General features: G+C 39.5%; 2 protein-coding genes across 4 annotated transcripts; one reads left to right on the forward strand and one right to left on the reverse strand.

Moving 5' to 3' along the window:
• Nucleotides 1–2,810: 2,810 nt before the first annotated feature.
• arhgap5 (Rho GTPase activating protein 5) lies at nt 2,811–49,338 on the forward strand. The gene is made up of 7 exons (XM_053509502.1): nt 2,811–3,057; nt 8,213–12,104; nt 12,619–12,769; nt 38,195–38,272; nt 40,567–40,698; nt 44,843–44,948; nt 47,368–49,338. Exons 2-7 carry the CDS (start codon nt 8,391–8,393, stop codon nt 47,705–47,707), a joined length of 4,521 nt encoding a protein of 1,506 aa, XP_053365477.1. The 5' UTR covers nt 2,811–3,057; nt 8,213–8,390; the 3' UTR covers nt 47,708–49,338.
• A 10,396-nt stretch (nt 49,339–59,734) lies between these two features.
• On the reverse strand, nt 59,735–71,834 carry abraxas2 (abraxas 2, BRISC complex subunit). 3 transcript variants are annotated; one of them, XM_053510047.1, is made up of 9 exons: nt 71,746–71,834; nt 68,563–68,653; nt 65,260–65,296; nt 64,794–64,860; nt 64,353–64,543; nt 63,884–64,003; nt 62,692–62,776; nt 61,064–61,196; nt 59,735–60,953 (listed from the first exon to the last, which is right to left on the reverse strand). In XM_053510047.1, the coding sequence occupies exons 1-9, from the start codon at nt 71,815–71,817 to the stop codon at nt 60,490–60,492; spliced, it is 1,260 nt and encodes a 419-aa protein (XP_053366022.1). In that variant the 5' UTR covers nt 71,818–71,834; the 3' UTR covers nt 59,735–60,489. The 3 variants fall into 3 exon arrangements, with proteins under 3 accessions (XP_053366022.1, XP_053366023.1, XP_053366021.1); XM_053510048.1 differs by having other exon boundaries at nt 61,079–61,196; nt 63,884–64,006; XM_053510046.1 differs by having other exon boundaries at nt 63,884–64,006.
• Nucleotides 71,835–72,089: the final 255 nt, after the last annotated feature.

The following is a 72,089-nucleotide window of genomic DNA, read 5'->3' on the forward strand; positions in this document are numbered from 1 at the left end:
AATGTTCATTCTTATTAATTTTTTAGAGCAATAAAAATGTAAATTCCATTCCACTCTTCTGGAAAAGCTTTCCCCCACATTCAGCAGTGGGGGGAAATTTTTTTTTTCTTTGGGGATTTTTGCTCATTCAGCTGCAGACAATGAGTGAGTGGGTGTTCCAATTTGTCCTAAAGGTGTTCAGTGCGGTTGAGGTCAGCACTCTGTGCAGGCCACCTAAGGTCTTTTACTCTTACCTTGGCGAACCAAGTCTGCTGTAGCATACAGACGTGTGTGACTCCAACTTTGTGGCAACAGTTTGGGGACGTTCCAAAATCTGGTGTATACAGTACAAACTTTAGGCTACATAATGTACCATGTATTTTTTAAATGACATCGACTTTATATTCAAATTCCAATCTATTCAGGGATTCTTTCTCATTTCTTTCCAAATTACAAAAAAATAAAAGTCTTTGTTCTGAAATAATAACTAAGACTGTTGTACTGTACTTAGAATAAAAAACATGTTTTTATGCTAACAGCAGAGCACTGTTATTGCTGTTTACTGGCAGTGGGAAACTCCATATTTTGCATATTGTTGTAAAGGCTATGATAAGAGGTTGAATAAGGCTGTGAATGTTTGATAACCTACACATTATGCAACACAGAATTTTACCCACTGGAGCCTGTTTATGTTCTTTGTTTGCTATGATGTTTACGGTCCAGTGCCACAATACATTCCATACTTTTGCAGAGGAATAATTTTGTGCAAAATAAATTAGCTGTAGAGTAAAGAAGAAAGTAAAGTTAATGTTAAAAGTGTTCGGAAAGTTGCATGGAAAGTTACACTGACAGAAAGGGCGGTTGTCAAGACAGGGAAAATGCCACCATAGTGTACTTGCAGGAACCAGATAAAAGGTTGTATAGTTGTAAATGAGATACTGAAGAGCAAAAACTATTTTTGTCCACAGATGTTTTTTTTAGGACACATTACTGAACTGTTACGACATCAGTAATAACCATGTTATAGTGCAACTCAGTACAGTAAATATTGTGAATGAATTGTGTATATAGTATAAATTCATGCTTTTGGTTTCGAATGTTAAACATACCATAGGTTTACCTAGTTAAAAGGGTTAAAATGTTGATGAGTTAGCTAGCATTTCTTACAGTATACACAACAAAAGGGCAGAACGATGCAGGAAATGAGACTAAACTGCTGGAAAAATAATGTGCCATGTCCACATAACTAAAGTGACAATGAAATACTTTTTACTCACATTAGCCAGTTAATGAGTTTGCATACTACAATTGAACCCATAAATCAATAAATTACATTAAAGATTACCCGGAGGTCCCTTGTAGTACAAAGAACTGGCATTGTTTCAGTATATTAAAACCTTTGAGCTCAAACTCTAGCTGCTTGTTCTTGCTCATAATGGGTGATGGCAAAATGCCAAAAGACACCACAAGAACCACCTCTTAATCTTTAACTAAATGGTTATGTCTCATTGCCAGAAAGCTGTGATATCAAACATTTATTCATATATTTGACGACAATGAAATTACAAAAAGAAGTCTCAAGATTAAAGGGTATTGGCACAGTTGAACCTTGCATACAGACCTGGATGGTGTAAACAGGACAGGGTGTCGTGTTCTGCTCAGGCCGTTGTGTAATGAATTTGAATGGCAGAGAGACAGCTGAGCCCACACCCAAATAAGCTTAAGGGACAATAGGACTGTGGCTTCCACCGTTAAATTTAGTAACACATGCTTTGACAAGAAACACACAGAAGAAGACTAGTGCATCCAAAAAATGTATTGCACAAACAGGTAACGTTTCACAAAATAAACAGGATTTTTGAATGTGAAAATAAATGATTTTGGTGAACAGCTGATGATGTGAATATGTGCTGTGTCTTCCTGTGCTCATGAGCTATTTCCTGTGTTTGAACACCTGGATGAAAAGTAGGCAACTATGAAATATTTGATACGAGGTTTGTTGGTATTTATTTGTATGTACTGTATGTACTTTAGCCTGTATTGGAGAAAACACATTTTCCTTTTTGACTGTTTAGGCTCTATTTCACCTGGCTGCCTCAAACAACATCAATTACTATGAGCATAATAAGACTTATAATAGACTTATAATAGAATACATTTTTTACTCAACTAAATTAACCACGGGTGATACAAAACACTCCTCCCCATATATATATATATATATATATATATATATATATACTTCATTCTGTTTTGTATAATACAGAATATTATTTATTTATTAATGTGTTATTAATTGCCAATTTTTTTATATAAATATTTTTTCTCTAATTACTGTTTATTGTCATTCTTGATAATTAATGTACAAACAAATAAATGTAATACAGTATTATTATTATTATTATTATTTTTATTATTAATATTATTATTATTACAGAATATTATTTATTGATTATATAATTAATTGTTACATTTTATTACTGTTTATTGTGATGTTCGATAATCAATGTACAAACAACCTAATTCAATATATTATTATTATTATTATACAAACACATCAATAACTATCATACAGTTAAACATTTAAAAAATAATATTTAAATAGTAAAAATAGGTTTAAATAATAATATCATTATTAGTCTGTTAGTAATTAATTGTTGTTTAAGGTAACTATGAGCACGCGCCACTGCCGAGCAAAAATGGGAAAGTTGCTCTGTGCGGGTGTGTGTGTGTGTGTGAGAGAGAGAGAGAGAGAGAGAGTGAGTGTGTGTGTGTGTGTGTGTGTGTGTGAGAGAGAGAGAGAGAGAGGGAGAGAGAGAGATCCATCGGTCGCCATTACCGACTGGAATGAGAGGGGAGGGAGTCGGGCTCGGATTACACGCATACCGAAAATTCTGTGTTAATAAATCCAAACCGATCGTGGATGAGATTTAGTGCGGATTAATCGCGCCTCTGTACCGCCTGGACTGTCCTGAGTCTGACCGGGAGAGGGATTTACTGGGAATAATAAAGGGAGATCTTCGGGAATGCCACCTCCTTCCTCTCCGCGGTGTCGGGAGATGGGAGCGACCATGTTAGGTAGGAGCAAGCTTTCGGAGGAGTATCTCCACACACACTTTCTCTCTCTCTGTACTCACTCTCCTTGTGGTGTGTGTGTTGTTTTGTTTGAGTGGGGAATGAAGCTAATGGTGTTGTGTATGAACAGGGATTTATACAGATGGTCTACGCTGTGTGGGTTAAAACAGCGCAGTGTAACACCAACACTTAGCCGGAGCGAGCTAGCAGGAGTGCGCTCTCTCTCTCTCTCCTCTCTCTATTTCTACCTATCCTGTTGTTCAAGCAAGGCCTGGGTTCATAATAACCCTCGTCAACCTGGTCAGGGGGAACAAAACGACGTGAAGCGTTTTTATTTCGCGTATTTCTCCTTCAACATATCGAGAACACCCCGAGCTGAGCCCGTATTCCTGGCGGCTATGCTAGCTCATGAATGCTACGACTGAGTCCTGACTGTTCGATAAAAAAAAGCTTGGTCATTTCTCTACGAACTACTTAAAGTGTTCCGGGTTTTTGAGCGGGAATATATCCCGGTGTGTGTCGCGACGAAATATTAAAGAGTTGTTCGGTTTTTCAGTGCGTTGTTAACGAATCAAAGTTAGCAGGCGTGGAGCTCTTAACAATACAATACACCTCCCATGGCTCTCGGGTTAGTTTTCTCAACGCCGATCAGAAAGACAGAGAGAGAGAGAGACTCTAATGATCCCTCATGAGACTCTACAACCAAGGTGTATGAAGTGCCAGATTAGAGGCAGACCTCAAACAGCACTGTTTGGGCACAGCAGCGGTTTCACGCCTCATATGTGTGTGTGAAGAAGAGATATAGAGAGGTACTAAACACTGTGTCATAAACACTGCGACTCTCCTCTCACACCTGAGCCTTTTCCACACAGGCCTGTTTTTAAGTTTCCAAACTAAACACAAAACAACGCCTGACTGGTTCGCCTGCTTTACAAAGCACACAAGCTCAAGTCATTATATTAGTAATAATCACCATGAGAATGCTTTCAATTTCTTGACTGGTTGATGGAACAATGTCAACCCGAGTGCCCGATGTTCGTCAGTGGAGGTCACACTCTTTAAAGAAACACTCCGTGATAAATGGAATTAAGGACGCAATGGAGAGACGGGGCATGAAGATCAGGATCAGTAGGAGGACGATGTGTGTGTGTGTGTGTTACATCTGTAACACTGTAACAACTGTCCAAAGCAGTCGCCTTGCACCTCCAGGATCCGGGTTCGATTCCCGCCTAAGCTAATTGGCGTTCCCAAATTGCCTGTAGTGTGTGAATGTGTTAGTGCTCTCTGATGGATTGGCACCTCGTCCAGGGTGTACCCTGCCTTGTGCCCTAAGTCTACTAGGATAGGCTTCAGTATACAAAATAAAGCAATTTGGACAATGATTGAGTGTCCAAAGCAGGTGGCACGGTGGTTTAGTGTTTAGCACTGTCCCCTCATACCTACAGGATCCGCGTTTGAGTCCGACCTGCATGATGTTCTCCCAGTGTTTAGTAGGTTTCCTTAGGGTGCTGTGCTTCCTCCCACAGTCCAAAGACTAATTGGTGTTGCCAAATTTTCCGTAGTGTATGAATGTGCATGTGTATATGACCTGCGATGGATTGGGACCCTATTCATGCTCTAAGACTCCTGGCATAGGATGCATAGAATGCATAGCATTGAATGTTAGAGACGGAGCTGCCAGTCAGGAGGTAAAGAAGAAAGGCCAAAGAGTAGGTTTATTGATGTGGTAAGGGAGGACATGCAGGAGGTTTGAGTGACAAAGGAAGATGTGGTAGACAGAGTTAGATAAAGACAAATGGTCCTTTGTGATGACCCCTAACGGGAGCAGCCAACAGAAGATGAAATATCGAAACCCATCCATCAAAACGGCCGATAAGTGCCGACGTATGATTTCACGCCAGCTGTCATTGCTCTAGGGCAAATTACATACTGAGGACCCCAACCTATGTCAACCTGCAAGCATTCACACGCACACTTAATTTGGAAATGCCAGTCAACCCAAAATGCTTGTTTATGGACACAAAGGAAACCCACCAAGCACAGGGAGAATGTTTAAATCTAGACAGTCAAACCCCCACACTTGTGAGGATCGAGGAGACAGTGCTGACATATTGTTGATACGTCAGCAGGCGGGTCACCAGACGAACCATTCGATCAGCACACAACTTGGCACGGATTTTATGCTGAATGCCCTTCCTGACGCAACCCCTCCCATTTTATCCAGGGTTTGTTCCACTACGCCATCGCGTATGGTAAATATTGAAAAAGCTGTGATCTGTTTAGTCAACCTGGTGCAAATTGTTCTGGTATTTCTGAGAAAAGTTAGCAGTTGTGTTCCTGATCTGATGTCACAGTCGGATGGTGTTGAAAGAAAAAAACAAATGCCAACAAGCTCAGATAAGAGATAACGGTCTAGTCTTCCTTTTAAAAGACATCTGGGAAAGCTTCTTATCTCGATCACTATTTCCAGCCACCTTCAATGCCTATTAATAAGAAATCTAGTTTAGAAGTAGGTTGTGACAGCAAACATTGGGCTCTGAAGGCAGCGAGGCTATACAAAAGCAATTACGCTGAGTTATGGTGAGATGAAAAAAAAAAAAAAAAACTTGACACAGCTAATTAGTGGCAGGGCTAAGAGCACAGTGGTATTGACACAGTGAATGTTGAAGCTTTAGATCCTTATCGGTTTGAGCAGAGGTTATGGGTGAGGAGGAGCGCCATCTGGACAGACACAAGGACCAAGTGCTGTTACATCGGTCACCTTAGGTGCAAAAGCTCATTCCCCCGGGAACGAGTAGGAACCCATGAATCAAAGTGATAATGGATTAACTACAGTGGTGGGCCAAAAGTATTGAGACAACAGATGCCATGTACTACCATTTCCCCATGTGCACAAAACAGGTGATTTCACTGCTTAGTTCTAGCCTATCTAGCTGAAGAGTTGTGCTTATTAACTGAAAACTAGCGATAAACAATGATGTGACAATATTATTCAGCTTCAGAAGTCATTGCCCAGGATCTAAACCCAATAGAAAACTGTTGCAGAAGGCAGTTGCAGTCAAAAAATCATTTTCTGTACATGATATTCAGAAAGCGTTCAAGGATTGAGTGACACCAGAGTACTGCAGACGTTTTTTTGGCTTTAAGCCCAGCCGGATCCAGCAGGATTTTAAAGAATAAAGGAGTTCATACTAAATATTGATTGTTGTATAGCACTTCATCGCATTACGTGATTGTCATTATTTTAAAAACTTTATTGTGTTGGTATTCAACGTTTGTCCCACCACTGTATGTAAGATGAAAGAAGATTAAATGAAAAGAAATCTTAATCTTGTTACCTATGAAGATTGTTAGTCTCAAAACGGAACTGATTTTGTCTAAATGCTCATTGTGTTCATCATGAAGCTGTTCAAAACGAATAAGCCTTAATAGAGCAAATAAAATCCATTTCACTTTCCCACCCTATTGTAGTTTTCCCACCAGATTTGCTAGATTCATATTAATGGCTTCCTATTCACACTTTGATCACTACATAGAGTATGCGATGCTGCTGTTGTAGAACATCTCACATGCCCTCAGTTTCTGACAAAACATCATGCTAGACTAGATTCAGCCATAAGAGATGTGTAAAATGTCTTTAAGTGCCACTATACTAATCTCCCCCATTACACATAGATCATCCCACAACCTCCAGAGAATATTTCCTGCTTTTACTTTTATTTAATCGGTCACTGGACATGACTACTTTATGCAAAAATTCTATTCAATTCAGTTATATTTATATAGCGCTTTTAACAATGGTCATTGTCTTAAAGCAGCTTCACAAAATTAAAAGAAGATTAATTTTGATTTAATATTTATAATAAAAATATGAAAATGTATAGGAGAAAGTAAAAATGTGTATAGATCATAGGTCATGATGGCAATAGGTAAAAACCTTGAGAGGAACCAAACTCAACAGGGAACCCAACCCCATTTGGGTCATAACAGAATAGCAGGAGTTGATCTGTGGTTATACTGTGTGTTAGACAACTGGAAGTTCAATATAACAGAAGATGTCCAAGTTAACATGGAGTCCAGTTAAGTTCGGCACCAGGATGAGTCAGACAGGTGCAAAGGGCAGAGGGGGTCTGGATTGCTGGGAGCTCGGGAGCAGCATGTCTAGCTCCAAGCCATCATGAAGCAGAATCCAGCTGCTGTATATTGGAATACTCTCTGGATTGTATGGAACTATTTGGTGTAAGAGCACCGTTATTCGTCCATGAATTGAAGTGTAATGGTAGCTTTATGTGTTTATTTTAGATGTTTTTTTATTACAAGACATCACATGTCTCCACTTTAACTTAGGCAAACCGAAACCAGTAGTATCTAGCATTCTGCCTTATCTTATCTAATCATTGCTTATCTTATCTTAATCTTATCTGTAGTATGTTATGATTGTGGGCCCACTGTTGTACTGCAAAGTCAGTGCGCTGATGGTCAATTGCATCGTACTGAGCTCAGTCAGATCATGTTTCCCGGGGCCTCTTTCCATGAATGAGTGCATGTGTTGTCTGGGTATTTTGTATAATATATACATATTACGGACACATTCGGACTCTTTTGTAACACAAAAAAAAAACAAAAACATTAAAATGCTTCTAAATGCTAAGTTGCCCAACCCCCCACCTTTAGGAATAACCTTGTTTATGTAAAATAATGTCCAATAAAAGTCTGTACAAACTGCTACCATATTCATTTAACATCCAGTTAACACCTGTCCTTCTGTGTTAAAGCAGGTCAGTGAGGAAAGAGGTCCAAAAAAGACTGATGTGTGTTACACAACTCCAGTACCTTCAATACAGTACAACCGTGGTGCTTTTATTGAAAAAAAAACAAAAACATCTTTCACTACTGACTGTATAAAGAATGCAGAATTATTAGGTAGTGTATATAACATGCTGAGTGCATAAGCATATGTTGCTGTAATAGTGTTTTGATTATGCAACTTATAGAGGCCATACTTATATACTCTCTCTCTCTCTCTCTGTGAAATGTTCTGTATGTTATAAAATTTGATTTGTAGATAAATTCGTATCTTCACTTACAATAGCTCAATTGTTATATTTTGGTAATATGTGTATGTTGATTGGTTTTTCTTTATATTTATACATTGCAGGTAGGTGATGCCCAAGGAGAAGCTCAGCTGCTCCAGAACCGCCGATCCCGAGCAAAGGAATATACACAACTGTTCAGAGTGAGAAATGAAAATGCATCACAAGTAACCAATGGAACTTTATCATTGCCTCGCTGGCAGACTTCGCTGAGAGTAACAAGGCAATGAGAGGGTCTATATAATGGCCAAGAACAAAGAGCCCCGTCCACCGACCTACACGATCAGTGTAGTTGGGCTCTCAGGCACTGAAAAAGAAAAGGGCAACTGCGGTGTGGGCAAGTCCTGCCTATGCAACAGATATGTGCGTCCCAGCGCAGACAGCTACTACTCGGAGCACACTTCTGTGTTGAGCACAATCGACTTTGGAGGTCGCGTGGTGAACAATGATCACTTCCTGTACTGGGGGGAAGTGTTACACAGAGGAGACGATGGCCTTGACTGTCGGATTCAAGTCATCGAACAGACTGAATTTATCGACGACCAGACCTTTCTGCCTCATCGGAGCACAAACTTGCAACCCTATTCAAAGCGGGCTGCAACGACAAAGCTGCAGTCTGCTGAGAAACTGATGTATATTTGCACAGATCAGCTTGGCTTGGAGCAGGATTTCGATCAGAAGCAGATGCCTGACGGAAAGCTGAATATCGACGGTTTTGTCCTGTGCATAGATGTAAGCAAAGGATGCAACAGGAAATTTGATGACCAGATGAAATTCGTCAATAGCCTTTACTCGCAAATTGCCAAGTCAAAAAAGCCCATCATTATTGCTGCAACAAAATGTGATTCGTGTGTAGAGCAGTACTTACGGGACGTCCAGACTTTTGCTGCAAGCAAAAAGAACGTTCTGGTGGTCGAGACTTCAGCTGTATCATCTGTCAACGTGGACCTCTGTTTTAACGCGCTAACCCAGCAAATGGACAAAACACGAGGTAAACCCAAAATTATCCCTTACTTAGAGGCTTACAAAGCTCAGAGACAATTAGTAGCCGCAGTCACGGGCAAGTTTGAAAAGCTTATAGTGCAGTCAGTCAGAGATTATCACATGAGTTGGAAAGGAGTAAGCAACTCGTTAAAAAACCAGCCCGACTACGAGGAATACATTACTTTGGAAGGTACTCGAAAGGCCAAAAACACCCTTTCAAAGCATATTGAACAGCTGAGACAAGAGCATATTAAAAAGAGAAGAGACGATTATCTTTCCAGTTTGCCCAAAATTCTCAACAAAATGCTGAACAACTTGGAAGAGATCGAGAACTTGAGCTGGACAGATGCTCAGAACTTGTTGAAAAGCAAGAACGAGTTTCAGTACTACTTTATTGTTTTGGACCAAACCCCATGGGACGAGACAGACCACATTAACAAAACAGATGACCGAAGAGTCCCCTTTGACATCCTTAGAACTGCAGAAGGTGAGAGGATTTACCAAAATCATGTGCAGCATTTGAAATCCGAAAAAAGGCGACTGGAAATGAAGGAAAAGTTCAAAAAGACACTGGAGAGAGTGCATTTCATTAGTCCCGGTCAACCATGGGAGGAAATTATGTGTTTTGTCATGGAGGATGAGGCATACAAGTATATCACAGAAACTGATCGCAGAGATGTGTATGCGCTTCATCAGCAGGAAATAGTGGAAGGAGCCAAAGAGGAGTTTCAGGAAATGCTTTTTGAGCACGCCGAGCTGTTTTATGACTTGGATTTAAATGCCACCCCAAGCTACGATAAAATGAGTGAAATCCACACTGTCCTAAACGAGGAACCCAGATACAGAGCGCTACAGAAACTTGCCCCAGATAGGGAGTCCCTTTTACTGAAACACATCGGATTTGTTTATCATCCCACCAAAGAGACATGTCTGAGCGGTGTAAGCTGTGTGGATCTAAAAGTTGAGCAGGTGCTTGCAAATAGGTTGGTTCAGCTGGACCACGGTCGGCCTAACCTCTACTACAACAGCTCCAATCTCGATAAAGTGAACTTGTGTCTTCTTGGCCGTGAAGGACTGGCTCAAGAACTTGCTAATGAAATAAAAGCTCAGTCCACAGATGATGAATATACCCTTGATGGTAAGATCTATGAATTAGATCTCTTACCTGTTGATGTAAATTCTCCCATGCTGTTGAACCATTCCTGGCTATCAAATTTCAAACCTCATGGGTTCTTCTGCGTCTTCAGTTCAATAGAGTCGCTTAATTACATCGGTGATCGCGTAAACCGAATCCGAGCTGAGATGTCTCAGGGCAGACGGGACAGATTTGCCCAGCCATCGCCATTTATTCTAATCTTAGCTAGTCAGCGAGACAGTGTTTGCAAAAACATGCCTATTTTAAGGCATCAGGGTCAACAGCTTGCCAATAAGCTACAGTGCACGTTCATAGACATGCCTTCTGGGACCTTTCCCCGAAAGTTTAACGAGTCTCAAATAAAACAAGCACTGAGAGCAGTCCTAGAAGGCCTAAAGCACAATTTTGACTTAATGAGTCCTGTGCCCTCTATCAAAGATTTGTCTGAAACGGACTTGCGAATAGTCATGTGCGCCATGTGCGGCGATCCGTTCAGCGTGGATCTTATTCTCTCGCCTTTTCTGGATTCACATTCCTGTAGCGCTGGTCAGCCTGGGCAGAGCAACACCCTGTACCTCGATAAAATCATCGGTGACAGTCGCAGGCGCATTCAGGTCACCGTCTTGTCATACCACTCTTCGATTGGAATTAGAAAGGATGAACTGGTGCATGGATACATACTTGTCTACTCGGCAAAACGAAAGGCTTCCATGGCTATGTTGCGGGCATTCTTGGCTGAGGTCCAAGATGTCATTCCGGTCCAAATGGTAGCCATCACGGACAGCCAGGCTGATTTCTTCGAGAACGAGGCAATCAAGGAGCTGATGACTGAGGGGGAACATATTGCTACAGAAATCACAGCTAAATTTACTGCACTCTACTCGCTGTCGCAGTACCACAGGCAAACGGAAGTCTTTACACCATTTTTCAACGAAGTGCTCGAGAAAAAGAACAGTATAGAGAGCTCCTTCATGTTCGATAACACACGGGACCATGGCACCTTGGAAGATGTCTTTCCTCAGTCACCACACAACCATTCACCAGCCTACCCCAGTTACCCTGACTCTGAGGATGACGCAGAGGGACCACCACCATATAGCCCTATAGGGGATGATGTGCAGCTGCTGCCCACACCTAGTGAAAGAAAGTATAAAATTGACTTGGAAGGGAACGAGTACCCAATTCATAGCACGCCTTTAGGTGATCATGAACGCAACCACAAAGTGCCTCCCCCAGTTAGACCAAAACCTGTGCTAAACAAGCCTAATGTTAAGAAACTGGACCCTAACCTTTTGAAGACCATTGAGGCTGGAATGAGGCCTAGCAGGAGGACACGAGGGCCAGCTATGGTCCATGATGACCTTGAGGTGGCTGATAATTACTCAGATCCAGCAGACACTCTGCCCAAGTCGAAAGGTTTCAACGACGATATTTATGCTGTTCCAGAGGACGCCCACGGCAGGATACTAAAGATGCGCAACTCGTTTGGCGGCCATCATGTTTTTTATGGCGATGAGGAGAACGGATTTGATCGTACTTTAAAGTCGCAGGCTAGCAGGCGACCGTCCAAATACAAACATCGGTCAAAGATCCTTTTCAGTAAGACAAAAGCGTACCACAGACGTGTCCACTCTGATGTCAGCGACGACGAATCAGGGCCAGCAGTGCAAAAGAAGAAAAAAGGCAGGGGGAACCGTGGAAGTGAAGAGGACCCTTTACTGTCACCTGTGGATGCGTGGAAAGGAGGCATAGACAATCCAGCCATCACTTCAGACCCAGAGCAGGACGATAAGAAGCTGAAGAAAAAGAAAGCAGCGAAAAATAAAGAACCTAAAAAGGTAAGCTAGAAGATTTGTTTTTATGTCTTAATTAAAGAGTCGCGCAGTGACTCAGCAGGTGTTGTCACTGTCTCACTACATCCTCGGTTTGAGCTCAGGTTACTGACTGTGTCGTGTTTCAAAAGCTTGGTTTGTTTGGATTTCCTCTGAGTTCTCCACTGTCCTCCTGCTGTCCAAAAAAAAACAGACAGATATGTAGATTACACCAAATTGCCCCTAGTTGTGTGCATGACGCAGTCGACTGCCATCACATCCGGAGTGCGTCTGAGTTCTCCCACTGTGCACTCAGTATTCCAGGAACAGGCGCAGGATTCAGCCCAACCCTGACCTGGATAAAGCTGTTACAAATGAGGAATTTCTTATAATTAAATTAATCGTTCATTAAAATATTTCCATCAATGATTTTAGAAGTTTGGAATGTTTTACTGGAAGAACACCGGAGGAATGTTGATTAAATAGTGTTTTCCAATATGTGCTATGATTTTTACGACTATAATTTGATTTGTTTTTTTAGGTTAAAACAAAAGTTCCAAAGCCATTGTATCCACCAACTCGAAGAAATTGGGAAAGCAACTATTTTGGTGTCCCTCTACAGAACTTGGTCACTCCAGACAGGCCTATTCCTTTGTTTATTGAGAAGTGTGTGGACTACATTGAACGCACAGGTAAGTCTTATGGTTTTGGTTAATATTCCTCTGAAAACAACAAAAAATTAACCTTGCTTTAAGGTTTGTCGTGCAGTTCAGTAGTAGAGCCAGCTTACTGCTGAAGGTTTCCCCATTGTAAATAAAAATGTTGGGTATGAATTAATAGGATTATTTCACGTGTCAAGTGGTTGGCGGATATTGTCTTTACGGGGAAGGTGATGATAGCCTGGTCTTGAGTCTTGCTAGGATAAGTGGTAAGAGTTGATGCAAACTAACGGCGGAAATGTACTTGATTTTAAACCGTGCATTTGCATTGTCAACTGACCACATCATGAGCGTATTTGTTCACATATTTGCCTATACACTAGACATGTTCCCATGGGATACCAGTAGGGGGCAAATCAGACAGTTTTGCATAATGTAAACGAACATGGCGACACTCAACACTTATCGCTATTTAAAATAGTACTTATTTCCCGCCAGCTGTTTTGACAGGCGGTGGAGCTGTAAAGACACATCATTGTAAACCAAACTTCTTCTTGAAATTTTCTCAGTTTTTGAAGTGCTGGTGACCAGTGTTGGGTGTAACGTGTTACAAAGTAACGTGTTAGAGTACTTGGAGTTAGGTCCGCCATTTAAGTACTCAGTTATTCAGTTATAGTTTCAAAACGGTAATCCGTTATTCAGGCAATTTATGTAATCTGTGAGCCAGACAGCAGTCATTCCCAGTCCGTTAGTGTGTGTGTGTGTGTGAAAGTCGTTCTATAAGCCCCGCCCCTGATAACCGGCCCCCCTCTGTTATTCCTGCTGTCATACCCCTGGCTCACCAATGCGTTTTGACTATGCGAGGACCCACGCGCGGAAAGATGGAAACCTAATCACAGCGTCAAAACTCGCGGTGAATCATGATGAACCGAACTCACGGCGAACCTGTGTAGGTGAGATGGGGTATTAGTAGTTAACAGATTATGGGCCAACATGCATGAGGAATCACAAAGGAGTTTACATTTTCTGCAAATGGAAAAGTATTCTAACTAGTTACTTTTATCAGAAAGTAACACAGTAATTTAAGTGTTAACTTTTTAATGTAATATAATTAGTTACTTTAAAAAGTAACGTTCCCCAACACTGCTGGTGACTACGCTTCCCCATTAATGTTTAAACGAACAAGGATACACGAGGCAGCCATCATGCATGCAGTTGAAAGCGTAGTATACTTGAGCCCTAAAGTTATAACTACGAGAGGAGATTTTCACTCATCTGCGGAAGGCAGTATCTAGAGCCTAGTCTGCAGTAATAGTGATGCTATTTAAAGGAAGTAGACTCTTTACAAAAGTGTAGCTCAACTAAATTAAAAATCTTTATAACAGAGAGATCTAGCTGCTACATTACACTTCACTCAGGCCCAACAACACGGAAGCACTTAGGCGTGATGGCTAATTCGAAACCGCAGCAGATTTGTGCGCTTACGAAGGTGAATTCGCGTAGAAGTAATTTCTGCATCGAGTATGCCGAAACCTTTGAACCTGCAGCCGATCTACAGTGAGTGGAGTTTGATGATGCAGCACAACAGTATCCTAGTGAGCAAAGAGCCTCCTTGCTTATGGGGCACTTTTTTTTTTTTTACTGCCTTTACCCCTGGACTTTTATGTCTGTATAATACATGGTGTCCAAAAAGTCTTTATATATACAGGAGCCATTTTCTTTTCCCATCCAGACTTTTGAGAGACCCCCGTAGTTTGATTTAACAAGCTGCTTGATCTTAAATTGGGACACATAGTCAGTTTAACGCCTTCACATTTACAGGCATTTGGCAGACGCTCTTATCCAGAGCGACTTACATTTTTATCTCATTACACATCTGAGCAGTTGAGGGTTAAGGGCCTTGCTCAAGGGCCCAACAGTGGCAACTTGGTGGTTGTGGGGTTTGAACCTGGGATCTTCCGAACTGTAGTCCAATGCCTTAACCACTGAGCTGCCCCTGGCCTTTCACTGTTTTGTGACTACACAACTGCACACTACGTTCATGTGCCGCAGCGATCAGAGGATTCCGAGTCAGAAAACAGATTTTTCTGAATGTTGTTACTACACTCTCGCGCCGCAATACCCTGAACCGCATTTCGGTTCTGTTGTGTTGTTGGCTCTGCTCTTGACTTGTGTGGTTGCTGCGAAGGCTTTCTGTGCCCGTGGCTGTATCTCTGTACTCTAGGTCTTTATTTCAAAGCCTTTTCTGTGCATTTTGTGGATAAAAGGGGGTCATCACAAGCTCCCACACACGCACGCATAGTTGCACGCATTCTTTTCTGTGTTTTAAAAAACCCGGAGGAAATGCTTTCGCCTTTTTGTCCATCACAGCTAGCCTTTTACCAGTCCAAACATGCTGTGTGCTTTGGCTTGTCTCTTTGCCTTCCATTTTGTGATTTACAGACTCTAGCATTAGTGAATATTTGCTTTTTTCCTAGTAGGTTTTTAAAAGACTTGCATATCACCTCGAGGAGCAATATGCAACTTTTTCCAGTTTTCCACTGCACTGTTTTTTTTAATTCAGTGTTAATTGGACTCGGTATTATTGACAGCATTTAAACTTGCCCACAACGTCTATCAGGTTTAAGATCGACAAAACATAATTTATGTCTCACAGTATGCGCCTAATTCCTTTTTTAAAATCCTTTGTAAACCTGATCAGAGCATGCATCAAAGCGTCATCTCCCGATGCATCTCAGCTTGCTTTCACTGTACTTGTTAAACAAATAAAGCTGTAAATGTCCTCGCTTATAAAACACAAAGAGGGGCTGGAATTACACTGTGGTAATAATCAGCAATATTAAAGGGGCATGATGGAATGATCTAATATTGCATGCCATCTCACAAGCCTGGTATTCATGCGTTTTTTTATTTTAATTTTTATGTTTATACGAGATCCGTGTTTGCAGGCCGAACACCGTATTTTTATGTTGAAACCTGGAATGTAACTTAAGTCGAGAGGGAAATTGTAGAGCACGACTAACTAAAGAAGCTCAGTCCTTTAATTTGATGTACGAGTGTTTTTGAGCATTTTATCCAATTTAAATTTGCTGTTTTTTTTTTTTCTTTTGGAGTTTTCCTTAGTCGCCACATTTTCTGTCATTTCTAATGAATATTTATGGTAAAAGCATTTAAACCAGAACGTAGTGATCTCCAGGGCACGAAGCCGGTACGAAAAACGAATTAAAAAATTGCGAGACTGCACTATGTGTGCCATAAAGAGCCTCCTTCAGAGCTGTGAGAACTCCTTACTCATTAAATACAGTGAGTTTTACTCTCGCTCACAAGATTTCTCTTCACCTCAAATATTGAATGAGCTCTTAACGCATAAAGATGATGTTTTTAGTAAAGGAGATGTTAATGATTCAAAACATGCCGCATTTTAACGGCACTGGATAAAGAGCAGCAGTAGTGGTGATGATGATGATGATGATGATGATGTAAATGTGTGCCAGTAGATAAATCTGACCTCGGACACGGGCTTCTCTTAACAGTGCTGAATTTTAACAGTTATGTATTGTCAAATGATCCTTTCGAGGACAGCCCTCAACCAGCAGACACCGAGACATTGATCCGTAGAGTAGACTTGACTTGGCTGATCCCGCTTCGCCACCTGGCTGTTTGTCAGCTGTTCTCTGCTGCACTTATGATGACAGATGGGTTTTGTGTCGTCTGTTAGAATGGCTCGGACTACTGAATATCTGTTCAGGCTGAAAATGATAAAATGGTAATGAGCCAGCAGTCAGGAATTAAATGGGACCTGTTATTCAACGTCTTTTTTTTACAAAGAAAGGTTTCTTTTTCATGGGCCTCTAGTGAGCATATAAAACATTCCCTGTTTTTTTAACCCTTTTTCTGTTTTTGCATTGGGCCAATTCGATTTTCACCCATTGTGACCTCATAAGGCAGCACGGTGGCTAAGTGGTTAGCACTGTCGCCTTGCACCTCCAGGGTCTGGGTTCGATTCCAGGTCAGGTTTGATTCCCACCGCTGTGTGCATGGAGTTTGCATGTTTTCTCCCCATGCTTGGTGGGTTTCCTCCGGGTACTTCGGTTTCCTTTTTGGTGTCCCCAAATTGCCCGTAGTGTATAAATGAGCATGTGGGAGTGTAAATGTGTTTGCGCTCTGCTTCATGGTATGCACCACAACCCCTGTGATCCTGTCCCCGCATGTAGGATAAAGTGGTGTAGACGATGTTAGCTGGAGTATTAACTGACACACTTTGAGGGACCTCTGAGACCTACTGTACAGTCCTGAGCAGAAGTCTTAGGGACGTGCAACTAAATGCTATTAAGCCAGCATCAGGTATGACAACATCTTGAGGACCCTTTTAAGCCCAATCCCAATTCTATTTTCTACCCCTTCCCCTACCTCTCGCTTCTTCCCCCTTGTCCCTTGAAACGAAGTGGAAAGAGGAAGGGTTAAAATATTTCCCCTAAGAAATGGGAGCCCACTACAACACTGTTATACGTCATCATACGTTGTCGCTAGTTCCAATGCGTTATCAAATGCTCGGCAAACTGCCGTGCTACCGGACCTTCCAATTTCTTTGTAGCATGCAGTAAAGTGTATATGACATAAAAATATTTTTTTGTAATATCGTGCAATCGGGGCTATCCGCTAGCAAACTTTAGCCATTTTTTTTCCAAACGTTTCTTTAAAGAACATTACCATAAACACAAACACAAGACTAAAGGTAATATACATATAAAAAAAAAAGTCATAAAAATCCTTATTAATGGCAAAAATTACTTACAGTTATGGGTCTGCTTGCTCGAGTGAGCAGCCATGTTGAAAAGTTCGCTTAGCCCTTCGCTTGAAGTGAGGTCCCGAAAAATTCTGTTTACCCATCCAACCAAAAAGAGAAATGAGACACCCCTACCCCTTCATGTGAACGCGCCAAACGGAGGGGTAGGGCTAAGTGTAGGGGTAAGGGGTAGAATTGGGATTGGGCTTTAGTCTCAAGTACAATTTGTGCAAGTTTCTAAGGAAATTAGCTACTAAGATTCACTGAGCGTCCTGCAGAACCAGCCACAGTTCTTATGAGGACGGTTGCACCTGCTTCTTCTTTGCATCTAAAGCTTAATTTTTGTATTTTGTCTGAAAAGTGGTCACTTATATAATGTCTCGCTTTCTTTTCTGGCGTACAAGTCATTTTTGTGTAATGTTCCATTCTGTGTTGGAATACTGAGGTAGTGGCGTAGTGGGGAGTACCTCTAGGGTCAGAGTTTGAGTCCCGATGCGGGTCTGTGTGGGAGGAGTTTGCATGATGCTCTAACGATATCTCGTTGTTATTTATACTGTTTTATTTATAAGAATGACAGTAAAGCTCACTTTATAATAAAAAATTGCATAGGAAAGTTTTTCCTAAAAAAACAAAAAAAAAAACACAGTGTCTAAGATTTTTGCACAGTATGATATGTTAGCTTGTTAAAGAAATAGTTAAATACGTGACCTTTAAATGCCTCCCTCTGCAGCAACAGCGGGCTTTAGATTTACAGTACTTGTCGATACCGAAGTATTAAAAAAAGATCAGAATAGTCACCTGTGTTTAGTGTCGGCTTATGAGCAGTGCTTCTGTCTAGTGCAACCGAAGGTCTAGTGCAGGAGAATTCAGTGTAATTCTTAAAGATTTGTCCATACAAACCTCCTCGTTTGTTTACTAGCATGACTGAATGACTAACATTTTAATACTTCACCATGAGAGGCTAGTTCACGGCTATAAATAATACTCATCAGTTTGAAGTGGTTGTGTTTCTTATTGGCATTGGTTTATTTTTACTAGTACCGTGCACTCTAAGCAGATGAGACAGTTTTAAAGTATGTCTGGAATACACACACACGTCTTAGTTGAATAATTTTTACACGTTCCCGGAGAGGGTAAACGAAATCCAGATCTGATGAAATTCTGTGAAAACTCGTCTCGATGAACAACCTTCGAGATTAATAATTAACGTGAACACATATGATTGTCTGCAACAAAGCCTCGGCAGGGAATCTGCAGCAGTATGTTTGTTGATCAGGTGTGCACCAGTCTTTAAGAAGACTAAGAACTGCAGTCCATGCATCTGTAATATCATGCACACTTTAAGAGAATTTTTTTTTTCCACAGAACTCCAATAGAGCCGAGTTCTTGTCTAAACAACGCATTTGTTTCTCCTCCGAGTGGTTAGTTGGTGTTTCAGGCTGTGTCTTTTGTTGTCTCCTGTTCAACCAAGCTGAACTTTTTTTGACACATGTACCAGGTCCCTGGTGAATCCTTAGCAAAAAATGTTCAACAACACAAAGTCCCAGTATTCCCAGTGGCATTCTGCTGTCTGTGGTATACAAGGGAAGGAGTTGTTGGAACAAATTGCTTCTGACAAGCTGTCGCAGCACATCAGACAGCGTACTTAGTGTAGGCAGAGTGTAGACATCAGGGTGGACATCCGTATTGGAGCTCGCACAAACGAGCCAACCGAGGCGTCGGGCTTATACGATGTGGATTTCAATTAAGGTTTCTTGCAGCATATTAAGACCAAAAGACAACGTCACGCATTATAGTTGAAGTCTGATCTGCGCTAATTAATTGACCAAAATTAATGAATATCCTCAATTTTGGACCAGACATAAATTTGATGGTTGTTGGTTAGAGCCAATTTATATATTATATTGTAGGTATCAGTATATCAGAGGGAGAATATAATGATAACAGTTAACAACATAATATTTTGAGCTTGTCATGCTATTTAAAGCTTCAGCTCTGTTGTTTTGGTTTCTTGGAAACCTAACCGAGTGGACGGAAATGTGGTAACTAAGATGTCAGCAAGTGATTGTCCAACGTTTCATGGATATTCTGCTTTCTGATTTCTGTTCCCTCTTTGTTACTGTGTATATAAAGGAGGAAAAGTACACTCTACAAGGTGAAAAGTATGTGAATACCTGAGCATCATACCGATGTGTGCTTTTTTGTACATCCTGTTCCACATTTCCCATTCAGCCGAAAGAGCATTAGTGAGGTCAGTGCCTGATGACGGACAAGTAGGCTTGGCGGCAGTCAGTTGTTCCGGTTCGTTCTGTAGGTGTTGATTGGGGGAATGAGGTCATGGCTCTATGGAGGACACTCGAGTTCTTCCACCTCGGTTTTGGCAGCGATTCCTTCATGGAGCTCTCGTGTTGCACAGGGAAACCATCATGCCGGAGCATGTTCAGGCATTTTAATTCCATCTTAAAGCTACAGCATACATACCCAGACATCCTAGACATTTGTGTGCTTCCAGCTATGTGGCGAGTCTGAGTGTAATAGTCAGGTGTTTGCATACTTTCAGCTACGTAGTGATAGTGACAGCTGAAAAACCCATGAGAGATCATGCCAGGTTGCTGGGTGAGTTTGTTTGTTGTTAGCATGTTCACTTGATGTCTGTGAAGATTCTCAGTCATCCAGGTGAGGTTATCCGGAAGTTGAATCATGTCAACTGGACTTCTTTATTGTTGGGAAGAAACGTTCCACCACTAGGTCCACCAAGTAGCTTCAATCTGGTTGAGTAGTGGATTGTTTCTATGTTTGCCTGATGTGAGGACCCATGTAATAATTATGTTTTGCAAAACTTTTGGCCATATACATGTTTAAAATCACTGAACATTCCGCACCAGTCAAAAGTTTGGACACAAGTTTGGATTTTCGACATTCTAGAACAGATGGAATTATAACAACAGTCAGTTGTTATTTTAAGACACAATGGTTATTTGTTCTGGAATAGTTTCTGCAGGAACAGTATTGTCAAGTGCATTTGCGAAACCAATCAAGCACCATGATGATAAAACTGACTCTCATGAAGACCATCTCAGGAAAGAAAAGCCAAAACTTCCCTCTGCTGCGAAGGAGACTTAGGGTCACCAGCCTCAGTAATCACCAGTTAACAAACAGCACCTGAGATTAGAGCCGTTATGAAGGCCTTACAGAGCATACGTAGCAGATAGATCTCAGTATCAACTGCTCAAAGGGATTATTGCATATTGTAGATGCCTTCAGCCTTGCTTTTGAGTCAGAAAAGACCATGGGAATTAGAAGGTGTGTCCAAACCCTTGATTGGTACTGTATACAAATACTTTAGTGAATAGTATCATAGAAAAACAAAACAAGTATCCAAGTTATTCTTCAGATTTTTATCCAAATTTTTTGAACAGATGTGCCCGCGGTTTAGTTCGCGTGATATTTAATTGCTCACACTAAAAAATGTAAAAATTTAATTTTTGAATGAACTCAAATTTTTAGTTGTTAGCATGAAGTGCATGGAATGAAGGTATGAGATTGTGTTTATTAAGTAGATTTTAATTTTTACAAAAAAAAAAGTAAAAATTTTTAGAAAAAAATTAATAAATAAATTTCAAAGTAATATATATATATATATATATATATATATATATATATATATATATAAATAAAGACCACAATAATTTATTAGTATGGTGTAGGGCCTTTTGCGGCCAATACGCATCAATTCGACTTGAGGATGACAGATACAAGTCCTGCACAGTGGCCAGAGGAATTTTAAGCCATTCTTCTTGCAGAATAGTGGCCAGGTCACTACATGATGCTGGTGGAGGAAAATGTTTTTTCCTGACTCGCTCCACCAAAACACCCCAAAGTGGTTCAATAATATTTACATCTGGTGACTGTGCAGGCCATAGGAGGTGCTCAACTTCACTTTCATGTTCATCAAACCACTCTGTTACCAGTGTGTATTGGTGCATTATCACCCTGATACACTGCACCGCCTTCAGGATACAATGTTTACCATTGGGTGCACATGGTCCTGCAGAATGGTTCGGTAGTCCTTGGGATCCGCCCCCATGCTTCACTCTGGGCATGCAACAGTCTCCACACCGCAACTTTCCCGGATGTGGGAAAGACCGTGAAGGTGGACTTATCAAAGCAAAATTCCAAAAATCCTTTTGATGTGTTCTATTTCTCATTTTGCGTCCACCAAATAATTTTTTTTTTTTTAATAATTGCAATGTACAGACGCTAATTTTACAGTTCCATTAGATGTGATAATAGACTACTAATCTTTTTGTACAGTACATGTTTGCGCTGTAATGTTGAAGGACATATGTCAACCCTGCAAAACCTCAGCCATGGCCTTCGATTATTGCATTATTTATGTTTTCACCCTCGCAGCACAACGCATGTATGAAAATAACACTTTTGCAGCCATTTCTTTCCCCAAAGCCATGTCTCCTCCCAAGCGAGACATTTTATCCACTCCAGTTTATGCAGTCGTTAACAAAAAAAAGTCTTAAAAAAAGACAAAAAAACTAAAACAAATGTAACCCATCTGCTCACTATGAATTAGAGATGAGCTGGAGTGATGTGCAGATGTCTTGGGCCAGCTTACCGCCCCTGTGCCGCCGAGCACCGTGGGACTGTGGCATTCAGAGCCGCGCTCGTGTTTGTCCAAAGCACTTCTACATAAGGATGTGTGTTTCACCCACACAAGCAGTCCACAGAATTGGTGCTTTTACTGCATTAAGTGTCACCTGTGTCAACATAGCAGGGGTCCATGCGAGTGTGTGTGTGTGTGTGTGTGGAGCAGCAAATCTTTATGTTAATGATTAGCCCTGTGCCACTATTTGTAAGAGAGGAGTCTAGCTGCAGGCAGCAGATAAGACACTTCGCATCTGCTAAACCCTCTGCTAGCAATTTCGTAGAGGCTGTACTTACTACACACACACACACACACACACAAAAATATCCCTTTGGATAAAACCCAAGTCGGTCTATTCACACTAACAGACAGAATTGCTTATGTAAAAGCACTCGGAGCTGTCTTTTATCTGTCTCCTCCTCATGACTAAACCTGCTGTCAAGGCCCGAGTGTTAAAACACATTTGGAGTTGTTTGTGATTGTCAAGACAATAAAAGGCCGCATTATGAACTCCGTTCTACCGAATCGCTTTATTACATCAAGCATGCGTTTGTCGTGGACATCAGTCACGAGCCTTAACCCACATTTGAGTCTGTGCTTTTGATGGAACCATCCAGCTTTTATCCTCCTATAGTTGTTGTGAAAGCAAAAAGGGAGCTTGCACTCTCTGACCTTTGTTTTTTTTTTTTTTTCCCCTTTCCCTTCCTTTATCCTTCGTGGCATCTGCTTTGATTTATAGTGACTGCAATACAAATATTAATGTCCTCTTCTTAAAATTGATGTTTTTGCTTATATTCTGACTTGCTTAAATTCCTCAAATAAACATTTTCATAAGGGAACTCGTTTTATTGCGTCCAGTCGATGCTCAGGTAGCATGCTATTACGTTAGAATAAATCTGTTTAGGTGTATTGAAGTTGTGTGATGAATATGTGCAATAAAGCGTCTTCTTTTTAAATTTAAAAGTGCATATGAATTTGCTTTCCTATGATTTCTTTTGATGCAGTAGAAACATCACCTTTGACTTTTCCTAACACAATTATGCAGCATCTCGTCTTCCAGGGTACATTTCATCAACTATCTGGTTATGCTGATCTCTCGATATCTGCATTTACTTTATGCGTTTTTGTGTGGCAAGACAAAACTCTGCACACATGTTACAACTAGACTTTATTTGCCTTTGCGTTTAAAAACTTTAAAAGGATATTTATCCAGAGTCTCTTTTTGATCCATATGACCTCCAGGAGACCTTAAAATCGATTTATTTTTTATTGTCATCATTTTTTCTTATGAGTTAGTGCCGATTTGCATAAAACATGTGACCATGTGGGTGCTATGTAAAACATTACCCATGAATGCAGAACCACCTGTGTCAACTGTCTTCTTTATCATGTCACAGCTGTGTTTTTAATCTTAATGCTGATGTGAAATAAAACTAATAGTAGTGAAGCTATTAATCTATGATATACTGCACAGGTTGGTCCGACTGAGGAAAAATGCAATTTTATTTATTTTTTATTTCCCAAAATTTGATTGCAGAGTAACTAATCCTTCCATGAAAAAGAAAACAAAAAACAGAGCTATCAAGAAGGCTAAGACATGCATTCTTTGAGAGATGCTCTTTTCAAACTGATAGTCATGCTGCATCTCTGAGTGGTGTAATATATTTTAAAAAGAATCTTGCAGCCGGAGGTCTAGAGAAAGCTGATTGGCCAAGGGGAGGAATGAGAGGTACTTAGTGCTACTACATTAATCACGGCTCTACAGCCAATCAGGGGCGTCTGTGAGCTTACACAAACGGAAGGAGCGGATAGCGCTGTCCTCCAAGGACGGTGCGTGAGCGAGCAGTTTGAAAAGATGCGGTTGAATGGCGTCACCTGGTTCGGAGGAACCACGTGATAGTCTTCGGCCCTCCCGACTGAGTGGTAGTTCGGAGGAACCACGTGATAGTCTTCGGCCCTCCTGACTGAGTGGTAGTAGTAGCCTTAATGGTGATGGGGAGGAATTGGACACAACTAAATTAGGGGGAAAAATCGGGAAAAAATCCCCAAAATTATAATAATAATAAAAAAAAACTGCTATCCTGCTACTTCTGGAATCACAAGATCCCTCCAACCCAGAGAGATGAAGAATATCTTTCGATTTTGGAACTCTAACATGAACTTAGAACAATATACTGATGGGTAAAGACTAATATACCAGATCTTACACTATGCAAGGCCTTTTTCAACATTTCTAGTATAAAACGCATACAAACAGGATGTGCTCTGAAAAATAAATCCATGACATACAATGGATTATATGGTACAATATGTGCATGTCCCATGTGCTCTAAAAACTGCAGCTTACTTCAGTTCTTGCATTGTTTATCAATCAGCCATCTGTCCATGGTTAAGGTACTGCTCGTGAAACAAGTTTATTCTTGTTACTAACATTATAACAGCTCTAAACATTTGGAAATTCCTTTTTTTTTTTTTTTTTTGCTTTTGCTTTCTGTGTCAAAAATGGCCGCAGCACTGTAAATCCTGTTCTGCAACAAACCTGTGAACGAAAAAAGAGGAGAATATTTTTCTTTTTTTAAATTGTGTATAATTAGTAAATATATATAAGATTTACACTGTCGCCTTGCACCTTCAGGGTTGGGGTTTGATTGCTGTGAGTGTATGTGTGTAACCCGCGATAGATTGGCACCCTATCCAGGGTGTACCCCGCCTCCTGGGATAGGCTCCGTGCCCCCCCACGACCCTGTATACAAATAAAGTGGTATAGACTATGAGTGAGTGTAGATAATTTTGCATTAAAGGTCAGTTGTTTGTTTTGAACTCATTTTTATTCACTTATTGTTGTTCAATAAAAAAAAAAAAAAGTTTAATCTTTTTTGCCACACATCTGATTATATGGCAAGACAACATAAATACAAAACCCATAGCTCATGTTATAAAGATGTTACATTATAAAAACCCGTTGTTGTAGAAATCTTCACAATGTCATCCAATACACTAAATTTTAATTAGTTTTTGTTGGACCATCTGCAAACAAATGAATATTAAAAACAACTATCCGAGCCATGATGTACAAAGGAATTCAATCATCACCACCACAGAGTTAGGAATCTTAACAGTGTTCTGGTGTAAAACTAGTCTAAAAGTAATTCAGACAAACGATGAACAATATTTAAAATTGAATTCTATTAAATCTTATTTGTATAGCGCTTTTAACAATTTACATTGTCACAGTGGTGTGGAAACTGACAAAGTTCTCCCCTAAGCAGACGGTAACGTTATAACAAGAGACCTCCTTTAAATTCAGCCTCTCTAAGATGATAAGTATGCCAGCATTATCTCTGATATGCGACAATAGCGTTTTGCAGATGAAGGCACTCTCTCACTTGTAAAAGCACGATAACACTCAACCAGCGTTGAAAGATGCAAGTACAAACTGTCTTTTTATCTCCACCATACCTGGGGATTTCAGTGAATTACTTTCAGTCAGTAACTTTCTCCAGTTTATAGAGCAACCTCATGCTTGTTCTTTGTTGGGTTTTTTTTTGTTTTTCCGAACTGCCTGCTGAACTGGTCCGTTTTTCACTGAAGTCATCTCCAAACTTTTAGGTGGGAGGAGATGTTCTGCTTGTAGAAGCAGTTTCTGAATCATCACAGGCGTGGTTTCATTGTGAGTAGGTGCTCGATTTGAAAAATAAGCCACAACATAGACGTATTAAATAATAAATAATGCATGCACATAAATTGGTGGTATGTCCGGCCTTTGCATTCATTATTATTTTTCTTTTGGTGTTGTGTATTAAATTTTTAGCTGAGTTGAAGCTTTTTGTAATATATTTCCCAAGCAAAAAATGATGAATGCCTCATTTTAAGAGGCTGGACCAGACATTTGAATTCTGGATCTAATTACTTCATTAGTTACTGCTGAAGGATTGGCTATGGTGTGTGTGTGTGTAGTGTTTGGTGCACTCGCACATTTTACCCTCCCTAAAGCTTGTGTATCTGCGGCATCCTCCTCCATCGGTGTTAAATTGCCGTGTTAGGGATGAAGAAACGCTCGGTCAGTGGGTTCCTGCTCTTGTCAGTACACGGGTGTGAAAGTTTCCAGATGCTTGAGCACCTGCAATCCCATCCTCCAGTGCGCTCACATCTCGATCAGACAGTGTGAACTGGGCTGAGTGCGAGTGCCATTTGCAGCTCTTGGCACTGCAGGATCATCTCACAAACAAACAGTTTTAATGATGGCTAAGGCAGTGGTAGATCATTCAGCCCATGTTATGATTAGGATTGGGGATCGAAACCCGGGACCAATATTGTACTGATACCTATATATGTTTTAGGACCGAAGCAGACCTCAGTAACTCATGACAGAGCGATCGATTGATATATTTGACTGAAACGGACATGAGAAGCATATTCACCCTGTGCATGTTGTTCTCACATTCCGATTTAAAAGCACTCGGGAAATGAGACCATCCGCGTGAATGCAGTTACACTTGCTCTGGCGGTAGCAGTAAGCGTTAACTCGCTACAATTAAAATGCCTAAAGCTAAGCGCTCTAAAGTGTGACTGTATTTCACAACAAAAGGATTCCGATGCCACGACATGCAACAAATATCCTTTAACAATTGGGTGTAAAGGAGGAAAGACGACGAACCTAATGAAACATTTGAGGACACATGAGATAAAGTTAAAAGCAGAGGGATGCACCGTGTTTAGCGGTTTGTGGACATCAGATGGTAGTGTGTGTGTCCCCGGCCCTATTCAGACCAACACTTGAAAAGTTTTTCCAGATAAGACAAATATGGTCATATTTCTGCAAAATAATTGCTGAAATTTGAAGCTGGTTTGTACCTTACCAAGAATACCAACTATTTCACTGTTATTGGTGTTAAATTAATGTAGTTGTGTTAGGTTGAATTCAAATTGGTTTTACATTCTACTAAAAATGTTTTGTATTTAAATTTAGGCATTTGGCAGACGCCCTTATCCCAAACGACTGAACTATCCCATTTTTTTTTAGATTATATCAATTTGGTACTGTTATCGTAATAAGAAACAAAAAATTATACCCAATTCTAATAATGATCCATGCTGTGTAATATGTAGGCCCCATGTGGAAAACGATCCAACATTGTTGTATGCATTGCCAGTGTTCCTGGCATTGTTATTGTTCAAGGAACTGCCTAAAATGTGACACATACGACGTGCATGTGCAGGCAAAGTCTAGGACGTAGTGGTGGGTGTAGTGTAATAGTTAATCCGGTCTACAGGTTGTATTTCCTCCTAAGGTGTGGATTTTATAAATAAGCCATGCTACTTATTTTTAGAAATGCATCATTTGCATTTTTTTTTTTTTTGCTGATTACCAATGCTTTTTCTTTTTTTTTTTTAAATGCATGAATTTTTTAATGGCAAGTTTTGTGTGATGATTCACGTATCAACACACTAACGTCAAAATCTATTTCATTTAAGCACATTTTTACATTTATAATGGCAAGGTCGAATTGGCTGGTTTCGGTTTGATTGACTGGTGATCAGCCTCAGATAGAAAAGATTCTGGACTGAGCGCTGAAGCTTCTAAGTGGCGCAACAGAAACACAATTTTATGATGTTAAAATCCTCCGATCTGCCTTTTTCCCCAAACTTTTTGAGTGAATTAATCTCGAACCCGCTCCAAAATAGGGTTAAAGTCTGGATCACTAACATTCATAATAAAACATGTACCGTTAAATATTGTATAACTTTTACATTTTCTCCAAAACTTCCCAAGGTTGCAGGACTTTCACTCATTCAAACACATACCCCAAAATGAAAAAAAAAAAAAAGTCAAACTTAATCTTATATACCAATGAGATCAAAATGAAAATGAGTGTGAGCAGATTCAATAAGTGTCTGCTGGATTGTATTTGTAAATAAAATTAGGTTTAACTCTGCCCAGTAACCTTGAACTTGACCCTGTGCAGTGTAGAAAACGTCAAAGTTATATTTAATAGTCCATATTTTGTTATGAACATCCACGCTTGTGGGTAGATTCCGCAAGAGATCAAGTATGCCTCCCCTTTTCCTAAGAAGACATGCTCCGTAGACTCCCGGGTACATATGGCCGCAGCTGGATTTAAACTCGTGAACGTTTTTTTTTTTTTTTGCGCTGCTCTGGAGCATGTGCGCGATCTGAACACTAAATCATGCGGTGCAGATTTCATTTTCTCATAAAGTGTGGATTTTTAAAATGAAATCCAAACGCTACTTCTATTTCTATGGCCATTCATGCTGAAAACTGGACGATTCCGGTCGTTGGCCGATTGATCGGCGCATCTTACTTATTGTATAACCACTAACAATGGATAAGAGTTTCGGTATTGATTTCAGCATGGTTGCACTTTCATTCATAAACACAAGCCGCATTTTTTCGAAGTGTAAGTAGAGTGTTTAGTACAGGCTACTTTTTTGTTGTTGTTTTTGCATGCATCCTCTACATCATGGAGTCCTGGCCACATGGGAAGCAGACCTAGTTGCAAAAGGTTACACTCTCCATGTGACCTTTATCTCAGCACAGTGTGATCCTGCACAAACAAGCAGGGCACCATTTATAGAATGCACTGTTATTTTGGTGTTGTAATGATTACAATTAAAAAGCTTCTAGTGCATTCCAGTAGTACTGACGCAGTCCAGGAAGAGTGTGTGATGAGAGTCACACCTGGTGTGATTGTCAGGGATATAATGATGCATAAGAATGCAGTCCAATATCACAACGTGGCAGTGTCTGCATTCAGCATTGCCTGAATACCTGCCCCAGGCTTCTGTTTTTTAATTGATTGTTAAAATTGTGTATGCACTACTACATGACAATTAGACATGTGGCATATTAGGGCTGTGGGAGCGTTCCTGAGAACACTTGACCCCAAAGTCTGGTTCATTTTGATCAATGAGAACACAATCGTTTCGCGCTTGGGAACTGTGCCCGGGTCAGCTGGAAAAGGTGGTTTTGAGAATGATACAGCATTTTCAGGAATGAATTAAATCAGATATGGTAACCAAGATTGAAAGTAGATTGCAGTTTAGATGCAACGTCATCAGTGTGGTCAGTCTTCCTCAAAATATCCGTATGCATGTAGCACTCGTCAACTGACTGATGAAGAAGGAAGGCATGCGAGAGCGTCGCTCTTGACATTTTTTCCAGTATATTAATAATATTAAGCATAGCTCGTAGGGCAAATTCCTCATTCTTTTCTTTTCTTGTGTTTAATCGTGGCTTACAATCGAAGTACGTGCATACTGCCACCTGCTGTATCAGAGACCATAGACGCACAAGCGGACCCGAGAACGGGGAGCAAAAAATAATATGAAGTCTGGCCAGCAGGGGGAGTGGAAAGAGGAGAGCGGTCGTTCCAAATCATTTGTGCCTAATGTGAAAACATCCTAAGTGAACCGAAGGCATGATGGTGCAGAATAGGACAGTGGGGGGATGTGTCCTGCAGTTGTTGAGTTGCTTCGAAGTTGTGGTCGCTGCATGAGGACGTGCATCGCCATGGAGCCCCAGGACTGTTTTTAACAGCATTTCTCTGCTTTTGCTGAGAATTGCAGCTTTATGTTTTTCTCTAAATGTAATTCTAAATGACGCACTCATCGTTGATCGTCCATGTTCCTGAAAATGCATGAGAAAAGAAGGTCCTTCACATCCTAAAAGATGCTCCTTGTGGATTACTTGGCAGCTTGCCATCGTTTAAATTGCTTCTTTACTGGTTCGGACAGTATCTCCCCTGCTGCTGTGGCCCTTACATTCCAGCTCAGACACTATGTACATTTTAAATTACCTCTATATTTTTATTCTTCCTTGTATTTGGGTATTCAGCACACTGTAACGTTTCAGTCCACTACTCCTTGGTTGTCGGCTTTGCAACTTACTGTGAGGTCAAAGTGCTCCCACACACCAGATCTCAGTGTAACCGTTTTTTTATGCGTCTCTTAAGCTAGTACAGAAGCATTCTTGTGTATTGGCTCAAGAAAACAGCATGCCTAGGAGAAGAGGATCTTCTGAATCATTGTAAAGGCGAAGCTCTTTTTTTCTGAAATTGAATGTGTGGGCTTGATGAAATGAAAACACAAGCAGTGTGTACTGTATGGCGAATATCCTCTGTTATTATGCAGTCTGTTGAATGTGGAATCTGTATCAATTGATACGGTCCAATGCTATACACTGCATTGTTGTACGTCTAGTAATAACGTACATGAGGTAGCTCTAATATAACAATCGGGAGCTGCTCTATGCTGAACCTGTTTAGGGCACTTCACACTGCGTTAATCAGGTGACCTTTTCCAGGTTGCTCTGCATTTCAGCCTGATGGACCTCCCAGGGCAAAAGAGTGTTTGTGAAGTTAACCGAAGCTGACCTTTTTCATGTTTGCAATAACAAAGCAAGCGGCCCACGGAGCGAGGGTGTGGCGGCCTCATTTTGGGCGATTTATTTATTCATCTTTATTTGGCTGCAACCGATCTCATCTTAAATTTCAATAGTGATACTATAGATAAGGTTAATAATGAGTCACACCTGTAAGGTTTAAAGGGGTCATTGTGGTAGTGAGCGCAGTTTAGGAACTCATTTAGGACTTCATCTGTTTTAATCCCTAATGTAGTAAATACACTATTACAGTGTAAAGAAATATCTTCTCACTGGCTGGGATTCAGAGCTAAAGCTTTACACTGGATCAAGCTTTGTCTAGGGATTTTCCCTAAATCATAAAAGCAAGCTTAATGAGCTTCCTCTACTGTTTAAGCAACTTATTCAATGAAAAGCTTTTATGGACGTTTCAGATTCAGTTTTATTACTGTCACATCATAGTTCACACCATTACTAAGTAAAGTATAAAAGGGGGTTAATTCTTGTATGTGGAAAACCAACAGTGCAGTGAAATCTGTTTAGGTATTGAGAATTAAAAAAATATAAAAGACAACAAAATTAGTTAAAGAGAGTTACTAAAGTAAATGGAGCCATAAAACATGAGGTGTGGTAGAAAAGGTAAAGACGATACTGTGGAGTGATATTTAAACTTAATATCCAGATATATGCTTGATCTTTCACTAGACATGCATTGAACGCTGACAACTAGACAAGCTGAGCAATATTTAAGCAATATCACACGAGAGGAAGTGCTGTTAAGGGTGCCTCCTTGATGATATCCAGCACAACAGCACGATCTCAAGTGTGGTATTGCTTTTCTACAACAGTTCCGCAAACACCATTTCTTATCAGCAGATAATGATTTGTTGTTTATTAAACCAGTTATTTTGCTCCGGCAACACACATCCTTCTGCGTCTGGCAGAACTATCTAACCGTGACTGGCGGAGCTGGCGACTGACAGTTAGTGACTGACAGTTGATTAACAGGGTGAATGTTTTTAAAAATTCTACTTATTCCACTTTAGAATGTTAGCTCTGTTAACTTCCGGATTCCTGGGGTTAAATCCCAAATAGCGTTAAAATGGTAAGCTTAGTGCGCTGTGTAGGCCATTGTCACGCACAACAAGTAGTACCCTTAAATAGGGGGTTTAAGCCTCAGGAAAATGAAACAACACAATTTGGCTCAAATTAAACTGCTCGCCGTATTATCCGAGATTGTTGGTTCAGTTCCCGGGTGATGCTATAGCTTCCCGCAGCCGGGGACCTAGAGAGAGTGAGCTGATTGGCCGAGCTCTCCCAAGCATGGTGGGATGAGAGGCATTTAGAGCTCTCACATCAATCACGGCTCTACAGGCAATCAGGGGCGTCTAAGAGCTCACGCAAGCGGAAGGAGCGGATGGCGCAGCCGGCTGGCAACTACTCACGTGGTGCGGAGGAAACACATGATAGTCTTCGGCCCTCCCGACTGACTGGTAGTAGTAGCCTTAATGTGGGAGCCCCCTAGTGGCAGGTGGGAATTGGATATGACTTAGAAGCAGTTGTTAAGGAGACAAAGTGTTGTATCAGATGACATAACGTTATCAGTACTGCAGAATTGTATTGACCTTTTTTTTTTTTTACACCCATGCTGGGGACCGACATCCCAGTGCTGTTACTTTCTATTATCAGCACTCGTGGAATGTTTCTCGTCTAATCAGATTACTCGGTTGGAACTACCAGTTGTATAATAATAAATAACATTGTAGAGCCTGGCACGAACCCCTGCTTTTGCTGATTGGCCAGTGTAATGTTTTGGCGAACGGTCTGCCCCGCTTTGTTTCTTCTTTACAGAACCAGGGTTGTGAACGAACATGAGATTTTTCATTTTCTCAGCCCACACAGCGAACAGACTGTAAGGAGATATTCGCTTAAATTTAAGAAAAAAACATGTTGGATTAGAATCGCTGATTCATCCAACCATCACAGTGGGAATAAAAACAGACCAAATGCTTTCTTAAGCTGGTAACAGTATCTAAGGAGGGGGTGTGCAGAGGCCGCGTAAAACCGTGCATGTGCACATTGATGTGATCTTCCTTGGTCTCCGTGTGCATAGATTTGAGTAATGTCTTCTGCTTCCTGCACACTGACAGGCTCTTATTGTACACTGGGGCAAAAGCATGATGGTAATCTGTTGATGAAGAGCTGCAGATGGGTCTGATGAGAGGGCTCTAAGGGAGAGCAGAACATCCTGCTGAGCCACATGTAAATGAACATCACTTCCCTCAGCACTTCTTCCTGCCGCTCTGTTTTCATGACATGCTTGACCTCAACCTTCCTCTCAGCATTTGACTGAGTTACATCATTCTGTCATTTAATAGCTGGCGGGTCAGCATGAACACAAAAGAGTTGAGGGGTTCGGCACAGCTGCAGTGTTGTTGTATAGAGCGTACGAGAGTGTACAGTAACAGGTACTGTGACCACAACAACATCGATATTATGTGACTCTATTTTAAGACGGTTGAAGTATTCACGCTTGAATATGTTACATATCAGTAGTGTATGTATTAGAATTATGTATTGACTTTAGATGAGCGATCAAAATGTGGGGTTTTCCTTTTTTTCACCTGCCTCTTCCAGGGCAGTTGGTGAATAGTCCTTCTTCACAAGCAGACAAATGGGTGTGACATCACTGCAGGGCCTCTAGCAAAACAGTGGAACGCAAGAAGCTTCAATTTCTTTTTTTTTTTAAACCTGCATGTCTACTCATAAACTGCAGCAGTTTCAGCCGTGAGAGTCAGTAACAAGATAAACTTTGTATTCTTAATGACCAGATGTTATACCTCGACACCATGGAATTCTACATTTTAATTGTCAGAAGGTGATTATTGTTATATTCTATAAAAAGGCCAGGTGACTAAAAAAAAAACTGTTTAGGTGAATCTGTGCTCATTGGCAGTGGTACCTCTGTGGTTAGGGCATTAGACTACTGATAGGGAGGTTCAAGGTCCAAACCCGAGCACCACCAGGTTGCCACTGCTGGGCCCTTGAGCATGACCTTTAACCCTCTACTGCTCAGATGTATAATGAGATAAAAATGTAAGTCACGCTGAATAAGGGCGTCTGCCAAATGCTATGCATGTAAATGTGATAGCTTTAGATTCCTGTTGTTGGCTAACAGGAGAGGAACCTGATGTGGTCACCTGCTCTTGTAGCGAATACACGTCAAGGGGTGATTTATATATTTTTTTTACTTATGTAGCATCATCGACATATCACATGGCACACATGCAGTGCTCTCACTGCATTAACCAGAGTTCAAGTTCAACAACCTCGTACCAACATTGTTCCAACATCTATAGCGTTGCCAAATCAACATTTTGACAACCAAAAAATGACTGCTGGTGAGCTTTGCTTTGCACACAGCAAGGTGTGGCGTTTGTCATTAGCTCATCCTCAAGCACCCCTCTCGTCTCTCATGTCTCTCCCTCTCTCTCTGTCTCTCGCTCTCTCTCAGGCTAAACCACACCCCTACCTGATACAAAGTCAAACAGCAATGCTTTGGAAACCAAACAATTCCTCATAACCAATGGTTTGTTGCGCTTACCACGACAACCCTGGAGGCAACTCCAGCTGCTTCTATAAGAGCAAGGCCACTGAACACGAGTACACTTTGCTGCAGGGAGTGACTATAAAGTGTGATGAAAATAGCAAGGTCACCTGTCAGTCAAGCTCCCAGCATTTCCGCAGCCGAACAATGGCAGACAGTAGCGGTGGCCAAAAAGCTTAAACACGGCGAAATGAATGCGGCTGACAAAGCCTGCGTGAAACTAGCACTGCAGATATTTAACCAGACGGCTCCACCCACCTAGTTTTAGTTAGTGCTGCAGTGCCGGGGGATTTAGACAGTGTGCCAAGTGCTGCTCCTGTGCATGTGGTTTTAGCTCTCAGATCAGTGCGCAGTGGCCTCGGTTTAACTAACAGATTTACTTTATTCATGACGTTTATTCAGCCATAAACTCTGCCTGGTCATCTGTCACAATTTTTATATGGACATACAGGTATTATCGCTAGCCTAATGCTGTGTCCTGCGGTTTGCGGTGTGCAGACTCAGTGTGGTTCTTGTCCGTCCCGGCATGTTTTTGGGCAGTGCATGAGCTTTCTTACTGACTGTAAACTAATTACGTCATCCAAGAGGTTGTGATCTTTAGCTCAGTTTGGGGCTGATATTTAATATGCATCAACAACTGAACACAGTTGAACTCCAGTGACATGGTACTCTAACCTAGGATTGTAATGTTCTCTGTAAGTAATGCTCAGTATTTCAACCAATAGTGTGTGTTAGTCACTTAAGAATCCAGAGATGGAAAAAGGGATTTGTTTTTACACACACACAAATGAGTAGACTGGTTCTTTAAGCTGGAATATAATATTGGTTTTGTGACATAATAAAACTGACACAATTCCAACACTTAAATTAATAGAATAGAAGGAATAAAAAAAATGACATCACTGGCCAAAGAGGTAATTGTTCAGAAGTGCCTGCTTTAAGCAAAGAAAACAGCTAAGGAAATTGCTGAAGGGACTGAAATTGGATTGGGAACTTTGCAATGCAGTATTAAACCTGTAAGTATAGTGCTGAACTGTGAACTTTATGGAAAAAAATGTGGTGAAGGAAAAAAAAACATGTATGGAGATCATTTAAATGCTTGATGTTGCATCATAGAAAACTGACAGCAGGAATCACAGCTCTGATCAGTAAATCAAATAGAATTTTCCCATAAGAAATAATGGAAACTTAAATTATTCATTTCGCAGCCCAAAGAAATAAATACATAAAAATAATTAACACAAAATATAAAGTAAAAATAAAACAAATTACCCTGCACTTTACCTTTAAAAAAAGTAAAAATAAATCCTGACAGTTAAGTGTTTCCGTTGGCGCAGGCAGACACTGTGTGTGTGTGCGCGTGCGTGTGTGTGTGTGTAAATCTAAAGTAAGCTCCCCTCTCCCCCTTTTCTTTCCTCCACTCTTTTCACACACACGCGCGCGCACACAACAGAAACATTGTTTTATCTGAAAAATAAACAAGAAGTCTCTCTAATGACACTCGAATAAGCAACAAACTAACGGAATCACTGCTGTAAAGTAAAAATAAAACAAATAAACCTGCACTTTACCTTTGAAAAGAATCGCGACAAACAGTGTTTCTGTGTAGAGCAGAGAGAAAGACTGTGTGTGTATCTGTGTGTCTGTAAGGCGAAAGTAGGAGAGGTCTGTGTGTCTGTCTGTGTGTTTGCGTGTGTGGCACAGTGTCCAATGGATCTTTAACCTCTCTAATGAGACTCGCTTTTGCTTTACATGCGCGCTGTACACGCGCATACAGACACAAAATAAAATGTTTTAAGCGCACACATGTGGTCACAGTGTTATGATAAATAGTACACGCGTACACGGATGTTGATTATACCAGTAAGAGACGCGCACTAAGGCCTAGCAGGGGAGACGATTACCCACAATTCCGCAGCACAAGAGAGAAATTGTTGTCTCAGTTGTGACGCTCAGCGTCAAAACAAGAAGTACATGCGTGATACATGATACTCGGTACTTGTAAACCAAGACTTGTTCGTTTTCCAAGTCAAAATTTATTAAAAATCTTTGCTCGTCTTGCAGAACCCCCACAAACCGCCTTACTCACAATCCGAGGTTTCACTGTATTTGAACACACAATGCAACGAGAACTCATGAGATTCAGACTAAACACCTTCAGTTTGATTAGAAGCTTAAATATTGGGGTTAGAGAAATGATAAAAGGACATATGGACAACTGATAGGTCATAACGCTGCCTCCAGAGGCTCTACAGTGGACACTATGCATAATGTGGGTGCATCGTTTTAAATAGGGTAACTATTTAAAAAGATGCACCCACATTATGCATAGTGCCACTGTAGAGCCTCTGGAGGCAGCGTTATGATCTGGGGTTGCTTCAGTCGGTCAGGTTTAGGTTCAGTGATGTTATCTGACAATAAAATGAAGTCAGCCGATGACCTGAATTTACAGAATGACTAGGTTATAACATCAGTGAAGCTTTCCTTTCCTGATGGCACAAGGCATATTCCAGGACTCAGTTTCTGAAAGAGTGGGTTCCAGGAGCACGAGGAATCATTTTCACGCATAAACTGGCCACCACATTGTCATTATAATCCAAGCCGAGGGCAGATGTATATTATGAATATTATTAAAAATGAATCTTTTTGGGGCCAGGCAGTGTATGTGAATTGTTTGTCGTTTTAGTTTAATTATTCAGCAGTTGTAATAAATGAAACTCCACTCAAACATTATGTTTCTTGTGTGACATTTTTATTTAGTAAACATCATTAACACCAAGAGGCCATTTATATTAAAACACATCACTTAAAAAATGTAAAAACCAACTTTTTTACAAATCTTTTCAAGGGTAATGATTACTTGGCTGTGATAAAACCTGAGTTCACTTGAGTCACTGTTTGGTTGGTTGTCTACTCTTTAAAACCACATGATGTTATATAGTTGCTCAAATTGTTCTGGCCCAGATGAGCAATACTTCACTTAATTAACCGAGATCAAGGAATGACAGCTATACGGCCGCTCATGGAAACAGGATTGGTTCACCTTGTGTGACTCCTGAGTCAGAATGGTATGACAGATTGCCTCAACTTTCTGCACATGTCCTTTGTGTAAACAGGCCTGTTTGTCTATGCCTAATATTGTGCCTCACCTTAAACTCCTAATGCTTCTGGCTCTGACATGTGAGAAAATCCAAGGAATGCACAGTAAATTTTAAAATTTGCTCACTCAAAAACTCCTCGCAAGCCAACAGGCCAAGTTGGTCTCTTTTAATGAAATGGCTTTATAGTCTTCCGTAGATGACGTTAGATCAAACATTAACTTGCAGGAAATTCGAGTAGTTTTGTATGCATCAGGAGAGACATGGTGTGATATGTGATGGTGTAATGTTTAGCTATTTCCCCTTGTTGGGAACGAGTTCAAATGTGTTTCCTTATTGTTATGAACATAGATAGAGTCAGTGCAATCAGTGAATGTCTACATCCTAACGGTGAAACACAATACTGTGTTTTGTTTCATGTGACATTTGTGGTTTGGGAGTCACAGGTGTGGCACTAAGGATTGATGCAAGTTTAAATTAAGTCGCTGGAAAATGTTTGTATCCAGGAAATGGTCCACTGTTACATAAAACAAAGCAAAAGCTCAGCCTTTTAGCACGTGGACAGAAATGGAACAGGCCTGTGACATGATAAATTATGCAACTAACCATATGACCTCCTGTATACCACTGATATGGAGCTAAATTAGGACTCACTATGTAGGGCAGTTTTAAAAAGGAGGTTGGAACAGTCAACATTGTTGTACCTTCAGTAGCACATGGTGCACAAATAGAGAACGAACCTAGCCTTATTTTTCCCCCACATGCATGTTTTCGGGCAGAGCTGTACCTTTTTGCATCAACGCTATTTTAGCATTGTTATAGCAATCACAGTGCTTTAATTGTTTATTTAAATGCTACTTCCTTAATCTTGTATGAGACTTTAATTACTAACAGAAATGTTCATTTGTTTGTTGCATTCTTTTCTAGGGCTCACCTCAGAAGGCTTGTATCGTGTGTGCGGCAACAAGACTGATCAGGACAACATTCAGAAACAGTTTGACCAAGGTACTTAATCAGGAACTGTGCTGGCGGATCATAGCCTGTTTTTTTTCTCACAAATTTGAAACAATTACGTGTGATTGCGGAGAAACACCGTGTCAGTAAAGCCGGTTAATAATTAATCTCTTTTGGATGCCAGTTTCCATCCTCTTTAATTTCTGCGGAAAAATCTTTCCTCTCATCTCTCTTACTGCTCTACAGGCTAATGTATTCACCAGAGAGAAACAAGGCTTTTTACTTATCTAATGGCCTGTTAGTCAAGAGCAGATGAGCGAGACCTCAATAGATAACAAGATGGGAGTAATTATGTTAATGTTTGACAGGGTTAGAGCCCATAAATGTGATGTAGAGCGTTTCAGTTGTTTCCTCCTCACCCGTTTCGTTCCTCACACCTTTTTTTCCCCTTATTTGGTCACTTGCCAGTTCCCTGTACCACTATTGTACAACAGTAACTAACTTAAAGGTAGGATAAAGTCCAATGGGATGTATAAGGTGCCTTATTTTGAACCGCTTTTCTTTCCATATCACAAGGCAGCGTAATACACTCAGAGGAAAACCTGATCATGGTGGAAAGTGCTATCTGCCCTCTTTCACATACAGAAGGATTAGTTGGTGTCAGAGTGATTGACAAGGCCTTCACGGAGAGCACATCTGCTTTTGCTCTATTGATTTTTAGACATAAGAGGCTGTAGCATCATTAGATTTGAACTTGTGGACGCGTAATTGAAAGCTTGAATGCTTTTCTGTTGTGCCTTCATGGAAAGAACATTTAAATTGGGCTGCATTTTGTATAAACATGTAAGTCTTTCGATGATTAGTAGTATAAGACGTGCTTCTTTGGCTTTCTTTCTTATTAGTTAAGTGTTGATTACTTTTCTTTATTTGTTGTTGTTTTTTTTAAACCTTTATCTTGACATACTTGTTAAGCCACATTTTACACTGCATGGTTTTCATGTTAAGTTGCTGTCACACATCATAAGAGAACAATTCTTTGCTCACGGGTGGAGTTAGGAGGATAAAGTATAAAGTCAGCAGGTGTGATGTAAAAGAAACAGGTTCACTGACTTAAAAAAAACATATCCCTACCATAAGCGTGTTAAAGAATTTTTCCATGACCCCATTTTTTCATAAGAAACAAATAGAAAGTAGTCATTTTTCTTAGTCACATTTAATCATACAGTAGATCTACCGTTAGAGCATCGTCATTGTACACTGCCCTGGCAAAAAAAAAAGAAAAGGAAAAAAAAGCTATTTTAGAAGGATAAGGGCCAGATTTATTGGGCTGCATCAAGCAAAGAAAACAACTAAGGAGATTTAAAATTGCTGGAACTGGGTTAAGAAGTCTTCAGCGCTTCAGCTGAACCGCTAACTTTGTGGAAGAAATGTGGTCAGAAACAAACGAATAAAAAAAAATCATGGTTGGAGATCACTTCACCATCGACACTTGGTAAAGTTGCAAGGTAAAAAAAAAATAATAATTGACAGTAAAAGCCAAAGCTACAGTACGTTTAATACATTTACATTTAGGCATTTGGCAGACGCTCTTATCCAGAGCGACTTACAAAAAGTGCTTTAATGTTTACAACTGGGAAGAGGTTTTTTTTTTTTTTTTTGGGGGGGGGGGGGGGGGGGATTAGTCCAAGTACTGGAGAAGTGGACTTTAATAGTGGATGTAAAAATATAAACGTATATAACGTATATATATATATAAAGTGATTTCTGTACACAGACAGTAATCTCACAGGATTTGGGACTAGACAGCTGAGTGGGCATAAGAAAATCACTTGTTAGTGAGACTAATCAAAAAGCTCCAGTTTAAGATTGGACTGTGGAGTGATGCAAAATGGTCATGTGATCCTGGGCATTTAGTGTGCATTGAATGAAATCTTAGTGTGTGCATCCCTATTATTTTTTTTTTTGACCAGACATTAATATATTTTGAAATGGTGAACAGAGTTTATTGCTTAAATGCTATACAAAATGTTGTATTTATCCATGGTTCATATTAAAGCCCAGTCATTGCAGCCTGCCGAACCGTGGACAGTAGGAAGATTACAGTGGACAGTGACAATACAGAGCTATGATCTCACCTCTCGTCCTGCTGAGTTCCTGCCTTTCTGTGTTCACTACATAAAGAGATCAACCTCGACAGCCGTCATTTTGTCCTCGTCACCTTCTGCATTCTATTTTACATAATTAATCGGCACCGCGGCGGCACATCTGACAAAAGATATTATGATGCAGCTTTTACATCATTATCACTTTCCTCGCGCTAACATTTCTGTTGTCTCTCTATATAGACCACAGTGTGGATTTAATGGCCATGGATGTTGCTGTGAACGCTGTAGCCGGGGCACTCAAAGCGTTCTTCGCTGATCTACCAGACCCACTCATTCCCTACAGTCTCCATCCAGAGCTTATAGAAGCAGCTAGTGAGTATATAATTCCTCTCTTGCTCTTTTAGATGTGTCAGAGATCTGAGATTGTTATCACTCTCACAGAGTTCTTTATTTGATTTAGTGAATTCTTTTTTTTTTTTACGCGTTATGGAATGAATCCTAAAGAAACTCTTCCTTGTTTGAGCATGGTTATAAATTGTCCCCTACTTTTTTTTTAGTGCGGTAGAGCTTGATGATATCTAAAAATAACTATAATGATATCCTTTTGTTAAAAAAAAAATGTGATGACTGATTGTATTACCCTACTGTACCTCCCACCCCCATGTGTAATACTGTTTACAGCAAGGTCGCCGTGGTAACCTTTACTACTTATTTCCCCGCCCAGCTCTCCTTTCCATCCAGCACACATTTTAAAGCCTGCGCCAGAACATAAAACTATTTATAATCTTCTTCAATATAAATGGAGCTTAACTATAAATCCCAGACGCCGCACATAAAAAGCACGTCACCCTCACAGATATGATTAGTGGAAATATGCAAACAGACAGGAGAAGAAAAAAAATTTGCTTTGTAGTGTTTTAGGCATTAATGAGTTACAATAATTAAAGGCATTTTACTTTGATTTTAAACAAAATGTCCTCAGTTTTTGTCCTCGGTATGCAACATCAAGCACTAGCTTCACGGTCCAAAAGTTATCTGCGGCATAAGTCACCTTAGGTAAAGTGTAAATATTTGGATCATATCAGCCTATCGTACAAGCCGTTTAAAATAACACTTTGCTAGTACTGTACTTTGCGTCCAAAATAACCAAAGTCATCTGTTGAGGATTAGCTGCGATGACGTTAGACATCGAAGGTATTTGATTACATCGTTCATGCCCCCAGTGCACTATTTGGAACCCAGCCATTTTGTAGAGCCGTCCGACTTCTCACCGGATAAATTACACGAAATGAATCGTGACTATATGATTACTAAGCATGAGGATCACCAGGGGGTCGATTTGATGTGAATTGGGATTCTGTCAGTAGCATGATTCTCTAAATATCCCATTTCATTATGTTTTTACATTTTCAGATTTTGGTGCATTTCTAAACAAGCTGATAAACACAAAAATAATTTTCCCTTGTCATACGGGATGTGTGAACAGCTTAGAACGTGTGGGATTACAATTTTATTTTATTTTTTTAAGTGCAATCTGTTACAGGTAATGTGTGCGTAGTCAGTAATAACTCATGTGGCGTTTTGTCCGCAGTATACTGAACATGACCTATGGACTCGAAGTGTCATAACTGTTTTAACTCATGTTAAAAATGCACAATCACATTCTCATTTATCAGTGCATTGTTTGATGCTTTCTGAATATTAGTTTAAAGAATTAATATGAGACACGTGCAGGGATCATGGCGAATGAGAAAACGTCAGAGACAAGAAAATCAGAGAATACTTAGCGAAGGTACAGTAATAGTCGACAATTCGTGGAATTTTATGCAACTACTTCCAGTGCCATTATTCTTATTATGTGTGTGAGAATAATCACAATGTAAAATTTCTAATCAAATGGTGCAGCCTTACTTGGTGTACACCCTGCTGTTGCAGCACAGAATTAAACCCAGTACTGCTGCCTTTGCATATAAATATAATTACAAGATGTTGTTAATCACTCTGTAAAGACGACAGGCTCACTGGTAGTGTGTCTCTTTTCTTAATTCTGTATTTTTATGGTATCTGTTTATTATGTAACTTATTTTACATAACTTACCTGTTTTAAGTGCATTTTTTTCTGAATTCAAGCTGACATTTCTTTTCTGATGCATTACATTATGTAGTGCATTATACAATATAGTCTGTTCAGTAAATAGTAGGGGTGCAATGGGGTGCAATGAGAATTCATATCATTCAGCACAGGATGGTACTGTAGGTCTGGTGTGCGTTGTGTTCCAGGTAAATGCAATTGAGCTTTAACTCAGCCTGGGAGATTTTCTCCATTAATTTCGTTAATTAAAATGAATGGAAGATGCAGCACATCACTGAGGACTTGTAACCAAAGATTCAGGTATCACGTGATATATATGGAATTTGTGCAGGTTTTAAACGTCTGTTAAACAAGTTGTAAAATTTTAAATGTAATTCAGCTTTGCAGCCCAAGCGCTTAATTCCAGCTCATGGAATTTCCAACTTCAGTGCATTTGTTAGGTTAGCAACATGTGAATAATTAAATGTAGCGCATTCCTCATAACATTATCTCACTTAAAACCCAAGTGCAGCATTTAAACAATATAAAGTAACTTCAAATACAAGAGTTTAACATTTAACTTACATCCAAATCCAAAATCCAAAAACGCAACTTTTTAAACTAAGCGGCACGTATCTCTGTCAGCCATTATTATTATTATTTCTAAAGCAAATAATTTTACTCTTATTACATAAGATGAAAATGTGTAAATGGTTCAGAGTGTGACCCCTGTGGGATTATAAAGAAATGACATCCACCTCAGATGCTAAACTTAACTTGATGGTAACGTAATAAAAGGGTGTTTCTGTTGCGCCACTCTGAAGCTTCTGTGCTCGGTACAGAATAATTTGTATGTTGAGGCTTATCAGCTGATCATCTGTCATGGCTTTGTAAAAATAGGTTTTAAAAAAATCGATTGTGGCGATAAGTGAATCACCAAACCAAAAAAACGCGAATCATATATCATATCAAATCACCAATATTTAATAGATAGTTCTTGTACTTAATCAGTTTGGCGTTGTTTACAAGTTTGTGCAAACAGTTGTTCACAGGTTTGTACAATGTCATAAAAAGCTTTTTTCACTGTATTGAAAGTGTATTGACATATGATTTCCAAACCCAGGCTGAACTGTGATTTTTTTTTTTTTGGTGCACCATTACACCAGTACTAATTAGTAAACTTCACCTGGTTCCTGTAGACTTACTGTAAATACAACTATAAAAGAAAACACACATAGCACTCATATTATCCATCTATGATTGCATAATGACTCATGATCACATGGCCTGTCATGCTGATGTCATGCTGATATCATGCAGCTAGTCATGTGACCAGGATCCAACTAACAATCTAATATGAGACCAGATTCTTATTTTATCTGATTTGACATTTGATGTAATGGCAGTAATGTATAGATTATACTTTAACAGTAAGTGTGATGGATTTTCCTATTAAACGTATAGCAGAGAGCAGTGGTGCTGATGTGTGGAAAGGCAAATATCTGAATGGATTTTATGTAGCTTTTACTGCTATCTGGATTAGATTTAAAATAAAGTGACGAGTTTGAATTGTACCACCACGCCAAGCTGTCGCTCATGGCCCCTTAACCCTTTTTCTCTCTAGCGCAATGAAATCACTTTGACTAAAAGCGTCTCCCACAGGTAAACGCCTCTCTGCTGATGATAAGACGGGCGGCAAGAATCCGTTTTGTACCTCCACCCCCTTGATTTAGCAGGAACGAAAGAAATCTGTGCTGAACTCAACAGGAAATAAATCCTATCATCACTCTATAATCCCATCCAAGGAGGCTGACGATTAGTAATTTAAATGCACATGTATTTTTTTTTTATCCTCGCTGATGCTGTAGGGTTTTTTTTCTTAAGCTTGAGCTATTTCTTTTCCTCCTGATGCTTTCTTTTCCCCCCCAAGCTGTGGTGCTGAATGTAATCTGAAGTCTGGTATGACGTGTTCTTGACAAACTCCGTAGGCACTCAGCAGTCGGCTAATGTCTCTGTTCTGCATTGCTTCTCCTTTTCTTTGCGTCTCTCTCTCTCTCTCTCGTTCTCGTCTCGTTCTCTTTCTCTTTCGTTCTTGCCTCTGTGCCTCGGTTTACCTCCTTACCGCTTGAGCTGCTGCCAGATTTCCACTCATCCTCCCTTACTCAGACAGCCATTGTGCAGTATTTCTCTGAGCAAACATTTTTACTCGGTGACGTCAGCATCAGACTCGCAGATGTGTTGCGACTAGTCTCACACCCTGTCTCAGCGGCACCGTTAGCAGGAAGACAGCTGATCGAGACACTGTTTAACACCAAAACCGATATCAGAGTGGATATTTTTGGACACAGTTTCTTAAATTGCTTTACAAACATTATAAAAATGAGTGATTAACTATTTCAAGGCCATCATGAATCTGATTTACGTAATGTGCTTCCATGTTTGCAGAAATAATGGACCATATTGAACGACTGCAAGTGCTGAAGGACATTGTGAGGAAATTTCCATCTGTGAATTATGAAGTTTTCAAATTTGTGATCACTCACCTCAACAGGTAAAAACTTCTGTTCTTCAGGTTGGTTGTTGGGCTCAGTTTTACTATCCTTATGAGGACCCTCCATTAACACACTTTTATTAACTTTAATCTGTGGGAAAAAAAAGGAAAAAAAAGTCAGATATATCTGTCCTTGTGCATGCAAGTGTCTCCACCAAGATATAAAAGCATGCATACACACATACTCTTTACGTATTAACTCTGCTGTAACTTAAATAGCCTTTAATATACAATAAAATGGTCACCTGCGATAACTGTTAATTCTTTTTTTCAATTAATATTTTTTAAATTCCTCTAATAATGTACTGAGCATTTATATTGCGACACCAGCGCCTAGCATGGCTACATGGTAAAAGCAGAGACTTGTATAATTAAAACTTATGAAAAAGGAGACTTATAATATATAACCGAAGGCTTTTCTTTTTTTCCCCCAAGAAATACTTTTATGTGTACCCTGAGCTTGGGCTTTTTAATTACATTTTGTATAGCGAGGAAAGCTCGGACTGGTAGACCTTTTGAACACAGCTTTTCATGCTTTTGCTTTTACCTGACAAGCTCTTTGGTAGTCATTCTTTTCTTTGTCATAGCAGTGTTAAAGGTTTTTTATGGCTGTTTAAATCTTCCAGACCTGCTAAAAAGCCAATTTAATTTGCTCTGATCATGGATCAGGTTGATGTTTCATCATTAATTAGTTTTGAATTTCAGTACTTCAGTGTAGAGGACTACTGAATCAAATGTACTAAAGTTGCAAAGGCATTATATAAACCATATATAAACTATATATAAACCATATATATATAGGAGAGCGAGAGAAAGTATATCTGTGGACCACCACATCGAATGTGAAATTAAACACTCAAGATGTAAGCGAAGTAAAGCTTTCAGCTTTAATTCAAGGGGGTTGACAAAAGTGTGACATTAACCATTCAGGAATTAGAGCCATTCCAGAAATAATGGAACAAACTACCATAAATACAAACATAAGGAATATTAAAAACTTGGATGAAAATGACCAAATGCAGAGTTTACTCCCTGAAGATGTTTTACCAGGCCTTTACTGCAGCCGCCTTTAGCTAAGTCTTCTTTGCGGGTCTTTCTGACTTCAGTTTTGTATATTCTATTTCAAATATACCATTTCTTTGACTTGGGTAGCTTTCACAGTATGTTTTGGGTCGTTATCCATCTGCCACATGTCCTATCGGTTTGCCCTTATTTGGTTGATTTTTATCAGCAGTCAAGTCATCAATAAACACTATTCAACTGGTTTCACTGGGAGTCAATGCACATTATACCATAACATTGCTTTGGATCATTAGCGGTTGTATTGGCCACTTCCAATTTTTTTCCCCCTCTATTTTTCTGATGTTTCCACAACTGGCCATGCTTGTCAGCCACTTGGTCCGTTATTTGTGCCACCAAAAATTGAGTTATGTGTATGAAAATGGCAGTAATCCCTGAATGGTTAATGTCACACTTTTGTCAAACCCCTTGAATTAAAGCTCAAAGTCATGACTTCAAATTTCAAAATTCATGGCCCAACCCCAGATTGTAACTGTTTTTGTAGTGATGGGTCATCATTTTATGTGCTTCTCTTCTTACCTTGATGCACCAATCAGAATAGTGTCAATCCGACCTGACCTTTTCCCATTTCTCCAAGTCCAATCTTTATGCTCCCTTTTTTCTCATTAATCTCACTAACAAGTGGTTTTCTTATGGCCACACAGCTGTTTAGTCCCAATCCTGAGTTCTCATCACACGGTGTGCATGGAAATGATTTTACTCACATTACTAAATAAACCTATGGGTTTTTTTTTTTTACTGTTGATTTTTACTATGCATCTTCACCAATTGTTTTAGTGATCTTCCTTCATGAATTTTTTTCCTGTCACCTGTTGACAGTTTCTGGTTATTATAATACTGTGTTAAAGAGTTTTTAACCCAGTTACAGCAGTTTTAATGTCCTTCAAATCTCTTTTCATTGCCCCTTCTGAAATGGCGACTTTTTTGCCCACCCACACTACCCTGTGGATTAGCCAGGAGTCAGACGCTTGATCTTGTGAATGCTTTCTGTTGCGGCACTTTCGTAGCTCTATTTTTAATGAGAAAAGTAAAATTCAGCTGAAAATTGCAAATTGTTTAAATTTATAATAAAACATTATTATAAAATATTTTTTTTTCTTTAGAAAGCACCATAAGTTTAATAGATTTTGTAATATGAATAGAAAATGTTGAATGCAGTTAAAATGAAAGGCTAAACTTTTAAATGCATATGAATAATAAACATTTTATATTAGTATTTAATTGCTTAAATTACCCGGTAATGATTATCATTGAGCCTTATATGCAATACAGGTTGCTTATGTATGCAAGGTAATATTTTCATGTTTGCTAAGGTAACCGTGTCACTCCTTTCTCTTAGGGTGAGCCAGCAGAGTAAGACAACGCTGATGACGGCGGACAATCTGTCCATCTGCTTCTGGCCGACGCTTATGAGGCCCGACTTTGAAAACAAGGACACGCTGTCCACAACCAAACTCAACCAGTCGGTCATCGAGAGCTTCATCCAGCAGTGCAACTACTTCTTCTATGGCGGTGAAATAATCGAGCCTTCCGGCGCCACTGGAACGTCACCTCCACACGCCGCGCACATGGGACACGCTGGGCACGGCATGGTGGAGTCCCTGCTGGCTCTACAGCTCCCTCCTCCACTGCAGCCACAGCAGATTCAACACCCGCTGCCCCCCGAACCCCTCATTTAAGTCACCTTTATAAAATGCGAAAGGGAAAATAACTAAAGCAAAATTCATTTTTGTATCGAGGTGATGAATTCACATCACATGTCACAGATATGCATTTTCTTAAAAACAAAAAACATACACACAACAAATCAAAAACAAATTAATTTACATTTCTGTGACTGGAAAGAAGAAAAAGGAAAAAGCCTGATGATTTGTTCAGGAAATGCGGCGAACTGGTCTGGCCAGACAAGCATGACTGCAAATATAAGGAAGATATATTTATACTACAAGATTTTTTTTTTCGTAGGACAATTGAACCATTCTGTGTACACTACATGCACAATCTATTTTAATGGCTTTATCTTGTGTCATTTTTTTTGTCTTGTTTTTTTTTTTCCTTTTCTTTTCTCTGAAAAGACTTCTTTTTATAGAAATATGTTACTTAAAAAAAAAAAAGAAAAGTAACATGGTGATGGAGTCCTGAGCCCATTGGACTGTTTTGAGAATTGCAAAAACACCTAAAAACACACACACAAACACAAAATACGCAGCCTGGGATGGACACCAGCAGTAAAAATCACGCTCCTCACCTTAGGAAAACCACCGAAGGGAAAAACTCCACTGGAACTCTTTGGCACATCTGAGAAAAGCAGGTGTTAGGCTGTTGCCTCGTTCCTCGCTCCTCCTTCAGTCCTTTTTAGACCTTTTTGTTGGCTTTCATGTTTTTTTTATTTTTTTGTTTTGTTCGTTGGTTTTTGTTCCGTCTCGAAGTCTTGTTTTTGCACACCAACATGCATTGATGTTCTTTAACTAAATTTGCATGTCATTTCCCACTTGTAATAACTGAAAGAAAAAAAGACGTACAAACTTAACTGTTTTTTATGCAAGATTTTTTTTTTTTTACACAATCTTATTTGAGGGAACATGGGGTAAAACAGGGGTAAAATTATATCTGCTTATTTTATCTTGCCATAGGTTAATTTTTAATATCTTTTTGTTTCTTAATCATTTCTCTAAATAGAGAAAAATATCTATATATATGAATATAAATATAGAAAATCTATCTATCTATATATATATATATAAATAGACTATATAAGTATATATATCAGCACAATTTGCTGATAAATCATGGGGTACTGGAGCTCTGTATAATCTTGTAAAACTTATAACCAGATTTCTTTGTGTTTTGCTGTACTAAAAATTGGACTTAGATTAAGCGATTGTACTTAATATTCCCGATCTAAAAAGATTTTTTGTTTTTCCTTTCTTTCCTTTTTTTTTTTTGTAGATGGTACTGAATTTCGTTCCGCTGTAACAAGATGCTGCTTAGAAAGTTTAGTCTTCATGTGGAAACTAGCTCGACACAGGCATGGGTAGATTTGAGGGGTTGATATGCGGTCAGAGAAATAGTCAAATAGTTTCTTTCAGAAACTTCGTAAGAAGACAATTTATATCTCAGTCAAATCAACATAACAGGAAAAGGGCTCAAAAGGTTTGGGGGAAGCGCACTGCTGCTAGGATCCCATTTGTGTAGTTAGAAAAAGCAACATTTGTTCATAAAACCTGCCTCATACAAACCTGTTGTACAAACTGAAAACAAAAAATAACATCATTGCTATGTATTATAGTAAATAAATGATTTTGACAAATCAAGTCTTTGATTTTACGTCTTTGTGTTAGAACACCATCTTTGACTGTTAGATTTTAATCACCCGATCTCCTTGTGACCTTTGTAACCGATCTTTACAACAGCAGTGAGTGGAAAAGCATCTCAGTAAACAATGTGAAAAAAAATTTACCATCTGAAATCTGAATCCTCACTAACGTTGCTCTGATGTTACTATGGATACGGATTCACCATACTGTACCTGGGTGATTGAGCGGTGTTTCTCAATCTTTAATCGTTCTCTTTAGGTGCCAAATGAGTGGCTGATTGGATAATTGCTTCAATGAGCAGCACAAATGTCCAGGTGGTCCAAGATGAAATTGCATAAGTATTCACCCCCATCTTTTTTATTTGTTTATTATTTTTTTTCTTGTGTGTGTAAATACTGCATTCCTAAAGAGCCCCCTAGTGGCTGGCTCAGGGATCCGTATTTCCAGGAAGTTTAATTTGAAATGCATTTTAAAAGCAGTTCTTGGAAATACTGTATCTAGGTACGTCCTGAAGAAGTACATGGATTGCACATGAACTGCAGGCACCTGTAACATCCCTGTTGCTGATGTAGCTTCAGCCCTTTACATCTTGTGATGATTAAGTTTTCTTTAAGCGATGCAGTCGAGCAGGTTCTACAGCAAAGCATTCTTTTGTCCTTTAATCCTCTGACACACACACAAAAAAAAACAAGAAGATTTAAGCACATTTTTATCCATTTATTTATTGATCTAACTCTAAACAAGGGAGTTTTTTCCTTGCTCGTCAGGGACTATCTGACCATTTTAATTTATACACATTCCATACAAACTTAAATAATTCTTTTGATTGTGTAAACTGCATTGCGACAATGACAATTGTTAAAAGCGCTATACAAATAACATTTTATTGAATTGTGGTTGGAGACCTCTTGTGACCAACTATGAGGCCTCCTTGAAATTGACCTTATAGTGCCTACCTTAATGTGTTTTGATTTTTCAATCCTACACCTGGAAATTATTTTCATCATACAAATGTGCTTTCCACAGCGAACCTCCCTTAATACTTGTGGCTTGACATCAGTAGAAACTAGAGGCATGGCTTATTCGACTGACGATCTGTATTTATACATAAGTATACATGCATACATGCTTATGTATGCAAGAAAAAAAAAGAGGGTTGTGTCGAAATTTGGATTGAGTAGAGCTTGAACAGACAATGATGTGCAACCATTAACACTCTGGAATAATAGTCAGGTCAGCAGCCAGAACACTCACAGCAGTTGTTTTTAATATAATGGATTGGGAGATCATGTGTGGGTTTTTTCTGGAACGGCTATACAAATCAATGCTGTTACTCCTTACTTAATTCAAACTTGTGTGCTTGAACTTGGTCAAATGGTGAAGGTTAAGACTCAGGGCATAAAAAGATAAGAGGCGGATGACATGGTGGCTTAGTGGTTAGCACTGTCGCCCAACACCTCCAGGGTCCGGGTTCGATTCCGCCGCAGGGCCTGTGTGCATGGGATTATCGTCTTCTCCCCGTGAGTTTCTTGCAGGTACTCCGGTTTCCTCCCACAGTCCAAAGACATGTAGATTAGTGCAAATTGCCTAGAGTATGTGAATGAGCATGTGTATGCACCCTCCCATGGATTGGCACCCCATCCAGGGTGTACCCTGCCTCGTGCCCCAAGTCTCCTGGGATAGGATCATATCCCTCTGCAACGCTGTAAACAGGACCTGTATGGTCTAGACCATGAGTAAGTGAGCAAAACATAACATTTTAACTTTCGTCCATGACAACATCTTCCAACAGCAGGCTGAGAATGTTTCGGTCTGACACACAAGAAAAGCAGAGCTCTATATCTATCCCAAGCGACTCCTGTGACTAAAGAAAACACCTGCAGGAGTATGAGTCGAGGATGAATCAGCGAGCTCAACTCCACCATCAAATGAGTGATTTTTTTTTCCTCAGGTATTTGAGTAACACTCACATATGCAAGAAACACCCCAGCTTGCCCCAGAGAAGATTGAAAGATTTCTACTAACGAAACTTTCCCTCTGCCCTTCACATCAGCTATCTTACTCAGATAAACTATAGAGCTGAATGTATGTGGACACCCGTACATCTGGGTCTTGCCACAAAGGTGAATGGACGCACACTTGCATATAACATAGGATTGTAATTTTCTTTCAGAGGAACTAAGGAGCCCAAACATGTTTCAGCTTGATGTTCCTGAGCACAAAGTGAACTCCATGAAGACCCGGGTTGCCCAGTTTGGTGCAGAAAAACTCAAGTAGATCTCAGCTGTTTTCCCGAATGCTACCTGTGGCCCAGGCACCTTTGCCCGACATCAGTGAATAAAATCCACACGGAAAAATAGAGAGCATACACAGTTTTGGTTGGGGTTCGATTCCCCCCTCGAGTCCATGTGCCTGGAGTTTGCGTGTTCTCCCCGTGCTTAATGGGTTTCCTCTGGGTACCCCGGTTTCCTCCCACTGTACAAACACATGCATGCAAACAGGCGTCGAGCTAGGAAGGCAACCCCTTAGTGACTGGCATAGTACCAAAGGATATACACTATATTGCATATGAACTTGGGTAACATCCAACTCTTACACCATAGGGTTTAATATGATGTCGGCCCACTTTCTCCTGCCCGACAAAAGCACCAGTCAGTAATTGTACCGGTGAGCCGGAGACTTCACGCAATTAAGCAAACATCCAATTTTATTACTTATTTGTGGAAATTTCTTTCAATGAGCCACTTACATCAACATTTGCATAAATAAAACAGGATTTTTGTCATGCAAATGACACCATAGTGATCAGTCCAGACTTTGCTGTGTACATACAAATACAGCAAGAGCACCTGCATAATGATTCTTGATTCTTATCTTTTTATTTTGGTAACTTTTATTTGGTACTCTGGCTGTAGAATTTATTTCAATCAACTCTAGAAGACAAGACATTCAATCATTTTTCAACATAATCTAGCTTTTCCTTACACTTTGTCCATCTGTCAGCAAGATTTAGTATTCCCTCATAAAGATAAAAATAAAAGGTTTTAAGCTGCAACCTACGAATGCACTGCTGTTTTTGCTTCTTTATCAGAAGTGAATCTTCGCTAGGGCTGCTTTCAGGGGACCAAACAGATAAAAGTCCAATAGAGCAAGATCAGGACTATAGGGAGGATGCTTTAAATAGCTCTTCAATAAGTATGGCTCTAGTGGACACTGTTAATTGTAGAACCTTTTTCCTGATAATGTTCCAATACCGGCGCCCGAGAATCAAACCATAAATTTAGGTAGACTTTTGAACTTTTCCATGGTCGGCGATCGGGGATGTTTCCATTCCATAATCCGCCGTTTACTCTCAAGGCTATATAAATACACACTATATTGCCAAAAGTATTCGCTCGTCTGCCTTCACATGCTTATGAACTTGAGTAACATCCAATTCTTCATCCATAGGGTTTATTACGATATTAACTTACTCTTTGCAGCTATTACAGCTTCCACTCTTCTGCGAAGGCTTTCCACAAGGTTTAGGAGTGTGTTTATGGGAATTTTGGACCATTCTTCCAGAAGTATATTTGTGAGTTCAGATACTGATAATGGATGAGAAGGTCTGGCTCACAATCTCTGCTCTAATTCATCCCAAAGGTGTTGTTTTGGGTTGAGGGCCGCCCAGTCAAGTACTTCCACACTAAACTTGTTCATCCATGTTTTTATGGTTCTTGCTTTGTGCACTGGTATGCAAACTGTTCCCACAACGTTGGGAGCATGAAATTATCTAAAATGTCTTGGTATGCAGAAGCATTAAGAGTTCATTTTACTAGAAGAAAGGGGCTGAGCCCAACTCCTGGAAAACAACCCTACACCAGTTCGAACCTGACTGTGGAAGAACTTGACTGGCCTGCACTTCTCTTCATTCACAATTAAAGTCCCATTTCAAGTTTCACTTCCTCATGCTCAGCTAGCACATTGTCTGCTTCAGCTCACACATCTTGCCCTTTCTCAGTTGTCTTTTCCATGTTACCATTCTGGCACAAAACATTGGTTTTCCTTTTGGGATTTATCATCTGCTTGTGTAATCTGTCTCTGAGAAAACATGTCTTCCACATTTTTGATTAGCCCATCCACAATTAATGCTGTTACTCCTCAAAGTTTGTTTGACTGCAGAGGAAATACATAAATCTAAATGTTGTTGTTTGTCTTTCTGCTGCTCCCATGGAGGGATTGTCAAACTTGGCAAAGGTTTTACGCCATATGCCCAGCATCATGGAGACCAACGAACACACCACATAGCTCAGAGTTGTTAAAGGGGTTAGGTTATAAAAAATATAACTAGGGATGCACCGAATGTTCGGCAACCGAAATTATTCGGAATAAGTAAAAAGGCCGAATATATTTTGCCGAACAATGTAACGTTTTTAATGACGCGATCAAATAGTAACCCGCGTAGAGTGAGAGGTGCGCGCTTTATGCAGCAAACATGTAGCAGCGTTTGCAGACACTGTTCTGCTGAATTGTCCAGAGGGGGTGCATCTGCAAAAACGTACAGCACTTCAAGTTTAATTTATCACTTAAAATCAAGACACCCCGAACATCATGCAGAGTACGAGAAAGACACGGCGGCGGCTACGGCAACAGCAGCAGCGAATCCACATTTTTTGCACTATTTAATGCACATTTGTTGTTCTAGACATACAGAGTTACATTCTGTCAGCAGTCAGTTATAGCTCTAACATAGGCTATTCAGGAAGGGGGCTTTAAAGATAGCCAAAAAATTATTTTAGATATTTTTTTATTTTACTAATTTATTTATTTTAAGTTGTATTGTGCTTTGTTTGTATAATATCTGCTGGGATGTTAAAAAAAATGTTCAGTGTTAAATAAATATTTTGAAATTGTATTTTTGTTATTTGATTAATTTTTCTGAAAAGCAACACAAAATAGTAAAAAGCTAATTTTTACTATTTAATAAATAATTAATATAAATTGGCAAAATAAATGGGAAAAAATGCGAAAAACCGCGTTCGGTATTCGGCCTTCGGCCAAGCATTTCATTATTATTCGGCTTCGGCCAAGAATTTCATTTCGGTGCATCATGGCACAACTGCAAAGCTACCAAGACAAGGTCGTCCTCCTAAAGTGACAGCCCGGTCAAGGAGAGCATTCATCAGAGAAACAGCCAAGAATCCAATGGTAACCACAGCATAGCTGGATGAATCTACTAAACTATAAGTCATGCTCTTCACAAATCTGGCCTTTGTTAAAAGAAAACCATAGGAAGTCCCGTTTGCAGTTATAGAGGGACAGGGACCATAGGAAGTCCCTGTGTGCAACAAGCCATGTGGTAAACACAGCAAATGTGGAAGAAGGTGCTTTGCTTTTTGGCCTAAGTGCAAAACAGTGTGTGTGGCAGAAAACTAACCCTGTGCATGGTGGTGGCAGCATCATGTTGTGAGCATGCTCTTCTTCAGCAAGGACAAGGGAAGCTGGTCAGAGTTGGTGAAAAGATGGATGGGGTCAAATACAGGCAATCTTAGAAGGAAACCTGGTCTGCCAAAGACTTGAGACTGGGGCGGTGGTTCAACTTCCAGTAGGACAAAGACCCTAAACATGCAGCCAGAGCTACAATGGAATGGTTTAGATGAAAGCATGTTGAATGCTTCATGTTAGAATAGCCCAGTCAAAGTCCAGACCTCAATCCAAAATTGAATTAAGAATTTGTGGCAAGACTTAAATAAATATCGCTGTTCACAGATGCTCTCCATCCAAGAGTTTGAGCTATTTTGCAAAGAAGAATGACTGCAAATTTCACTCTCTACATACGAAAAGCTGGTAGAGACATACTCCAAAAACTTGCAGCTGTAATCGCAGTGAAAGGTGGTTCTACAAAGTATTGACTCTGTGAAAATTTTTGAAAACCGTTTATCGTTTTCTTTTATGTGATGGACCTTCCACTTTGTGTTGGTCCATCACATAAAATCCAAATAAAATACATTGACGTTTGTGGCTGTAACGTGACAAAATGTGGAAAAGTCTAAGAGGTAATAATACTGTACTTTAGCAAGACACTAGTTTCATGTTGTAAGCATGCTAGGTTGAAGCTGTTATGGTGAACTGCCAAAAAGCATATTTGTACTGGATGACCATGAGTGTTAAGAAAAACTAGATTTATGAATAATTATGCAGGATGTAGCTGTAGTGCTGAAAATAGCTCTGCTATGTGGATCCGAAGCAGATGCAGCACTGTGTTTTGCTCTAATCCAGCTCTGTGTGCACTCTCCTGTTTGAGTATAAACACTACATAACTCCCAGGAGTGGTGGAAATCACCTGTATTTCTTCTTCGACATGAGCACACGCATACCAAGATCTTACAGCTAATTATAGTCATAAAGTAATGTGTGACAGGATGTACTAAACAAACCCTGATGTCATACACCCTGGAGTCTTTTTGCAGTTTTGTGCTGGCTTGATGCCAGTTTCAAATGATAATGAACCCTGGTGTTTACACATATAACCTGTATACCTGTTCTGTTCCCCCCCTTCTAATAAGCAGTGAGGTTATAATCACCTGGATAGGGTATGCCAACAATATCATGAGCAACCAACACGCCTTTGACAAACAGGAAAGAAATGTGACTGAAGATGACAGCTGCAGTCACACCACTGGGAGGAGCGAAGCGAACCTTGTAGAACCTGGAAAAAAGTACATAAATGATGCCCAGGTAAATAATGTCAAAGAGCAAGAGATGTTCCAAGTAGAGTGTGATGTTATCTGCAGGCCATGGTGATGCTTCATGCATTGATAAACATGGTCCTTTGTGCTTTTCCATTGAAAGTTGTTTAATGTCCAGTCTAAACAGGCAGTCTGCATAGAGAACTGCAAATCCTTCTTTAGGGGATGCTACACAGTCAATCAACTGATTCACAAAATTGGTTAATGTGACCTTGGGCAGGAATCCCAGATTCCTACATCGTCATTCCAGAGTTATCTTTCTCTGGGAAAGAAGCCCAACTACATACAGTAAGCCAGGTCCAGCATGCATTTCACTCAATGTTTCTGCTCAAATCAGCATAAAGGCAGCCTTTGAAGACACCATGTCCGTTTGCATCTTGCAAAGGCTCATAGGGAGTGGCATTATGTGACTACAAACGAGATCCAGCAAATGAGATGTTCACCAGACTTGGAACTTATCTTGCATTTAGGATTGTTTCCTAGACTGCTAACTCTGGGCATAAGTGAAGCATAACTGTTGGCACCTTCACATTGGCAACACAACAGCGCAAATGTGGAAAAAAAGCTGCTCTTAGGAGGTCAAGTGTGTACTGAGATTTTGTGCACCATGATGAGAGCCTCCCAAACTTTTTGCTGTCCATATAGTTGATGGAGCTTGCAGTCACTTCATCGACTAAGTAAACCAATGTGTGGTGATAACAAGACTTGACTGCTAGACTTGAGTCATATCTTAAGGTCTTTGGATGTCAGCTAAGTGTGAAATGTTGGCATGAGTCTGATCTTGCATTTTTTAAATCCTCAGAGAGACAGTGACTGACGAAGATTTATGACACCAGCTACACTGGCTTACCACTCAGAACACAACATAAAACACAGGAGAACCTAACTGAAATAAAGAGAATGAAGGGTTTTGTTACGCAAAAGGAAAACCAACTCATCCTCCAGCACTATTATCCAAAGCCCAAATCCAGATTTAGGAGACTCAAAATGAGTGGTGCAGGAAAACGTCTATAAACTGACTGGCATGGAAAATGAGGTAAAGGTGATACTTACCATGCAGAGAAAAAAAATGACAAACTGCAATTAAATAGGAAACCAAGCAAACAATGTGGCAAGTAAAATTCAATAAAGCTGCAATGCCAACAATAAGTTTTCATATTTCTTTCAGCTGGCTTTGTGATCCTGGTGATGGAAACAATATCATGTCACACCCTAAAGATTATGCTTTTCCACATCCTTGAATCCCCTCATACATTAAACTGAGCAGATCCTTCAGCAAAGAGATAATCTGCCCTGGTGGTTGCTTGTGATGAGAATGAAAAGGGAAACGGGAATACACTACAAGAATGCCTATCTGACATGTACCAATCTGCCCCAACATTGAAACCACTTTCCCAACATTGCATTGCTTCCTCTTGTGTCCTTGTGTCCCTACACAAGCTTTGGAAAAACCTCTGAAGATGGGCTGTGGTATCTGGCACCAAGACGTTAGCAGGAGATCCTTCAAGTTTAAAAATTGCAATGGGGAGCCTCCAAGGATCTGACTCGTTTATTCGGCACATCCCACAGAAGCTTGATCAAATTTACATCTGGGAAACTTGAAGGCCTAATCAATATCTTAAACTCTTGGTCACTGTTTTCCTAAAAAACATATGGAAGGGCAAATTATCCTACTCAAACCATCATACTGCTTCCTCCAGTTCTGATGTTCATATGCTATTCTAAGTACTTTCAGTAGTGAACAGCATGTGCACCTTAATCAGTCTGCAGCTACACACCCCCATACAGAGCAAGCCTTGATGCCGTGTTGACATCTTTTCATAATATCCAGCAAGCATTACCTTTTTTCAGCAGTTTGTCCAACAGTAGGTCTACAACCAGAAGGGCCATCACTCGCTCTGCAGGCACATCAATAAGCCTTAGGTACCCATGACCCTGGCGCCGGTTATAGTATTCATACACATGCTAGTGTAACATGTGGCCATGTCTACATAATAACAACAGTGTGTCTAACGAAGTGCTACTTGTCCGGGCTTTTTTTTCTTTCTTCAAATCACGAATCATCCCTGCAACAATGGCTACAAATTTGTTTAACCATGGCAAGAGTGTATAAGTAAGTAAACATAAAGCCAATTTATGGCTGTTGTTTGTAACAAATCATTGTAATGGTTTTGATGTTACTGAATTACACTAAGTGTGTATAAAGGTTATTACAGGGCAGTGTGGTTTTCAACCAGATACCAGTTCTTTTACAAAAAGATAGTGTAAACGGTCAATACATATTTTTTCATTTCAGTGAACTTTTATCAATTTAGGTTCACATTTAAAATTTTTAAGTCTGTAGCGTACTACCAAATTTTAAAAGCATTTCTAAAATGGTTAGAAAAATCCCAATGCATTTTATTTATCTTGTGTTATCCCAAAGACTATTTATCTGAGTCTATATGTTAAGCTAAATTATGTCAAGTATGTTCACTTAGTGAAGACCACCAGACTTAAAATTTTATCAGTTTAAGCAATGTAAAAGCTCAAGCCTAAATCTCTTTGGTGTGTTTATAGTTTTTATTATTCTGGAACATTCTTCACAGCTCTGACCATGTATAGGACTTGTATACAAAACAGACATATACAAGCCATATACATTTAATATACTGTATGTGTATAATCATGTATAGGTGTTGTTCCTAGCCTTCATGGTTCACGCAATTACAACAATATTGCTAATCATCATAATACAGTGCTGTATTTCGCAATGTCAGTCTTGATTTAAATAGATTTCTATTAACATTGTAACCGCAACTTAAGCATTACTGGGGTTTACTTTCTCATCTAAAACATACCACATACCAGGATTGCATGTTGAAAGCTTACAGTCGTTGCAAGAATATACATAAGACCAAAAAATTTAAAAATTAAATAAAAAGGAAACCTCTATTCGAATATACTGAATAAATGCATACTGGAGAAATAAACCAGTCATGTGTCTTTGTTCTGCTCAACACTGGAAGATATATATAGTGAGCAACTCCAATTTAAGCTGATGTTAAAAAGTAAGAAATTATATCAATAATTAAAGACAAGGACCTGATGACGTGTCCGTTAATAAGTATGAAGCTGATAAACTGTCTCAGATGTCATATGTTAAAGGTGGATTCCATTAAAAACAATATTTTATAGGCAAATCCTCAATGTGGAGAGACATTTATGTATATTGGTATAAGTATAATATTTTCTTAGCATGGAACTAAGACAGGCCCTTTACTGTAAGATCAAGTAGGGTGAAGCAAATCAAACACTTAAACTTCAACTCTGCAGAATAAAAACCAAACCCTGTTTCCAACTTAAATAATAAATGCACAATGGTGTTGTGACATTTGTATCATGGTAAAAATAAAAAAAGTATATTTGAGTTAAGTTCAACATTCTGATATCTGATACCTTTCACGCCCACCTTTGACGCTTCACTTCGCAACAGAAAGGTGAGCTCGATAAATGTATCACTCGACTGCTTTGACAAATCCAGTTTTTGTATTTGCACCAAAGCCATGATGGCAGGGACTGAGATGGGATTAATCAAGCTGCTGTAAAAGAATCCTGAGATTGAAAGGTTTGTGAAGGCTTTGTGAGCGCCCTCTTCAGTTTAACACACAACAAGCTGAAGTTCAGTGGCATGGAAGAGAGATGTTTACTCCAACCATATGACTGAGAGGATTCTTATAAAGTACAATGAAAAGTGCAGATCAACACAAAATATCTGTTCATTTAGGGAGAGGTTTTCTTTTTAAATCAAATCAAATTGTGTTATTAATTTGTATTTTGTAAAAGTAATATAAGCACCCCTAATCAAAGTAACATAAATGGCCACAGTGTCCTTTTTGGTAACTTCCATAAATAGGCCAAAATAATTGTTGAGCAAAAGTTCATGAACTGGGGATAAAATCAGTCAGATTTGTGAAGTCAAACTGAACAACAGTTGACTGTGGCAAGAAAGGTCATACGAAGATGAGTTTGAAGGCCGCAGAAGAAATCATTTCCTTTGTTTTATCTACTTGAATGCGGATTGAGAAAAGGTCAAAATAGTGCAAGGTAAATACTAATAATCGCATGATCATGGTTGGTAGCAGTGCTTATAAGTAACTGATAAGTGGGATGGGTCTCTCCTCTCAGGGAGAACAGAGGAAATGAGAAAGAGAAAAAGAGAGAGAAATTAAGACAGGAGGAGGAGAGAGAGAGAGAGAGAAAGAGAGAGAGAGAGGGAGAGCGAGCAGTTTTACTTGGTCAAAATGACCTGCTGCTGTCCTGCAGCAAAGATATAGTGGTTACTTGCCATTCTTCCTCAGCCCTGTCTTTCTTTCTCTCTCGATTTCCCTATAATTCCTGGCGCTGTCTGTTTCTCCCCTAATTTTGGGTGCTGGATCAGGATGAACCACTAGAGCTATGAGCGTCCCCGTCAGGCCAGAGTGTGGCCGGCCGTCCTAAAGATTCAGTCAAATGAGGTGATTGAAACTGCTCGCTAACTAAGTTCTCATATTCACTACTGTCCTCATCCTCGTCGTCATGGTCCTCCTGGCCAATAGTGTGCCGGTTTAGAGAGTCGGAGCTGGAGCCGTCGCCATTTCCCATGCCTATGCCTGGACTGGGCGAGGGATGTCCAGGTGAGCCCACGGCCTGGGGGCGTGGCAGCAGGATCGCACTGGGTGGGTCGGGTGCCAGCTCACTGGTGTAAAGTGCAGCAGGCTCTGAGTTTGCATGCCAATCCAGGCTTGGTTCCAGTGGAGGGCTCTGGAGAGCAACGCGTGTCAGTGAGGGAGGGGATGAATCAGACACAATCGAGTCATCCTGCAGTGTGTGGACGTCAGAGTTCAGAGCCTCTTGGTTGCCTAATAAAGAAAAGGACATTAATAAATGATGAAGGAAAGAGCAAATCAAAAGACATTTTCAAATAAGTATCACCACAATGGGTGAAGTTATTGTAAATCGAAATAATTACTGCTGAAACACGTACTCCTCCCTTCTGCAGTGGTGCTACGTTTTCTGAGTGCAATCTCATCTTTAAGCTTTTTAACTTCTTCCTGGATTTTCTCCTTCACTCGTTCGCTTTGATCCACCTCCGCACAAACAGCCTAGTAATGGACAGAACAGTGTTACAGGACCACACAGACCCACACACAGAGGTTCAACCAGCCTGAAAACAAGCAAGACTAAATGAGACCACTGCACAATTTATGGAAAAGAAATGCAGTTTAAAAACACAAACATGATTTGTTTTACTGAGGTAGGTCAGAGTAAAATGTCTACACTAGAGATGGGCCCGATCCGATATGATATCTGTATCGGGTCCGATATAGCCGTAAGTCCGTCATCGGATATCGGTCGGACAGGCCCGATCTATATATTCCAGTTCGCAGCTTGCACGGGACCTTAAACTCGACGCAATGCACCGCTCCTTACTCCATATCATGGACCTGCGGCAACTTCGATCTGAGCAAGCGAATAACATTAGCCGTTGTTGTGAACAAAATGTCGCTCGTTTGGAGATACTTTAGTTTGGAAACGCCGAAAAGCAAGACGGCTACTTGCAATGTGTGTAAAGCCAGCGTGCCGAGGGGTGGAAGTACGGTTGCGTCGTACAATACAACTAATTTAATCAAGCACCTGCAGAGATTTCACGGGAAAGAGTACCAGGAGTTTATGCTAGCAAACAGGGAAAAAGACACCAGGCAGCAGACGCTCATCGGGTTTTTTTTAACTGACTTTTACTCTGAAGATGTTTATTTCTTTGCAGTTTTATTTTAAAGCCTTATTCAGTCTGTGCTGTTGTTGGTCCGTTGCTTGACCTGTCAAATAGAAATGCGTCTGGGCTTATTGTTTTTAACTTACTTTTTTGATAGTTAAGATATTTATTTAAAAATGTATTAGTTTTGCACTTTTATTTTTTACACAGTTGTTGCTGCTAAAATGGACATAATACTTGAACTTATTTCAACCAAGATTGTTGTGTTTTTGATATTTACAAAATTTTACAGCTGTTGCGTGTGACATAAATTCCTTTGGAATGCCTTTAAATTCAAAGTAGTTGTGTATATTTTTTGCTCTTTTAACAAGTGCTTAATAGTTTATTTATTCTGTGATGTAACCTTACAAACAGCACAATTTCAACAAAAATAATGCTAATATTAAAGTAAAAAGATGTATTATATTGGAATCTGTATCGGTATCGACAGTCGTGTATCGGAATCGGATCGGAACTGAAAAATCGTGGATCGGCCCATCACTAGTCTACACATACCATATCATTTCTAAACTTTAACAACTAACAAATGTAGCACAAAGCAAAATTTTATAGTGAAATAAAAGATATTTGATCTTATACAGATTACACTGTATTACATAGCCAAGTGCAGGGGACATGGCTATATCAACAGGTGGACAAGAACTTTCTGGGTCCATGTCAAAATAATTAGCTATTAGGTTTACTATTAAAAGTAGGACCTTTTTACTGTTAAGAAATTTGTTGTTCAAAATGTAATCATCCCTTGACACATAAATGTATAAAAGACGTATGTGCAAATCTTCTGTGAAATCTGCAGTCGTGCTGTGCGCCATGTTCTGACCCACCTGCACTTTCTCCTGAAGGGCACTGTACACCTGGAAAATGGCTCGAATGTCTTTCATCACACCATCCTTGTCAAAAAACTCAGCTCTAAAAATGCAATTCAAATCAGAATATAAACAATTAACACAAGCTTCCAAGGCCGACCTAAGCTGCTGTCATAACGGATTTACGCTGACTGAATTTCTTCCCTGTAGAGCTAAACCAGGTAATTATGAGCAGTCCTGTGTGACATTTAAGGGGAAAATACTTGCTCTATGAAAATCCTAGTCATCCAGGTGCTAAGCTGTCTACTGTGAGTGATAAGAGACATTGTGTTGACTACCATTTGGAAAATGCCAAGTGTCACTACCTTATTAGCGTGTTATTTAGATTATTATTAGTATATAACTGTAGATAGATTATGGTAGTTTTTTGGCTCCTGCTAACTTGTTTGCTAAAAAGAGTGAGGTGGGGTACTGTGAAAAAAAAGGGGTTTTAGGCACATAAGAAGACATGCTGTAAAGCATTAATGCCTTTTATAGTATTTAAAAAAAAATACTATAAAATCCCATAAACAGTAATAAACAAATTCAACATTTGCTGTGAACCTGTTTGTGAGTGTGTTTTTCTTTTAACAATTTCAGCCAGAATTTGTGCAGTTTTATAAGGAAATTAGTTGGTATTACTAAGCATGTTAGAATTTGCCAGTTTTTCCAGATACTTTGCCGAACGATTTTTATTTTGCATCCAAATCCCTGTAGTCTTCTTTTTTGACTTACAAACATTTATTTAGAACATGTAATTACCTTTTGGGAAAATATTGTTTGGAAACATAGAATGCTTTTGCTCTGACTCAATAAAGCAAAGTTCATAAAACATACATCTAACAAAAAATGTGCTAAATAACAAGAGTACCTTCATCTTTTGCACAGTACTGTATGGACTGATGATGGAGGAATGGATTATTATAATTTCCTACAAGCTGCATGTTCAAGAAAGATATGACCCTGTGTTTTCTTTTTTGGCTGTTCTTCCAGTGTTTTGTAGTGGTTAATGTAAATGCAAAAGTAAATAAGAAGCAAATCCTAGCTTCACAGTTCACACCTTTCACAGTGGCCTTTTGTCTCACAACCCCCCAGTCCAATAGCTGAACAATGAAAATGTACTTTTTTTTAACACAATTCAGTTCTGAAGACATGTAGCAGACAATCTCACCCATGTTCTTTAATAACACTGGCGTAGTTCTTGGAGGTGTTGGGAACAGAAGACACTTTATACTCCTGCTGACTGGTGTTGCCTAGGTTTGGGATGCTCAGAGATATTCTCTGATTATACCTGCTGAGAAACAAAATCCTTAAAATCAAACAAGTAATCTAAATTTATTAAGTAGGCAACATTAAGTAGGTAAAATTAGCTTAGATTAGAGAGGACTTTAATCCAACATGTAACCGATGTAAGCAGGAACCAGATACCAGCTTTTTTATTATTATTATTTTGTTTGATGTGTAATTTATTTATTTATTTTTATTTTTTTTGGGTGGGGGATGGGGAATGGGTATAAGAAAGAAAGTGTACCATGTATGTATATATAACTTGTTAAAATTTCCAATAAAAAGGGAGACTTTGATCAAAAAGTAGCCATTTTAAAAGATAAAAGACAAAGAAGTGTGGAATGTGGCCTTACCTTCTATTGGGCCTGAAAAGAACGTACTCTAGTGCATGTGTTGAACTGTTGGCTGTGGAGATGAAGCTGAAGAGAAGGAAGACGAGATCTGGGATGCCCAGTAAGTGTGTGAGCTGCTTATGGATCACCTGTTCCCTAAACGACATCTGCTGTTGCGTGTTCCTGCGGAACCGGTACCAGCCAATAACATTCTGTAGGACAAAAATGAAAGGTCACTTGCTGCACAAAAAAAATAAATAAATTGCCTCTGGCAAAACATTTTAAAGTTTCACCAACTTTTATGCAACAACAACACAAAAACAAAAAAAACTGTTACTTATTAGTAAAAGAAGCTATTATCCAGACATGGTGCAAAGTTAATTATCATAAAGCTCTATACACAGGGCCAAAAACACTTATAACAACTTTTAAAACATCCGATCATTCATTAGCACAGCTTACTTTTCTCCTGTCTTTGAGGATTCGGTTGAGATTTTCTTCATTGACTTTACCTGCGTAGTCATAAAAGCTGAAACATACAGAAGGGTATCTGTTTGCACCAAACTCCAACGACAGAGAACGTACAATGTGCTCTAGACTCCTAAACTCCAAACCATTATTTGACTATAATAAAGCTTGAATTTCATCTTAAAATAGCATCACAGTCGAAATTGGCCTGCAGTAAGTCATATACTGTATTATGGCTTGTGCAGATTTTGGACCAATGTTTTAACACACTCTACCATCATCATCAAAAAACTATTTGGAAGCGTGACATTTATCTCTCCAGTACAGACTGTTCTGGCCCGATACTTCACATCATTACTATGTTGGGTACTCCTTTTCCTTTATGAAAAAAGTAAAAGTTTCTTTTGGCACCTGTCTGTATATACATTGACTAAAAATCTATATCAGACATAAACCTTACCTAAAGAGCTGGGCACATGGTTCATGGTTATGGACTTCTGAAAAGCAAGCAAAACATAAAAGTAGGTTTAATTTTGCACAATTAAATATAGTCTAATAAAACTAGGATCAATTTTATAAACCCACACAAATGCAACCTCTTTAGATTACATTCACACTAGATGAAGACTAGTGAAGACTTTTCACTAGATTTTTAAGTATGTCTGTGGGGATTTATGCTCATTCGACCACAAGCACATGAGCATCAGAGATGGCAGTGATGAGGCCGGGGGTGTTCAAATTCATCCCAAAAAGATTTCAGTGGGAGGCAGCACTTTGACGCAGTGGATGGCAATGTGGATTCGCCCTCGTGAGGGTTGACTCCAAGAATACAAAGACATGCAGAACTGTAAAAACTTTGTGAAGAAAACAAAGTTGTTAAAAAAAAAGGCATGATTCACTTATTTACTTAACATTTGGTGAAGCAATGTGGGTTCAGACTGACCCTAGCCCAGAGTGATAGGCATATCAGTGTAAGATGGAAAGTGCATGACGTGATCCACTCAACATGCATAGTGCTCACTGTACAAGCCTTTGGAAGCAGTTTTATGATCTAGGGTTGCTTTAGTTGGTCAGGTCTAGGCTCAGTTCATGTACTGAACGACCAGGTTATTACATAAATGCAGTTTTTCTTCTCTAAGAACTGTTCTCTGACATGTTCAGAGGAGAGATGGTGAATATATCGGTAAAAGGATGCTAAGGTTTGAACTGCCAGGCAGGAGGTCTAGAGGAAGATCAAAGAGGAGATTTACAGTATGAATGCAGTGAGAGAGGATATGAAGTTAGTTGGTGTGAGAAAAGAGGATGCAGAGGATAGGGTTAGATGGAGGCAAATCATTCGCTGTGGCCACCCCTGAAAGGGAACAGCCGAAAAACAAAAAGAAGAGAGTTTTTCTTCTCTAAGGGCACGGGCATATTTTATGACTCGAATTGTGAAAAAGTGGTTCTCTCTGAGCATGAGGAATCATTTTCACACATGAACTGGCCACCACATTGTGTAACTGGCTTTTCAAATTGCCCGTGTGTGTGTGTGTGTGTGTGTGTGTGTGTGTGTGTGTGTGTGTGTGTGTGTCCTTGTGTGCCCTGCGATGGACTGGCAACCTGTCCAAGGTGTACCGTGCCTCGTGCCCCAAGTCCCCTGGGATAGGCTTCAGGCTTCCTGTGACCCTGTACGGGATAAGCACTATGAGTGCTAATGAGTGAGAATGAATGAGTTCAGTTCTTCCATTCTAAATTTGGCTAACCATGTCCTTATGGAGCTCATTTTTCACACAGGGGTATTGTGTGAAACACATGCTGGAACATGTTGAGGCACCTTATTTCCAAGGAAATGAAACTGTAGTGCTATTACAAACAACGGCGTTCAACTGTCTGTGTCCAGTTTTATGACAACAGACAGGGGAAGAACCACAAACAAGGGTGATAATCGGGTGTTCACAAACTTCTGGCCATATAACATTGTTTCTCTAAATAGGTCTCAAAAATAATTTTGTCTGAGAAAACTGAACACAAGTTCCTCCCCCAATCAGCTCTATGTTTGACCTAGACCACTGGCTCTCTACTGGCCCGGCAGCAGGATATTTTTCCCCCCTCATATCAGTTTTACCCTTCATTAAACTTCTCACTAACCTAAGCAGGAACATTGGAAATTCATACAAACATGTTGATTAAATCTACAACTACTTTCCAAAATAAAAGCATTGAATTCCATACATTATTTTGTGAAAGTGTAAACAGGGTAGTCTCATATGGATTAAAGTGGAATGCACAAAGATTGAAACAAGAAATTTTATGTCCTTAAATTACAATGATCTGCCTTAACACACTGAAATTTGGCCACTTCTGTTTTAGGCAAGAAGCTTCAAGGGCTTTCCACTGTTGTTCTGTAATATTTTAAACAAAGACGCTGTAATCTCTTTGTTCTGGAAGAAACTAAATGTTTAAATGTAATATTTTAGTTCAAAGGCTATGCTGAGAGAAAACATTGCAACAGACTGCTGTGTGTCTGTCTGAGTTTTTAAATCGGGCCTAAAAGAAACAAACAGATCCATGCCCATGAGAATGTTGTTTTATTTCAATCACAGCTCGTGGGTATCTCTGTATCACTGCTGGTAGTTCTCCAAAGCTTCTCTCAGTAATGGCTACAACAACATAAGAAGCTCATCTTCAGCCATTTTCACCTTATCACAAGCAACCACCAAAGGGAACTGTCTCATAAGAAAAACATGTGTAGGGAGTTTGTTTTATTTATTTTATTGTTACCGCTAAGATGGATTTATGATTCTGACTTTTTGGGGTTTGAGTCATAAGCTGATAAACATAACTGAATTTTTTAATTGTTTAGCCGAGGTCTGTTCTGGTAGTAATAGATGATTAATGATAATGTGAAAATTCCATTTGAGCAAAAACAAACTAGAACCGTGCAAAACGAACGCAATGCAAATTCAGCCCAACAAATAAGAATGCAGTTCTTTTCCTTCCTTGTTCTTGCAGTCATTGTTTTAATATGTGATGTTAAAAAGGACAATATTAATTACCCTGCCTGGTCAAAAAAAAAAAAATTAATAGGTCGCCATTTTAGAAGGGTCAAATTATTGGACTGCTTCAAGCTAAGAAAACATTTTAGCTCATTTGAAAATACTGGAACTGGTTTAAGAAACATTCCACACATTATCAAATAAGGAAGAGTAGTGCTGAACTGTCAAAACATTGTGGAAGAAATCTGGTCGGAAAAAAATATATTACTTATTTACTTAACACTTGGTGAAGAAAAGAATGGAAATCCTCATGTGGGTTCAGACTGACCCTAGCCCAGAATGATGGGCACATCAGTGTATGATGGGAAATGCATTACGCGATGCGGCATTGTGCACTCTGTACAAACCTCTGGAGGCTCTATGATTTGGGGTTGCTTTAGTTGGTCAGGTCTAGGCTCATCACTGTTATGTGGCAATAAAAAACAAAGTCAGCTGACGACCTGAATGTACTGAATGACAAGGTTATCACATCAATGCAGTTTTTGTTCCCTGATGGGACAAGCATATCATAGGACTCAAAGTGTGAAAGAGTGGTTCTGGGAGCATAAGGAATCATTTTCACACATAAACTGGCCACCAAATTGTGTGCTGTAATCAAAGCTAAAGGTGGCTAAATGAAATCTGTGAGTGTGTGTGACATTTTGGGGGCCAGTCAGTGTATAATAACAACAAATGGCTGGATGCTGTGTTATTTACTTGAGTAAAAAGGTAAGAGGGCACTGATTTACCTACTATGTGCAGGAATTCTGATGTACTAATCTGAGAGTCACTTATACTTAAAGTCTCCTCTTGCCTCACTTCTCCCAACAGGAATCCCTCCTGCAAATAAACAAATATGTAAAATATATAAGTGCATGTTAATATTGTAGGCATATCAATTCAGTTGGTTCAGTTGGTTAAACGCAGACAGAAAGTTAAAGCAAAAAAATAAATAAATAAATTATATATATATATTCCCTTCTCTCTCTCCACCTCAGGAAGCCATCACAAGCCTTTAAGCATCATTGAAAGGAAGAAAGGCAGTTAAATGCTTGAATCCTAGATTGCTAGAACAAATTCGCTCACCCAAAAGGTTGTGTTGTGTCAATCTGTGCCGAATAATGATTTATGAGTCCTTAATACTTGTGTCAAATCCCTTCTGACGGCTCTGACGTTAAATTACTATTTTTGGCTTTCCTGAACAATTTGAAGCCGCACAATCCATCAGCATAGAGTAGTTTTATTACTACAGTGTTAGAATTATGCATGTGGGTATTTGAATGCTCAGGCATTTAAAAATAAGACTGATTTATTACAGGACGAACGAGAAGACATACGAGTTTGCTTCTCAATGGAAGTTATTTCGAAAGGATAAAAATGTAAAAAAGGTGACCTAATAAAAAAGACTGAGTGCATATCTAATAATTTCTGATTTTCAAACTTCCTTTAAACACGAAATTTACTTTTCTGAATATAAAGAGTTTCTGAAAGGTCAGGAAGTAATGAAAACAAAAAGAAATACTATCATCTTCTTCCTTTTATCAAATTTTTCATTTTTTACATCAAGGGAAAAAATAAAACATAGAAGTGAAAAAAAGTAAATAATCAAAATATATGTAGTTTAACTCCCATTGCTTCCTGACTTTTCAAACACCTTGACAATTCCTTTTTTTTTTTTTTTTTTACAAATCCACAAAAGTCAATCTGAGTTCAAATTGTATTTCAGCTGCAAGACCAAATTTTAAATAACATTCAAATTTAGATTTCAGCATTTAAGTCATATTTTTAACCGAATGATGCTAAAAGACATACGATACAGGGTAATAATTATTAAACATTTTGGATTTGTCATGGTACGACAGGCTAATTCCTCCACATCTGATGTCACAACACATAGTCGAGGACATGACAGAAGTCATTGTTATCAATGTCCCCATAAAAAAAAATACAAATACAATGACAGCAACAGACTAAAGTATGTGTGCATGTTAAAACACAAGGGTTAACTGCAGTAAAAGATTTGACATCAAAGCTGTCATTCTGTCAGTTCAGGATGAGGGACAGAGCTATCATTACTTCAATCATGACTGTGCCAAAAGTCGCCAAATCAAATCTTGCTTTGCTGCATTTTTCAGAAGCATATGCCTGTTCCACTTTCTGTCAGACTTTTTTATAAAAAGCACTATAGGGGGCAGCAGTAAGAGGAAACAGCATGAGGGGAAACAGACTGCAACATTATCTTCCCAGTGTACCATTAGCAACCTGAAACCTCTAAAACATAGTGCTAAAAGTACTTTTCTGTACTAAATACATCACTGCTGGTTTTACTGATTTTTGTTTCATGTGGCAATTGTGTTGCTTAACATGGAAGTAGCATGCTTTGGATGTTCTCTGGATTTATGATTTCGGAGGAGACCGACAGCACTGATGTCGTTGTATCTAAACAGTTGTCTACTTCTGTTCTGAGATATGATTGGCTTTCATGTCTGATTTGATCCCTGCCCGAGTACACTGTTTTGTGCCTGAGACCTCTTCTTCAAACAGACTTGGGCATGGTTCCCAGGCCTGGGACAATTATAGGCTCACGGAGGTCAAGTGTTCTCGGAAATGATCCCTGGACGAAATGTGAAAACACTCTTGAAGTGTAAAACAGAAACCATATGATCAATTTGTTTATTTGCTGTTTTTAAAATATTAATTTCAATAACATTTTATCCATTAATTAAATCCTGGCTTTAAAATTGATTTAATTAATCAAATTGAGCAACAAAATATTAAAACTGAAGCATCATTAAACCAAACATCTTTATTCATAACATACTTCCATATTATGTTATGCCTTTCTAATATAGCCTGGGCCCATAAGCACCTTTCATCATTTTATATTTAATACCCCCCATTTTTGACTCTAAATGAATGTGAATCTAAGGAGGGAAGATCTAACAGTAGCACCACCCTTAACACCACCTGACTGTTTTTTTCCTCTTCTTCTTTGGGGCCATCTAGAGTCAGTAGTCTGTAGTCTGAATCAGCCCAGAATAATCACTGCACTAACAAGAATAACACTGCATTTAAACATGAATTCTGATGCCTTACAAAATGTTTTGGCATTCAGTATATTCACATGTACAGGGCATCAATTTTTACTTTTTTTTTTATTATTTATTTAAATTTCAATAAGATTCTAGCCTACGGATCCAGACCATTATACCACTCTATAGAGTTGAAAATAAACCCTGGCTTTAAAATTAGGTCCAATATTTGCTATTGAAATAGAAAAGAGAATGAAGAAGGTGGCATCAGGAAATCATATGATCCACACACTAGTCATGTCGTAAAGGTGACAAATTACATTACGCAATTACGAAAAAAAAAGTACAAGGAGCTTACTTCCTTGTGTATCAGTGACAGCTACTAAAACTGTATAATACAACTATGATTAATTTTAATACATGTCATGCAACAATATCGGATGCACTGAAATGACAGTAAACTAAGCAGCTATACTTATAAAAGGAAAGCAATCTTGCTCTCAGCAAGTCTTAGTAGTTAACTGAAGCGGTATATTACCCTAGAAAGTTAGCTTGCTAGTCAAGTGCATTAAATATCCATTGCTGTATCTGCTGCCAAGTGACCGTTTCACTTTCAAGATATTAATTTACTTTTTAAATTATTTAATTAACAATTATATCGGTGAAATATGAAAGGGTAAACAGTATTTAAAAACAACATACAGGAGGAGCTGTTAGCTTAGCTATTAGCCGCTAGCCTGCTGTCATTCGCCTATCATAAGAAACAGCGGGAGAGTTAGCTCGCTAAGCTAGCTAGCGTTAACTGCCACAACAGAGGGGCTGCAGCCCTGCTAATAACGTCATACTTTTCACAAGCTCGTTTAGCGACCGGGTTTTGCGTTAAACGCGCCCCGTACTTACATGGTCGGAGTTGCTGTTAGCGCTGTGATAACACACAGAACTAAAAGTATAACCCGAAATCGACGCCGCCATGATGGAAACATACCCGCCTCTCCCACAATCCTTTGCGCACGCGTTCCTCACAGATGTTTTGGAATGACGTCAGTCAGTTAATGATAAAAATGCTAAATGAGAGGAAAAAACGAGCAAAGGTCCTTGTGTTGCTTTGCTTAACAAACGAATTATCTAGTCTGTAAGGTGTTAAAATTATTTATTTGTAATGGGTTATGTCAGTATTAAAGGACACTGTGAATAAGGGATGGGAATTACCAGTACGATATTATCCCAATAAGACGTTATTACGA

Source organism: Clarias gariepinus, chromosome 13 (assembly GCF_024256425.1).
Source record: "Clarias gariepinus isolate MV-2021 ecotype Netherlands chromosome 13, CGAR_prim_01v2, whole genome shotgun sequence".
In the NCBI taxonomy this organism is placed as follows: domain Eukaryota; kingdom Metazoa; phylum Chordata; class Actinopteri; order Siluriformes; family Clariidae; genus Clarias; species Clarias gariepinus.

What these genes read in the sequence shown, in the direction of transcription:
- arhgap5 (XM_053509502.1), top strand. Translation starts at nt 8,391, where the DNA reads ATGGCCAAGAACAAAGAGCCCCGTCCACCGACCTACACGATCAGTGTA. An exon ending in AAAATAAAGAACCTAAAAAG is followed by an intron (nt 12,105 to 12,618) that starts GTAAGCTAGAAG and finishes TTGTTTTTTTAG; the next exon opens with GTTAAAACAAAAGTTCCAAA. An exon ending in TCAGAAACAGTTTGACCAAG is followed by an intron (nt 38,273 to 40,566) that starts GTACTTAATCAG and finishes CTCTCTATATAG; the next exon opens with ACCACAGTGTGGATTTAATG.
- abraxas2 (XM_053510046.1), bottom strand. Translation starts at nt 71,817, where the DNA reads ATGGCGGCGTCGATTTCGGGTTATACTTTTAGTTCTGTGTGTTATCAC. An exon ending in CTAACAGCAACTCCGACCAT is followed by an intron (nt 68,654 to 71,745) that starts GTAAGTACGGGG and finishes GTTTATTTGCAG; the next exon opens with GAGGGATTCCTGTTGGGAGA. An exon ending in AGTGTTATTAAAGAACATGG is followed by an intron (nt 62,777 to 63,883) that starts GTGAGATTGTCT and finishes TTGCATTTTTAG; the next exon opens with AGCTGAGTTTTTTGACAAGG.